Source organism: Choloepus didactylus, chromosome 7 (assembly GCF_015220235.1).
Source record: "Choloepus didactylus isolate mChoDid1 chromosome 7, mChoDid1.pri, whole genome shotgun sequence".
NCBI lineage: Eukaryota > Metazoa > Chordata > Mammalia > Pilosa > Megalonychidae > Choloepus > Choloepus didactylus.
The window spans coordinates 12,488,924-12,561,012 of record NC_051313.1 but is presented as its reverse complement, the minus strand read 5'-3'; the positions used below and the strand labels follow the sequence as shown (position 1 = coordinate 12,561,012).

Genomic DNA, 72,089 nt, shown 5'->3' with positions numbered 1-72,089 from the left:
TTTTCTCTTACAGAGGAAGAAAAGCAGACACAGAGAAGTTAAGTGGTTTATTCAAGGTCACGAACAATTGGGTTTCAGAGCTGGAAATGGAAGCACTCTTTTCATAGCAATATTTCTAAGGTCTCTTTCAGTCTTTAAATCCTATTATAAAAGCAATCTATAAATAGAATGGGGCGCTAGAAGTTTCTAAATGACACCACACACCAAAAAATTGCTGTTTAAAGACAGAACTAATTGGAATTCATCCGTCTCACAATTCAGAGGCCCCACATTAATTCTGTGCGCTGGAGCAAATCCTCTATGACAGATCGTTTGAATGCGGAGGACAGTCAGATAGATTGCTTCTTCAGATCTTCAAGAACATTCAAGAGCACTGTCAAAATCCTTTAATTATGGATGTTTGCATGATGGATTTTCACTGACGTTTCCTACTGCAGTAACTGGGCTGGATGAAAACTTCCTGACTCCCCAACATAACCCCCACCACCCACCCACACACACACCTCAAAACAAAAACCTGGTGGCAGCAGCACTGCCTAAAGTCAATAGGGGGGAATTGTGAAAAATAGCAGCTGGTGCTTTCCCAGGTGATGTGCTCACTGACAGTGAAGCTCCCTGAGGCGGACACAGGCTCCGGGGTCTGAGCTGGGCTTTCAGTGTGGCTGAAAAGGAAGGGAGAAGATGGCGGAGGGCTTCCGGAGGATGCTTTCACCTTCCGGTTCCTGCCTGGCAGACCAAGGCTTGGTCACGGCTGGAAGCCGACAGCCATAGAGCAGGGAGCTCACGCCTCACAGGGCAAGTGGGAGAGAAGCAGCAGCCTTCTCCCCACCCCCCCACCTCCTTTCCTCTCCTACTCTTTTCTCTCTGTCTTGAACCATCTGGTTTTCCCCTGAGCCTCTTAGTTTCCTGGAGCTGCCATAGCAAAGTATCACCAGCTGGGTGGCTTCAAACAACAGCAATTTATTCTCCCACAGTCCTGGAGGCCAGGGGTCTGAAATCAAGGTGGCAGCAGGGCCACGCTCCATCTGAAACCTGCGGGGAGGCCTCCTTCCTTGCCCTCTCCTGGCTTCTGGAGCTTTCTGGCCATCCTTGGCATCCTTTGGTTTGCAGCTGCAGCGCTTCCATCTCTGCCCATCATCACATGGCCGTCTTCTCTCTATGTCTCTTCTCCCCTTCTTATAAGGACCCCAGTCTTGTTGGATTAAGAGCACCCTACCCCAGTATGACCTTGTCTTAACTAATTGCATCTGCAATAACCCTATCTCCAAACAGGTATTAGGGGTTAAGACTTCAACATATCTTTTTTTGGGGAACTACTTAATCCTTAATAGCCTCCTTTCCTTTTGCTGTGTCTTCATCCTTATTCTTCCCTCTCTGCTCTTCTTTCTGTCTCTTTCATATTTTCCTCTTTCCCTTGTACCATGTCTCTTTTCCTTATTTCTTAACCCCAATCCTGGTCTTCCTATTACTGGAAACATGGAATGAAATCACTTTAAGTCAATATAAGTCAATAGAGTCAATGCCTTAAAAAGGCCTGTCCTAGGATAATGAGTGGGGCCCGTCCCGTCCTCCAGCAGTGAGCCCCGTGGCCACGGATGGCCACCATGGAACCAGGGATCACCAGCCCAAGGAGAACACGCCAAGCTCCATGCAGGCAGCACCCTCTTGGATTCCTGGTTCTCCAGAAACCCAAGCAAAGACTCATCAGAATTTAATAATGCAGTTTCCTTAGGTCCATTCCCAATTGAGATGGTCAGTTGACTATGTATGGAAGGACCACTCTACCACAAGTACATAGAATGGTTTGAAATGCTGGATAAAATATGTATTTCTTTAAGAGTTATATAACACAGCCAAATTCAAAAGAAAGAGATAAAATCTTGAGAGCAGGACCTTCAAGGATACAGCGGTGGGGAGGTATGGAGGCTGGGTAGCCCTCAGATCTGTTTGGGAGAAGATATGTGCCTGGGAACTAAAGGTCTAAAGAATTGAGACCCCAAGCCCCTCCTCAACAGGGAGCTGGAAATGGGATCTCTGTATAGAGCCAAGAGAGAAAAAGCAAAGGCCCATCCCAAAAGATGACCAGAAAACTCTGCCCAAATGTTGTAAAGCCAGTCTCATGACTTCCTATACCCTCTGAAGCTGATCAAACCATAATTCTCACAGTGGGCTCTCCTTGAAGGTTTTAATCTGGGCAGATGGCAGAACCTGAGCAATCCTGCAATTTTTAATCCTGTATTTTGCATCTCATGCTAGCAAACAGTCAGCATAGAAATGGACCCTTGGTTTCTAAAGCTGAATCTTTGGAATTTCAACTGCAATCACTCATATTTTATTTGCTCAAATCCTCCACCAGTTGTAGGTCATATATATCCAACAGGCACCCTTCGTTAGTTTTTATGGGTGCTGATTAACTGCCCCATTGTTGGTAGGCCGTATAGAGGCACTCAGCTAGAAACACCTGCAGCTTCACTGAAGCTATGGATAAGTCTGAGCCTTTCCTCAAGGGTTGCAAAGTCTTAATGAAGTGGCAGCACAATAGGGCAAATCGGGCCCATTTAGATTTGTAGCAGGTACATGAATGAGTGTTTCCTGTCCTGCTCTTATGTTTATTCTAACCCTTTCCATGCTCCCTGGGCTATCAGCCTCCAGAGTACTAACCTGAGAGAGTGGTGGGCTCCACTTCTCATCCAGGCCACCAAAAAATGAACTTACATAGGAGTTTTGTGTTCCCTCAGATAAAAATTCCTGCCATTTGTGTAGAACTTTGAAAGTTTACAAAATGCTTTCACAGTATTAACTCAGTTCCTGTGAGGTAGATACATGATGCCAGGGTTACTATCCTTGCATGAAAAAAAGGAAGTTTAGGAAGGTTTGGTGACTTACTCAAAGTTACACTGAGGAACCAGGGCTTGAGTCCAAGATTCCAGCCTGCCACCTCAGGTGACCAGATGGCTCTCCTTGCAATGACCGTGGCCTCTTCTGCTGCCTGTTTGATCCCGGTGGACTTTGGCAGCCCTGTGTTCTTTCTTCCTTCTTTAGACAGTAGCACTTCAATTTTCTCTTGAGAAATTCTCTCTCTCCTCATTGTGTAAAGTAGGATGGAAATATTCATCAAGGTGCTCTGAGCTGGCAACAACCCAAGCAGTGACTCCCCCTGAACAGCACGCAAAAATAGAGTAAAACGGAATGGGCTCAAAAACCTCAGCCATAACCAGGCAAGACTGAGTAGCAGTTTTGGCTACACTGAGATGTTCCAGTTCTTATTCATTTCCAAGACTGGCTTCCCAGCCTTCCTTTTGATTATGTGACTTTCACCCCAGCCAGGACTGAATTCTGTTGCTGGAAACCGAAGAACTCTAACATTCATCAAAACCAAATGAGTGGCATCTCATTTCCACAGCATCCATTAGAGCTTTGGGCCTGACTTATTTTCTACTTAAAGAATATGTTCAATATTGATTTTTATGTTATTTAGCTACATAGATTTGTGGGGACAGGATGTAGATATAAGAGAAATTTGTTCCTTTCTGTTTCCTCTATAGTCATATTTGAATGTCCTTAAAAAAACAACTTTTCTTTTGCTTGTCTTTACATGAAATCTGGACCTAATGTATTAGCGTTAATTGTCAGTATCTGGAGACTTTGACCCTGTAATCCCTCTTATGGGGTCTTCCTTGGGAGCCTTTGAGTTGTGTTTATAAAATGACCTATGTCCCTTTGGTTCTGTGATACCACTGACTGACCATCATGCCCCTATTTTCTCTTACAAAAAAAAAAAATGTCCTTTTCCTCTCAAAGTACTCATTCATTCAACAATTATTGACCACCTGAAATATGCCAGGCACTGGAACGGCTCTAGGGACCCAACAGTGAACAGGACAGATGTCCGTCTGTCTCCAGGAAGTCTATCTGCCCATGGGAGGGGGCGACGGCAAGGAAAGAATCCGACAAAATATGCAAAATGCTAGATGAGCTACACACTCTGAGAAGCTCTGCGGGCAATGGCAACTGGTTAGGGAAGACAGAAAAGGCTTCCCTGGGAAAGGGAGACGGACGTGAGTCTAAAAGGTGAGTGGAGTAAGTGGGAGTTATAGACATGGAATAGTGGGTTGGGGGGCAAGGGGGCAGCAGAAGAATAAACAGGCAATGTCCCTGTGGTTGAAGAGGGCCTGGCCCCTCTGCTCATGAAATTCCAGGACTTCCATTCTTATCTCATTTCATATGTTCCCCATTGATTTTATTTTTAAAGTGCTTTAATACACCATATCAAACGTGTGCCTCACCACAACCCTGTTAGATGGAAGATTCTCAGCGTTTGGCCAGGTGCCAGCTTCTGCAGCCCATTTCTCCCCACTCCCAACTTGACCTTCACCCGCAGGTTCAGCTCAGCTGAGGGAAGGAAGGACAAAAGGAGGGCCGGGCCCGGGTCAACACACTGGCTGTCTCAACCCTGACCCGGTGCTCAGCTCGGATGATAAGGTCGCTGACTTGCTCTTGAAATAAGACTCTGTATTTTCCCGGAGGCCCAGAGACAGGTCCCGCTCTGGGTGACTTCCCTGGCTCTCCCGGAACCGCTGACTAGTTGTTTGTACTTGTAATTGTAATGGCCATTTTAGCATCGTTGCTTGTTAGTGTGATGGTCACAACTCCACCTCCCCTTGTTTGAATCCATAAAAGCCCTAAACTCTTAGACTCAGGGAGACAGATCTGAGATTCTCTTTCTCCTCTCTCCTTTCTTGGCAGCCTTTCTCTCTCTGAAGCACCAGTATCACCATATTGATTTCGGGGCGCATTGGGCAGCGAAACTGTGGTTTTCAGCAATGCTTCATCACTGTCTAACACCAGACCCCACCTGGCTTTCTCCTCTCCCCCTGCTGGGAAACGGAGTCCTGCCCCTGACTTCCAGAATGCTGGGGTCTACACCACGTTTCCGAGGCCACTGTCGGCTTGTGGGAGCTGAAACCTCTCCTGTTCTGCATTCCCACTGTGACGCTTGCCCTGGCGGGACAGGAGAGTCCCTGCTGCTCACAGCTGCGTACAGAGGCTGCCACTTGGCAGTCACTGCCACAGACATCATGTTCTGACTTTATCCCTGCTCTAGGAGTCCCTGGTCGGTTAGCACCTGCCCCATCCTTTGGCAGCATCCCAGGTCCTGGCTCTTTCTAGTCTCTGTCTCCTCCTATAATCAGCAAAGCCCTCCACCATCCTGCCAGGCCCTGGGCTGGACTGTGACAGAGGCCCCTCTCCTGATGCCCAGTCCAGGGATCCGTCACAATCCAAGTCCTATGACTGGTCCATGGGATGAGCAGTGGTGACTGGCAGCTGTGAGCTCAGATTCAGATGTGAAAAAAAACTGGCAATTAGAAAGGGGTTTTATTTTCATCACTCAAGGAGTTGTTGAACTCAGTATAAAATTTCCTTGCCCAGTCAAGAGCACTCTGTAATGAAGCCATCTTCAGCCCGGTGGAGCACACACTGTCTACAGAATTGAGAGGGACTGTGAGCCATCTACCTTGTTGCCAGGATCCATGAGGACTAGATCCAGGTGTACAAATAGATCTGCCCAGATCTCACTACTTTCCCTCCCCGAGGGGCTTTCCACAGAGGGGCTGTAGGTGCACAGGGATACTCCACTGGCACTGCTTTGCTACATGGACACTCCAGGCTGCAGAGAAGTGCGAAGCATCCATTTGTCCCCCGACACTTAGCAGCCGAGGGCAGGGAAACACCAAGCTGAAAGGTAGCCCATAATTCCCCAGCCATTTAGCAATCTTAGTACCAAGGAGAGCGTTTCAGGTTCCTTAGACCGTGAGCTAGATCAATGCAGAGCAAGACCACCCAGCCTGGATCTTTCTTTTTCTCTCTTCCTGATCTTTGGCCCAATTTGAATTGAAGATAAGACAAGTGTCTCCTAGTACGTCCCCATTCTCTGCCACCCAAGCAGAACCAGACCACTCAGCCTTTTACTTGAAAAGCGCAAAGCTGCAGAAAGGCCGAGATAGGAAATGTGCCAGGGGACATTGGCTGTCATGCCAGCTCACATCGTGGCTCACAATCAGTAACCTAATACAACCCTGTAATCTCAACACTCCATCTTACTTGGCAATACTGACCGACACGAACCTGTGTGCACAGATCACAGGTGAGCCCGGGATCTCAGCTCCAGGTACAAGCTGTTCTGATGGTATCCAAGAAATACCTCAGGGTGGGGAGCTGCGAGGAGGTGGAGAATGTTTGATGACACAGATATATTTTTAAAAAGCCTTGCAATCTGCACACTAATAAAATAAGAATGTAAAACATACCACATTTTATGTCAGTGTGGAGTAGAGGAAGAGGTGGAGGGAAAGCAATGCAAAAGGGAAATCAAGTGTTCATGAGAGCTTGCTGCCCACCAGGACAGGCAGTTATGACTGCAGGCCCTCGGTCGGGTTCTGGAGAGAGTTTAATAATGTCTTTTAAAATGATGACTAACCCACGTCCTCAACTTGAGCAAACAGACAAGACCATGGATGTCTGAATGCAAACACTGGGAGGTGAGAGTGGTGGACTCAGTGCCCCTCCCGGCGGCTGCAGACAGCTCATCCATCTCACTCCCACCAGCCAGGATTTGGGGATAAGCGGCCCAACCCAGGATCCTATTTGCATTTTGCTGGAATTTTAAAGTAGACCCTGCTATAGAAACATAACAATTTGCCAACTTAGGCTCTAAAGGACTGGATAAGTTAGAAGACAAGAGGTTTTTCTTACAAAACACAGGCTTTGGGGATGTGATTCTTTAATCCAGAAAAGCTATGTTCTGTTAAAAATCCTGGGGTGGAAACTCCAAGCTATAAACTAAATAGCTAACAGACCAAACAAAGGTTAATGGGAGATCAGAAATTCCTGGAGGGAAGGAACCGAGGCTGTAAAGTTCACTGTGAGCCAAATAGCTCCACAGAAGATAGTGATTGTCCCCAAATTACAGACTCACAGGACCAGAATGCTTTGCTTCAGTTATCCTAACTCAGAGACGGTAGGTCTCTTTAAGAAAACAAACTCTACGCAATTAATTTAGTCATCGTTACCTCATACTGGACAGAGTGATAAAGGATGTCTGTGGTGAATCCTCTTTCACCAGTGCCAGTAAATCCCACAATTTCCAAAGAATTGGATTCTGGAGGAATCACCTTGAAAATCAGTGGGCCCTTGAAATATCATTTTTATTATTATTATTTCCATTGAATAAATAACTATAACACAATAAGATAAAATGATGAAGTCTCTCTGCTAAGTTATTATTGAGAAGATTCCCTTCAGATGTAAAATCTTGAGACACACACAAAAATGTCCCCTTTCATTCCACATGCATAGCCTGGACTTATTTTCCACTTTCTCACACGAGATGGGGCAGTGAGTTCATCTCTTTTCATGGACCTTCTTCAAACAGACAACTCTGCCTGTGGAAATCACCTCCTTCCTTTTAGTTCTAAGATAAACCTGGAACCTGGAAGGGCAGAATTTGTACTAGAATATGCATCTGTGCCGGTTTAGATGTATTATGTCCCCCAAAATGCCATGTTCTTTGATGCAGTCTTGTGGGGGCAGATAAATTAGTGTTGATTAGGTTGGGATCCTTTGAGTGTTTCCATGGAGATGTGTCTCAATCAACTGTAGGTGAAACGTTTGATTCAATTATTTCCATGGAGATATGGGCCCCACCCATTTAGGGTGGGTCTTGATTTAATCACTGGAGTCCTATAAAAGAGCTCACAAACAGAAGGACCTCAGAGCAGCTGAGAGTGACATTTTGGAGAGTAACTGAAAGAGACATTTTGGAGACGGCCGCCGAAAGGAGATATTTGCTGACACTTTGGAGATGCTAGTCCAGTGTTTGCTCTGGAGAAGATAAGAGAGGACAAAATACCCCAGAAGCAACAATTTGAAGACTGCACAGGAGCTAAAAGAGAAGCTGGAACACAACCTGAGATTAGCAGATGCCAGCCACATGCCTTCTTAACTAACAGAGATTTTCTGGACGCCATTGGCCTTCCCTTGTTATACTCATGTTGAAGCCTTAATTTGGACATTTTCATGGCCTTCAGACTATAAATTTGTAACCAAATAAACCCCCTTTATAAAAGCAAACCCATTTCTGATATTTTGTATAAAGGCAGCATTAGCAAACCGGAACAGTATCTATACAAGCATAGACACTGCCTGCTCTCTGGTGACTTAAGGGCCCTTGGGGGATTTGAAACCCCACTTAGCTAGAGCACCTACACTGCATGCCTCCAACTGGGCATGTTCTTCTCCCAAAATGCATTCAGCCAAGCATAACAGTCAAATATATCTTCACTTAAACAGACTTGACTGCAGGTCTTTGCTTTCCTTTGGGAAGGGGACGACACATGAAACAAGATGAGAAACGTGCTCATCTAATTTTTGTTTTTTGAGCATAGATAGAATTCAAAATTACATCATTTGCCATGATAATAGAACTAATAGGAATAAAGAAAGAAAGAAAGAAAATGACCTCGGGTTTTAGGAGCTGAAACTGAGTGTATGTTGCACACTAGACCCAGAGAAATTTCCAGGCCATGATGTCACCACGTTCAATGGCCAGGCCATCCCACTAGAAGGCTTCATCATGTAAGATGTAAATCCATGGCTTTAGTGAGTTTTTTGGCAAAATAATCTGAAACACTTAAGTCAAATAATTCCTGATTTAAAATTTCTCCCAAAATGTTGAGTCCGTGCCCCCAAGTCTACTTTTCCCTATTAGACTGATTTATTGGTCTCTACTCTTCCTCCTAAGCTTTCATTGGCAAAGGGTTCTTTTCTCCTGTAAAGCCCAGGCACACAGATTGGGGGCCATTCCAGAAATACGACGACGCATTCTAGGAGCTCTATGGTGGCAGTGACCCAATAGCTATCGTCCAGTCCTACAACGGCACTGCGGCTTTGCTTCCCAGCCGGCCCCTGGAGACTGGGGCTAAAGGATCACATTGCACTAATTCGATAAACACAACACACCTTACCTGGGACTAGGACCATCCACACCTGTCTGCAGCCTGTCTGAGGACCTGGCTCGGATCGCTACCACTGGTCCCACACTCTCAGCCAAGCACCAGCCCCGGCCACCAGATTCTGCATTGTCAGATTGGCCAGGACAGGTGTCTTCTGTATTATTGCTTGTGGGAGAAACAGGACTCACTCAGAAATCAGCAAAGTGCAACAGATAACTATTGTAACTCAGATTTGGCCTCATCCTATGATGAGTGAAAAAACAAGTGTTTTATTTCTCCAGGATGACAGTTCATATAGTTATATAGTGATTTTGATTTGTATTAAATTCAGTGAATCAAACTTTTATTTTATCTCTAGTCTGTGTAAGGCACTGATCCAGGATTTGTAGGGATAGAGAAATCCTGGCCTGTATCTAAAATGAAAAGCAATCCCTTCCTTCCAGGGGCTTGTTCCCTAGGGAGAATGAGACAGAGCTCTAAGAAAGAGCATTTTAACTCATTCTCAGAGAACTGGTAGTGAAGCTTTGAAATGATATTGCTATATGTTTTAAAATACAGAAATCAAGAAATAAGCAAGACAGAGGCACCTTAAGATTCCTTGGAACTTTGAAATTAAATGCTGCTTTCTATACAGCTGACCTGTAAGCAATCCAAATAGGATACAAGAAGCTATCTACTGCAGCCAAGATGGAAAACATTTTTCTAAAATGTGTTTGCCAAGACACACAGAGGTGTTTTCTGCAGCAAAGGCGAGTAAATGAGAACTTGTCATTGAACGCATGCAGCTTTCTGCAGCCTCGGGCCCTTTGCTTTTGATAGCAAATTATGATAAACGGCCACAAGGCAAAAATAGCAGTGCTCACCTTATCACGCCAAGGGGATGTTACATTCTTTCTATAAACAATACAGTGCAAAGTTCAGGAAGAGCCAGGAGAGTCTGACCTGAAGTAACTTTTCCACTACTCATCGTTTCTGACAGTTACAAGAAATCAGGAGAAGGGATTTTCTTGTCTAATTACTTCTAACCTTAAAGTTCAAGGGAGTTGGTCTTCTCAAGATTAGGATGCACTCGATACATCCTGAGGAAGGGTGCAGTGTGTTATCTGCAAATGCTGTCTGGGAGATGGGAACTCTCCTGAATTTAGGATATCAGGAAGCGGGAGGAGAGGGGAGGCGAGTTCAGTAACCCAGCTGGGCTTAAGTCTTCAGTAAATGCATCCACAGGGATGGGGCAGTGTCTACACCCGGCTAGATGGAACCCAGCCCAAATGCATGCCACTAGCTCAGCCCCCCGCTGTGGGGGGCCTCAGACTATTATAAATTATCCCTCCAGACTGCTCTCTGATGACTTATTATTAAGTGTGAAAGTGCATTCCCCCAAAGATACTTAAAATGAACGACAAAAACACCTCAGAAGTCTGTATTTTGTTGAACTTGAAACATCAGAGGAAAAATCCCCCTGAACAAATAAATATGCTCATCTTAGTTTTTACCTATCTTGATGATTGTCCCATGCTTTGATTTCTCAAGGATGTTGCATAAAAATCAGATTTCTCCTATATAGAAATTTGTGAGCTCCTGCTGCCGATCTCCCCGTGGCAGCCCTTTGATGGGACAGCGGGACGCCGCCACGAGAGGCCGCAGGGAGCATCTTCCGCCCCGCACGGGAATCGGCACCAACCCAGGCAACAGGCGCCCGCAGCGGATTCTGCAGCTCCGCTGTCACAGAAATTACCCGGTGGCAGAGATCGCTTCCCCAGGGGCAGTGCAGGCTCCCCCGACAGGGACCCTGGAGTCCCTAGAGAGGAGTTCCCCTCCCCGTTCTGCCACTGACTATTGCTGAGCTTGAAACACTAAAATAAAGTACTTCTGCAAATAACCTGAAACTCTCAAACTTGAGCCTTGAAGACAATTGTACAACAATGTAGCTTACATGGGGTGGCTGATGGTGTGATTGTGAAAATCTTGTGGCTCACGCTCCCTTTATCCAGTGTACAGATGGATGAGAAGAAAAATGGGGACAAAAACTAAGTGAAATATAGGGTGGGATGGGGGGAGGAATGATTTGGGTGTTCCTTTTTGCTTTTATTTTTTATTCTTATTTTTATTCTTTCTGGTGTAAGGAAAATGTTAAAAAATATATTGGGGTAATGAATGCACAACTATATGATGGTACTATAAACAGTTGATTGTACACCACGGATGACTGTATGATTTGTGAATACATCTCAATAACACCAAATAAAAATTAAAAAAAAATTTTTAAATAAAAAATAAAAGTATCCCTAGTTTCACATAGAAACGCAATTCCAGCAGCTGTAATTGAGATATCCTGTCCACAGTGGAGAGAAAGGCCAGGGGCCAAAGGCCTTCCCAGCATCGGCAGGTATTTTTCACCGTCCCCAGTACACTCTACCTTACTGACGGTCAGATATTTCTGCACTTCCGGTTCCACCTGCCCGGCCTTTGGCAAGTCACTGGGGGTGGGACTGGAGGTACGCAGAGCGGGCTGGGTTCTGACACAACGACTCCACCAGTCCTGAATACTGCAGGGAGCATTTTCCACGCAGGGAGCATTTTCCACAGCTTTGTCCGAAACCATTGCGTCACATTGCAACTGCAGTCAAGAGGCGGCAGGAGGGTGAGGACGTCTCCGTGGGTGAGGAATGCCACGAGGTGCGGGCCAGGAAAGCGTAGTCAGATGTGTGGGGCTGCCATATCCTGGGGCCAGCAGGCCAGGCAAGGCCGATTGCCAACGCCGACGAATGGCCGGCTGCAAGCGGAAGCGCGGTTCCTCCCGTAACAGCAGCCTGTCACTGGTGTGGACGGTTTGCACAGCTCCCGGTGAGTCAGCACTGCCTGGGCAGTGACGAGTTTGGCAGCAGAGGCTGATGAGGTGAGTTTGGGGAATCTTGGACGGATGACCAACAGGTTGCATCACAGAGGCTCACCCTAGATACTCAGGAACAAAATGTCCTCCTAAAACCACACCCCTGGAACTCTGATCGGCAAAGCTGGCACTGAGGGGCTTGCCCTTGGGACATCCCAAGACCTGACCCACCCACCCAGCATTAATGGGGACGCAGTCAGCTGCTGGCCTCCACCCCCGCCCCAGCAAAGGACACCTGAGATTCTCATAGACAAGCAGATCCAAAGCAAAGAAAGACCAAAGCTTTGGAGTTTTAGACGTCTGGGCTCAGGCTTAGGGCAGTAGCCAGTGTGGATGTCCTGAAGGCAGGTGGGTTTTCCCAGAACATTCTCTCCCTCCTGTCCTTCAGGAACAGGCACAGCGGGAAGAAGTTCTCCCAGGACCCGCTTCTCCAGGTCCTCCTGCTGCGCAGGCTGGTCTCCTCGGGGCGCTAGGCTCATCTTTCCCCCTTTGACCTCATCCAAAGCAGATTCCCAGGCCAGATCTGGGTGAAGACTCTCTCTAATCAGGCTGGTTGTCCCCAGACACCAGGTGGCTCAAGGACTAGAGACCTAGGATAACCCCAGACAACACAGAGCACGACCTTCCCAGTTCCCACACAAGGAGAGTTTTAAAAGACTTATATCATTATCTATAAAAGGATGTTTCTCCACGTAGTAAAAATTAATACAAATAACTCAGCAAGTACCTCCCAATACAAATGAAAGTACATCTACACCCTACCTCATCGTGAGATCTACTCCCCAGAAGTAACTATTTCAAAATAATTCTGTGTTTAGGTCTTCTGTATCATAGAACTAACACATGCATGTGCCTGTATTTCTTGACTTATCAACTTCACAAAATATATATCAGTTTCCCACAATGAAAGGTGAGGAATTTAGTACACTTGCCTTACGTCTTCCTGTATGCATTTTACCTTCCAATTTTTGTTTATGTCGATATTTTAAGATCTTTAATGGCTAATAATGGATAAAGGCACAACTTTAAATGATATGTGTAAATCCATATTTCTTGATTTTATTAGTAAGGGCTCTCTAGGCAAATAGAAACAACAGGATATACATATAAATTTATATATATGTGTGTGTATATATATATTTAGAGATATCCTAGAGGGATTGGCTCAGGCATCTGTGGGGATTGGCAAGGTCAAATTCCATAAGGAGGCCACAACTTTGAACCTCCGATGAAGGTGATGATGAATGCCCTGGGGAAAGCTGTATGTCTGGAGTAGAGATAGAAATTTTTCTTTTTGACTGCTGAACTCATCAGGTTTCCCTTTAAGGCCTATCAAATGATTAGATGAGGAAACTTCTCTCATTGCTGAAGGGAAACTCCTCAGTTGATTGTAGATGTAATCAGCTTTAGATGCAATCAACTGATTAATTATTTAAATCCACAAAATACCCTCACAGTGACAATCAGGCCGGTGCTGCCTTACTAAACAAGTGGACGCCATAATCTAGCCAAGTTGACACATGAAATTAACAATTTCAATCACAGCCCACCCCTTGTCGACTTGGCACCCATTCACATCTCCTTAAATCATATTTAATGTCTGAATTTTAAAAATAACAGAATCAGGCTTTTACCTAACACAATCCAACACTCCTGAGATGCATTAACTGTTTCCCCAGAAAAGGATGCAAGTCCTTGGGTAATATTCACTCTTAAACTTGATATCCTATAACTTAAATACAACGACATAAAGTTAATACAAGTTATGTTATATGATAAGGGGATAAGATAGGGAAGAAAATGAAGATACTTACCTTATGTAGATACACAAACATATTCATAACAAAACAAGGAAGAAATACTTGTTCTATCAGTCCAGATGGTTCAGGATGATGGGGAACATGGTAAGACTGGTGAACTCCATGAGTGGGTGCCCATTCCCACACTCATTTGCTGTGATGTGAGTTCCTTGATCAGAAGCAATGCTGTGTGGAATACCGTGACGGTGGATAAGGTATTCTGTGAGTCCATGGGTGGTAGATTTGGCACTGTGTGCATGGAAAGCAAATCCATACCCAGACGGCATGTCTATTCCAGTAAGAACAAAATTCTGACCCTTCCATGATGAAAGTGGTCCAATGTGATCAATCTGCCACCAGGTAGAAGGCTGATCACCTCGGGGAATGGTGCCATATCAGGCACTGAGTATTGGTCTCTGCCACTGGCAGATTGGGCACTCAGCAGTGGCTATAGCTAAGTTGGACTTGGTGAGTGGAAGTCCCATGTTGCTGAGCCTGTGCATAACCTACATCCCTGTCACTATGGCCACTTTGCTCATGAGCCCATTGGACAATGACAGGAGTGGCTGGGGAAAGAGGCTGATTGCTATCCACAGAACGGGTCATCTTATCCACTTGATTAATAAAATCCTCCTCTGCTGAAGTCACCCTCTGGTGAGCATTCACATGGGACACATATGTCTTCATGTTTTTTGCCCACTCAAAAAGGTCTATCCATATACCTCTGCCTTGGACCTCTTTGCCAACAGTTTTCCAATCAGGCTTCTTCCAAATCCCTGACCACCCAGCCAAACCATTAGCCACAGCCCATGAATCAGTATACAAATGCTCCTCCGGCCATTTCACTTTCCAAGCAAAATGAACAACCAGGTCTACTACTCAAATTTCTGCCCACGAGAAGATTTCCCTTCACCACCGTCCTTCAGGGATGTCCCATAAAAGGGCTATAGTGCTGCACCTGTCCATTTTGGGGTGGTACCTGGACATCATGCAGAACCATCTGTAAAACAGGCCCAAGTTTTCCCTTCCCCAGTCAACCAATTGCAGCAAATTCCCCAAAAGGCCATAGCTGTGGGCTAGGAAAGAGAAGGTGATGTGGCAGGACTGGGGGCCATGGGTATTTGGGCCACTTCCTCATGTAATTTATTCATGCCTTCAAGCCCTGCTAAAGCCCTATCTCATAAATACCACTTCCATTTGATGATGACGTGCTTCTGTGCCCTCTCAAATTTATAGCTTGGTGGGTCAGACAACACCCAGTTTATGAAGGAAAACTCATGTGTCATGGTAGTTACGTGACCCATGGCTAAGTGTTTGGTCTGTATACTGAAACCCAGTAACAGGTCAAAGCCGTTGCTCAAAAGGAGAGTTATTATCTCAGAAGATGGCAGGGCTTTGCTCCAAAATCCTAAGGGTCTGTGCTGTGATTCTTATAGGGGCCCACCAAATGCTCCAAACAGCATCTCTATTTCCCACTGACACCTACAGCACCTTTGGATCTGCTGGATCTATGGTTGAAGTGGCAGAGAAGCTTGCACAGCAGCCTGGATCTGTTGCAAAGCCTCCTCTTATTCCTCTCCCCACACATAACTGGCAGCTTTTTGAGTCATTTGGTAAGTGGGCCAGAGTAGCACACCCAAAGGAGGAATATGTCTCCTCCAAAATGCAAAGAGGCCAAATAGATGTCGTGCTTCTTTTTTAGTTGTAGTAAAGGTCAGATGCATCAGTTTATCCTTCACCTTTGATGGAATATCTTGACATGACCCACCCTACTGGAGGCCTAGAAATTTCACTGAGATGGAAGGTCCCTGCATTTTTGTTGGACTTATCTACTACCCTCTGGCACATAATACATCTAGACTAGTTGCTACTTCTTGCTCACTAGGCCCAGTCAGCACAATATCATCAGTATTACAGACCAGTGTGATGTCTTGTGGACTGGAGAGATGATCGAGGTCCCTGTAGACTAGAATAGGGCTGAATTGTTGATACACCCCTGAGGTAGGACAGTGAAGGTATATTGCCAGCCTTGCCAGTTGAGAGCAAACTATTTCTGGTGGTCTTTACTAAAAGGTCTCAAGAAAAAAAGCATTTGCCAGATCAATAAACCATATAAATAGCTGCATACCAGGTATGAGGGGAATGTGTTGATTTGCTCAAACAGTGATACTATATCTAGAACAGCTGCTGCAGTTGGAGTCACCACCTGGTTAAGTTTATGATAATCCAGGGTCATCCTCCAACAAACACCTGTTTTCTGTGCAGGCCAGATAGAGAAGCTGAATGGGACTGTGTTGCAAATCACCAACCTTGTATCTTTCAAGTCCCTGATGGTGGCACTGATCTCTGCAATCCCTCCAATTATGCATTATGGAACAAGAGAAATAACAACAGAATGTTTTGGGGCACACACAGAATCCACCATGAGGCAGATCTGAGCTAAAATTCCATTGAGCACTTCACCTCCATAAGCTCCTACTCTGACTGGTGGGCCACAGTTGATATTTTGGGTCTCCTGGAATTAATGTCACTTCTGAGTCATTGTCTAATAATCCCCAAAGTGTCTGATCATTTTTGTTTCCCCAGTTCACAGTCATCTTGGTAAAAGGCTGGGGAAGACCAGGAAGAAGATTAACAGTATAAATTTTTGGTAGTGTAGCAGGGTCCTTCCCCAAGGGGACCCAGCTTTCCTTTATTCAAGGGGTGCTGGGTCTATAATCTGTCTCAGGTCTGGGAATTGATTAAGGGGCTGTGACTCTGTTTTTGGGATTCAAGTTAGACTTTTGTTCACTTTGATGTAGAACTCTTCTGCTTATGTGGATCAAATCAGAATTTACCAGACTGCCCATCTATCTCACTTCTAGGTACCCCATGATCAGCTAGCCAATGCCGTAGGTCTCTGGGAGTCAGACCATTCTCATTACTGCTTTGAGTCTGCAGTCCATTTTGGTAACCACGCCCACATGGTATTTCATGATTAAGTCCCACCACTTTTTTCCTGCCAACCTGGGATCCAGTCATCCCCATTGTATTTAAGGATCCAAGTTCAGGGGCAGTAATATCTGACCTACAGAGAAGAGCAACCACAAAGCTCTTCAGAGGTGATGCAGCTGCTCTCACAAGTTTACTCCCCACAGTCCTGGTGAAAAACGTGTCCTCTATACATTTCTGGGGTGGGAGAGGAGGTCTAACATTTCAACCTCTCTAAGCCTTTGGATCCCCTCATCTACTTTATACTGGAGCTCTTCTGGCATTTTGACTTCAGGTAATGTCGGCCGCCTTCTGGTTCAGCCTTCAGCCAACTCTTAGAGCCCCTTCTTTTTTTTTTTTTTTTTTTTTTTTTTTAAATCATCATTTTATTGAGATATATTCACATACCATGCAGTCATACAAAACAAATTGTACTTTCGATTGTTTACAGTACCATTACATAGTTGTACATTCATCACCTAAATCAATCCCTGACACCTTCATTAGCACACACACAAAAATAACAAGAATAATAATTAGAGTGAAAAAGAGCAATTGAAGTAAAAAAGAACACTGGGTACCTTTGTCTGTCTGTTTCCCTCCCCTACTTTTCTACACATCCATCCATAAACTAGACAAAGTGGTGTTTGGTCCTTATGGCTTTCCCAATCCCATTGTCACCCCTCATAAGCTACATTTTTATACAACTGTCTTCGAGATTCATGGGTTCTGGGTTGTAGTTTGATAGTTTCAGGTATCCACCACCAGCTACCCCAATTCTTTAGAACCTAAAAAGGGTTGTCTAAAGTGTGCATAAGAGTGCCCACCAGAGTGACCTCTCGGCTCCTTTTGGAATCTCTCTGCCACTGAAGTTTATTTCATTTCCTTTCACATCCCCCTTTTGGTCAAGAAGATGTTCTCCGTCCCACGGTGCCAGGTCTACATTCCTCCCTGGGAGTCATATTCCACGTTGCCAGGGAGATTCACTTCCCTGGGTGTCTGATCCCACGTAGGGGGGAGGGCAGTGATTTCACCTTTCAAGTTGGCTTAGCCAGAGAGAGAGGGCCACATCTGAGCAACAAAGAGGCATTCAGGAGGAGACTCTTAGGCACAAATACAGGGAGGCCTAGCCTCTCCTTTGCAGCAACCGTCTTCCCAAGGGTAAAACTTATGGTAGAGGGCTCAACCCATCAAACCACCAGTCCCCTATGTCTGTGGTCATGTTAGCAACCATGGAGGTGGGGTAGGCGAATACCCCTGCATTCTCCACAGGCTCCTCAAGGGGGCACTACATCTTTTTTTTTTTTTTTTTTTTTCCCCTTGTTTGTCTTTTTTCTTTTTTTTTTTTTTTTTTTTTTTTTTTTTTTTTTTAACTTTCCCTTCTTTTTTCAAATCACCTGTATGAAAAAAAAAGTTAAAAAGAAAACAAACATACAATAAAAGAGCATTTCAAAGAGACCATAGCAAGGGAGTAAGAAAAAGACAACTAACCTAAGATAACTGCTTAACTTCCAACATGTTCCTACTTTACCCCAAGAAAGTTACATAATATAGCAACATTTCAGTGAACTTGTTCCTACTACAACCATCAGAAATTAACAGACCATAGTCATTTCTGGGCATCCCCAGAACGTTAAATAGCTTATCTGTTCTTCCTGGATTATTGTTCCCCCTTCCTTAATTGCTCTCTACTGCTAGTTCCCCTACATTCTACATTATAAACCATTTGTTTTACATTTTTCAAAGTTCACATTAGTGGTAGCATATAATATTTCTCTTTTTGTGCCTGGCTTATTTCGCTCAGCATTATGTCTTCAAGGTTCATCCATGTTGTCATATGTTTCACCAGATCGTTCCTTCTTACTGCCGCGTAGTATTCCATCGTGTGTATATACCACATTTTATTTATCCACTCATCTGTTGAAGGACATTTGGGTTGTTTCCATCTCTTGGCAATTGTGAATAATGCTGCTATGAACATTGGCGTGCAGATATCTGTTCGTGTCACTGCTTTCCGATCTTCCGGGTATATACCGAGGAGTGCAATCGCTGGATCGAATGGTAGCTCTATATCTAGTTTTCTAAGGAACTGCCAGACTGACTTCCAGAGTGGCTGAACCATTATACAGTCCCACCAACAATGAATAAGAGTTCCAATTTCTCCACATCCCCTCCAGCATTTGTAGTTTCCTGTTAGTTTAATGGCAGCCATTCTAACCGGTGTTAGATGGTATCTCATTGTGGTCTTAATTTGCATCTCTCTAATAGCTAGTGAAGCTGAACATTTTTTCATGTGTTTCTTGGCCATTTGTATTTCCTCTTCAGAGAACTGTCTTTTCATATCTTTTGCCCATTTTATAATTGGGCTGTCTGTACTATTGTCATTGAGTTGTAGGATTTCTTTGTATATGCAAGATATCAGTCTTTTGTCAGATACATGGTTTCCAAAAATTTTTTCCCATTGAGTTGGCTGCCTCTTTACCTTTTTGAGAAATTCCTTTGAGGTGCAGAAACTTCTAAGCTTGAGGAGTTCCCATTTATCTATTTTCTCTTTTGTTGCTTGTGCTTTGGGTGTAAAGTCTAGGAAGTGGCCTCCTAATACAAGGTCTTGAAGATGTTTTCCTACATTATCTTCTAGGAGTTTTATGGTACTTTCTTTTATATTGAGATCTTTGGTCCATTTTGAGTTAATTTTTGTGTAGGGGGTGAGGTAGGGGTCCTCTTTCATTCTTTTGGATATGGATATCCAACTCTCCCAGCCCCATTTGTTGAAAAGACCATTATGGCTCAGTTCGGTGACTTTGGGGGCCTTATCAAAGATCAGTCGGCCATAGATCTGAGGGTCTATCTCTGAATTCTCAATTCGATTCCATTGATCTATATGTCTATCTTTGTGCCAGTACCATGCTGTCTTGGCAACTGTGGCTTTATAATAAGCTTCAAAGTCAGGGAGTGTAAGTCCTCCCACTTCGTTTTTCTTTTTTAGAGTGTCTTTAGCAATTCGAGGCATCTTCCCTTTCCAAATAAATTTGATAACTAGCTTTTCCAAGTCTGCAAAGTAGGTTGTTGGAATTTTGATTGGGATTGCATTGAATCTGTAGATGAGTTTGGGTAGAATTGACATCTTAATGACATTTAGCCTTCCTATCCATGAACATGGAATATTTTTCCATCTTTTAAGGTCCCCTTCTATTTCTTTTAGTAGAGTTATGTAGTTTTCTTTGTATAGGTCTTTTACATCTTTGGTTAAGTTGATTCCTAGGTACTTGATTTTTTTAGTTGCTATTGAAAATGGTATCTTTTTCTTGAGTGTCTCTTCAGTTTGTTCATTTCTAGCATATAGAAACATTACTGACTTATGTGCATTAATCTTGTATCCCGCTACTTTGCTAAATTTGTTTATTAGCTCTAGTAGGTGTATCGTTGATTTCTCAGGGTTTTCTAGATATAAGATCATATCATCTGCAAACAATGACAGTTTTACTTCTTCTTTTCCAATTTGGATGCCTTTTATTTCTTTGTCTTGCCGGATTGCCCTGGCTAGCACTTCCAGCACAATGTTGAATAACAGTGGTGACAGCGGGCATCCTTGTCTTGTTCCTGATCTTAGAGGGAAGGCTTTCAGTCTCTCACCATTGAGTACTATGCTGGCTGTGGGTTTTTCATATATGCTCTTTATCATGTTGAGGAATTTTCCTTCAATTCCTACCTTTTGAAGTGTTTTTATCAAAAAGGGATGTTGGATTTTGTCAAATGCTTTTTCAGCATCTATTGAGATGATCAATTGATTTTTCCCTTTCGAGTTTTTAATGTGTTGTAATACATTGATTGTTTTTCTGATGTTGAACCATCCTTGCATGCCTGGAATGAACCCCACTTGGTCATGGTGTATGATTTTTTTAATGTGTCTTTGGATTCGATTTGCAAGTATTTTGTTGAGGATTTTTGCATCTATATTCATTAGGGAGATTGGCCGGTAGTTTTCCTTTTTTGTAGCATCTTTGCCTGGTTTTGGTATTAGATTGATGTTAGCTTCATAAAATGAGTTAGGTAGTGTTCCATTTTTTTCAATGTTTTGAAAGAGTTTGAGTAAGATTGGTGTCAGTTCTTTCTGGAAAGTTTGGTAGAATTCCCCTGTGAAGCCATCTGGCCCTGGGCATTTATTTGTGGGAAGATTTTTGATGACTGATTGGATCTCTTTGCTTGTGATGGGTTGGTTGAGGTCTTCTATTTCTTCTCTGGTCAGTCTAGGTTGTTCATATGTTTCCAGGAAATTGTCCATTTCTTCTACATTATCCAATTTGTTGCCATACAGTTGTTCATAATATCCTCTTATAATTTTTTTAATTTCTTCAGGATCTGCAGTTATGTCACCTTTTTCATTCATTATTTTGTTTATATGGGTCTTCTCTCTTTTTGATTTTGTCAGTCTAGCTAGGGGCTTGTCAATCTTGTTGATCTTCTCAAAGAACCAACTTTTGGTGATATTTATCCTTTCTATTGTTTTTTTGTTCTCTATGTCATTTATTTCTGCTTTAATCCTTGTTATTTCTTTTCTTGTACTTGGTTTAGGATTGGTTTGCTGTTCATTTTCTAGCTTCTTCAGTTGATCCATTAGTTCTTTGATTTTGGCTCTTTCTTCCTTTTTAATATATGCGTTTAGTGCTATAAATTTCCCCCTTAGCACTGCTTTTGCTGCATCCCATAGGTTTTGGTATGTTGTGTTCTCATTTTCATTCGTCTCTATATATTTAGCAATTTCTCTTGCTATTTCTTCTTTAACCCACTGATTGTTTAGGAGTGTGTTGTTTAACCTCCAGGTATTTGTGAATTTTCTAAGTCTCTGATGGTTATTGACTTCTAATTGTATTCCATTGTGGTCAGAGAATGTGCTTTGAATGATTTCAATCTTTTTAAATTTATTGAGGCTTGTTTTATGTCCCAGCATATGATCTATTCTGGAGAAAGTTCCGTGAGCACTAGAAAAGTATGTGTATCCTGGTGATTTGGGATGTAATGTCCTGTAGATGTCTGTTAAATCTAATTCATTTATCAGATTGTTTAGGTTTTCAATTTCCTTATTGGTCTTCTGTCTGGTTGATCTATCTATAGGAGAGAGTGATGTGTTGAAGTCTCCCACAATTATTGTGGAAACATCAATTGCTTCCTTTAGTTTTGCCAATGTTTCTCTCATGTATTTTGTGGCACCTTGATTGGGTGCATAGACATTTACGATTGTTATTTCTTCTTGCTGAATTGCCCCTTTTATTAGTATGTAGTGGCCTTCTTTGTCTCTCAAAACATCCCTGCATTTGAAGTCTATTTTATCTGAGATTAATATTGCTACACCTGCTTTCTTTTGGCTGTAGCTTGCATGAAATATTTTTTTCCATCCTTTCACTTTCAATTTCTTTGTGTCCCTGTGTCTAAGATGAGTCTCTTGTATGCAACATATTGATGGTTCATTTTTTTTGATCCATTCTGCGAATCTATATCTTTTAATTGGGGAGTTTAATCCATTTACATTCAACGTTAAAACCGTGAAGGCATTTCTTGAATCGGCCATCTTATCCTTTGGATTATGTTTGCCATATTTTTCCCTCTCTCTATTAATATCCTTTATTGTACCCATACCGAATCTCTTTAGTACTGAACCTTTCTCCAAGTCTCTCTGTCCTGTCTTTGTTTCTCTGTCTGTAGGGCTCCCTTTAGTATCTCCAGTAGGGCAGGTCTCTTGTTAGCAAATTCTCTCAGCATTTCTTTGTCTGTGAAAAATTTAAGCTCTCCCTCAAATTTGAAGGAGAGCTTTGCTGGATAAAGTATTCTTGGCTGGAAATTCCTCTCTCTCAGAATTTTAAATATATCGTGCCATTGCCTTCTCGCCTCCATGGTGGCTGCTGAGTAGTCACTACTTAGTCTTATGCTGTTTCCTTTGTATGTGGTGAATTGCTTTTCTCTTGCTGCTTTCAGAACTTGCTCCTTCTCTTCTATGTTTGACAGTGTGATCAGTATATGTCTCGGAGTGGGTTTTTTTGGATTTATTCTATTTGGAGTTCGCTGAGCATTTATGATTTGTGTATTTATGTTGTTTAGAAGATTTGGGAAGTTTTCCCCAACAATTTCTTTGAATACTCTTCCTAGACCTTTACCCTTTTCTTCCCCTTCTGGGACACCAATGAGTCTTATATTCGGACGCTTCATATTATCTATCATATCCCTGAGGTCCATTTCGAGTTTTTCAATTTTTTTCCCCATTCTTTCTTTTATGCTTTCATTTTCCATTCTGTCATCTTCCAGGTCACTGATTCGTTGTTCAACTTCCTCTAGTCTTGTACTATGAGTGTCCAGAATCTTTTTAATTTGGTCAACAGTTTCTTTAATTTCCATAAGATCATCCATTTTTTTATTTAGTCTTGCAATGTCTTCTTTATGCTCTTCTAGGGTCTTCTTGATTTCCTTCATATCCCGTACTAGGGTCTCATTGTTCATCTTTAGTTCTTTGAGTAGCTGCTCTAGGTGTGTCTCTTCTGGTCTTTTGATTTGGGTGCTTGGGCTTGGGTTATCCATATCGTCTGGTTTTTTCATATGCTTTATAATTTTCTGTTGTTTTTGGCCTCGTGGCATTTGCTGTCCTTGATAGGGTTCTTTTAGGGTTTGTAGACCAGTTGAAGTCCTTATCTCTAATTTATCAGATCTACAGCTTCGTGGAGTACACTTTCTCTAACTAACCAGCAGGTGGCGTCCACGAGCCACCTGTTCTCCACAAGCCAGATCTCCCCTGCTTAGCCTTTTTGGTGAGTGGGGGAGTGAGTCTTGTGGGGCCCAATTGGTGTCCCAAGCTTGCGTGTGTAGTTGGTGTTGCCTGCCCTGTATGTGGGGCGTGTTTCTGGGCAGTCGGGGAGGGGGGGTGGCCCTAACAATCAAATCTCCCTGATGATCCTAGAGTTTTAAAGCTACTGCAATAGTCTAATCCTTCAGTTCAGTCCTGCCACAGTTTGTCTCTGCCACTGACCCACAAGTCTTTGGTATTGGCGTATGGCTCCTGAGACTTGCAAGTGGGCCCCTCTTCCAGGCTATGCACCCCGGGTCCTCTGTTGAGGGATGACTGTGCTATGTCACAGGTGAGTGCCGTCCCCCCAGGGCAGTTCTGGGCTGCTGGGCTGTGTTGGGAGGCTCCCAGTCTGCTCAAATGATGGCTGGATGGGGCTCTGTTAATTCACACTGCTCCCCCTTCCCAGCTCTGGGACATTCAGCTGAGGTTGCAGGGAAGGCTAATGTCCACGCCCAGTTTTGTGGTGTGTGCCTGTTATTTGAAGCACTTCCGTCACACTGGGTTGTGTGGGGCAGCTCTGGGCTATGGGGCTGGCGATGGGCAGGAGTGTTTCCTGTCCACCAGGATGGTGGCTGTGAGCGGACACCCCCCTTTTCTTGGGAAGTTGTGGTGTTTAGTGAATTTTCTCAGCCACTGGATTATTGCCTTTTGTCTCAGAGCTCTCTTAGTTCTGCTCTTGACTTGACGTGTCCAAATTTCAATTCTTTGAAGCTTTCTGTATTGAGCTTCTTAGAGTAATTGTTTTAGAAAAAGCAAAAAGGATTTAAAAAAAAAAAAAAAAAAAAAAAAAAAAAAAAAAAAAAACGGGCCCTCCTCAGAGATCTAATGGGTTATTGAAATGCTAATAGACAAAGCAACCAGGGCCATTAAGGAAAGGTGCCCTGGGCAGAGAGATCAGCCTTGCTTCGGGATTTGCATATGCGCCTCAAGGCCTGATCTCCGCCCTTCCCCTTTCTGTGTTCACCAGAACTCCAAAAATCCTCTGCTTTTACTTTGGAGCTTCTCGTGTTGTTTTCCTTCTATGCCCGTCTCCTCTCTGCTGGGCTGGCTGCTCTCAGAGTCTCTGGTGTCTGGCCTCAGTCTATCTATGGTTGGAGTTTGAATCAGTAGAATGAGTTTCCGATGAGAGCAGCCACTGCAATTCTCCCTTCTCCTTCCTGGAGCTGACAGCCCCTCCTCCCCCGGGACTGAGCCTGGCAGGGAGGGGCGCGGATCCCCTGGCCGCAAAAACTTACAGATTTCGGTGATCTCAGCAGTTCCACGTTTTCATGAGTGTTGTATGAAGTATGCCCAAAGACAGATTGCTCTGTGGTGTCCAGTCCACGCAGTTCCTGGCTTTTTACCTACTTTCCTGGAGGAGTAACTAAAACATACAGCTCACCAGTCTGCCATCTTGCCCCTAAAAAACTAGAGCCCCTTCTAACCCCTCAAGCTACAACACCGAATCTAGAATCATTGCTTAGTGGGCCCATACCAATAACTTCAGCCTGATCCAACTTGATGCTCCTTCCACCATTATCCCACACCCTTAATACCTATTCCCACACGCAGTCCCCTGACATCTGTCTGTATAAATTGGCAAAATCAGGCAGTTATTTTGGAGTGTGGCACACCTCCTCATGGGTCACACTTTCAGAGCTGTTGGAACTTCAGTCTAGTTACAGATTGGAAGAAAACAGGGGAGGTGAGGATGGGTCGTGGGCGGAATGAGCTGTGTCTCACAAGCCAATCACCCCAGGCCTTCCATTACAATATCATCTGGTGAAACAGGATTAAACTCTTCAGTTGGAGGTGTGAGGGCTGATTCCTCAGAGGAGCAGTTACAGGTTTATCAGGCACAGCAGGGTTAATGTCTGCAGAGAATGGCTGGATAGCTTTATCCTCAGGGCAGACTGGAGATAGGGTGTCTGATTCCTCAGGGCAGACCATTACAGGTTTTTCTGGCAAAGAAGACTCAGCATCCTTATCAGCCCACATGTCCCCATTCCAATTCTCAGGATCTCATTCCTTCCCCATCAATGCCCTCACTAACAGCAGAATCTCTCCTCTGCCTCCTACTATTTGTGTGACCTTGAGCATGATACTTAACCCCTGTCACTCTCAGCTTTTGCCTCTGATCATCTGATGCATCCAGGAAAAAAGCAATAGAAACACCTTTATGATTTATTATAAAGTCCAAGAAGAAACTGGACGCCATACTTGTTACTAGAATTGTTTGACATTTATTTCTTTTCTTAGGATTAGTACACTACAGCCTCAATAGGTACACATACTAAGAACTGGAATTGATTAGACTTGACACTAGAAATGGATCAAACACTACCCTCTTCTTGTTACAAGTTCCCTCCAAAAGTATTCTGATCACAGCAACTGGACACTCAGGCATTCACCGAACAGCTTCGCCATTGGCAAGGATCAGTATTTAACAGTGATGGTTTTTATTTCCGTGAAGAAGTCATAGGAATCCTTGGCTCCTTCTCTACCTATCCCAGAGCTCTTCATCCCTCCAAAAGGAAGATTCAGCTCCCTGATGAGCCAGCAGTTGGTCCACACCAATCCTGCTTGCAACTTCTTAGCCACCCGGTGGACGCGTCCCACGTTGCTGGACCACACTGTAGCTGCCAGGCCATACTTGACGTTGTTGGCTCTTTTAATCACTTCCTCTTCACTATCAAAGGGGACAACACACGTCACTGGACCAAATATCTCTTCCTTCATACAGCAGGATTCGTCCTTAATGTCTGTGATCACCGTGGGAAGCATAAAGTAGCCTGCCTGATTTGGGAAGGGAAGGCTCAAGTCATCCACTCCCTCACCACACAGAATCTGGGCCCCTTCCGCCCGAGCTTTCTTCACGTAGCCTCTGACCTGGGAGGGTGAGAATCATAATTAGCAACATTTGACCATCTGTGCTTCCCAGAACTCAGCAGAAGATTCCATATTTTCTAACCATCTGGGAGAGATGTGTAAGGTCAAGCTGGAGTTGATCATCTCATTGAGCTGCCAAGCCCGAGGGCCAAGCCACTCAATCAATCACTGTGGCACTCGGTGTATCAGGAGGGGATGAAGCTGTGGTTAGTGTCTAAGCCCAGGCATGCTGATAAGTGCTTTCCAAACGTTATCCCACTTAATTCTCTCAAAACCCTAGAGGGTGTGTACAATTATCTCTTGTTTTCTGATGCCTCGGAAAGGATAAATGAGCTCCCAGGTTCACACAGCTAATAAATAGTTAGCTAGAAGTCATATTCAGGTATATTCAATGGTTTACTTCTCAAAGGGATGGCGTCTCACTTTTGGGGGGTATGTCCATTGCCAAAACTGGGAAGTAGATGAGGTATAAGATTTAGTTAAAGGCCAGGAGACTTTCTGTGGCTAACTTTCCAGAAAAAATAATTTCCAATTTGAAGTCTCATTACTGATTACACCCTGAGAATAGATCTTGGTAATACAGTATATCTAACTATAATGGGAAATAAATCATGTAAAAAGTTAACCCAGTGACTGGAGATAAAGATTGAGGTTTATTAACAATGGTTGTCCAAATGACTGATCCCCATAATGACGTGTTTTTTATATGTAAACATGTATATTTTATTTGCGGAAATTATTCTACCCCTGAGGGGTATTATCCGTGTAGGACAAGTGGAAAAAAATAGTCCCGAAAATTGAAAGTATAGAACAGCAGTCAAGTATGAAACAGTCAAGCCGAGTTAATTTTGAAATGATCTTTTGGATCACAACTCATCCTTCATCTATCTGAGCATCTGCCCCAGAATTGATTAGTAAATACTTCATTGTCGAACAATATCCATTGTAGAGCTACATGCTTATTTGCCATGTCAAAAAGAATAATGTTATGCTATTCTATTATTAATCTTCCTTCAGTTTGTAGAACACTTAGTAAGCCACCAAACCAAAGTCTTTTAAAAAATAGAACAGCTTGTAGATTTATATCTCCTTCCACTACGCCCCCTTCCCCAACATCCACAGTGACCTTAAAGCTTTCCCGGAATTTGCCTTTTTCTAGTTCATGCGTAGAGACTAAAAAATAGGTCTCTACTTCTCTTTCCCCGATCCTTTTGCTCCTTTTCAAACATCCCAACCACATTAATTAAAAGAAGCCAAAGGCAGGCAGCCCGTGTGAACCGGGGAAGTCAGGGGAAGGTCTCCGAGCCTTGGCTTCCATGACCATGTCTAAGACAAATTACATGATCATCTCTTGGAGGCTCTTGGGATAATAAAATTCGAAAGGAAGTGTCAGTTCAAATTGTGACCCTATTAAATATTTAATATAAAAGGTGGCCCATGCTAAATTGAACTCATTTATTACAGGCAGCATCACTGGATGAGTAGAATGATATCTACACTAGCAACTCAGGAACTGGGATTTTCAATTTTCAATAAAAAAATACAAAAAAAAATTGACTGCTACTATGCTATAAAACGTAAAGATTATTATCATAAAACTTTTTTTGAAGGGAGAGAGCAGGGAATAGCTAGTGCTTAGTAACTTTTAACATAAAGACAGAATATAGAGGTTAGAAGAGGGGCTTGGGAACCAGACTGTGTTGAAATCTCATTTCCTCTATTTGTGGTTAGGGATTTTTTTAATGCTCTGAGCCATATTTTCCTCATCTGAAAAATGGGACTAACATTACCACCTACTCATAGGGCTCTTGAGAGGATTAAATAAAAGTAATAGAAGTGAAAGATTTACCATGATGCCTAAGTCTCTTTGACTGCCACTCTTGAGGATGGTGGTGGTGGTGGTGATGGTGATCGTGATGGTGATGGTGGTGGAGATGATGATAGTGGTAGTGGTGGTAATTACGGTGATGATGGTGATGATGATGAGGATATGATGTATGACCTGATATGATGTATGACCTGACACTTACTAGCTAAAAGACTATGCTGGTTAATTTTCTGTGTCAACTCAGCTAGGCTATGGTGTCCAGTTGCTTGGTCAAATGCTGGCCTAGATGTTCTTATGGAGGTATTTTGTAGATATATCAGTTGAGTTTAAGTAAAGGAGGTCACCCTCAATGATGCAGTGGGCCTCATCCAACCAGGTGGAGGCCTGAAGAGCAAAGAACTAAGGTTTCCTGAAGAAGGAAAAATTCTGCTTCAAGACTGAAACATCAGCTCCTCTCTGAGTTTCCAGTCTGCTGGCTTCTCCTACAGACTTCAGACTTAATATGTCACATAACTCTTACTGAAATTTCCAGCTACCAGGCTGCCATGCAGATTTCAGACTTGCCAGCCCCCACAATCACATAAGTGAATCCTTGAAATAAATCTCTGATAGATGGATGGATGGATGGATGGATAGATAGATGATGGATGGATGGATAGATAGATGATAGATAGATAGATAGATAGATGACAGATCAATCGATCCTGTTGGTTCTCTTTCTCTGGAGAGTCCTTACTGATGCAGACACCTTAAAGACACCCTTCTCGCTGTCTCTCAGCTTCTTTCCCTGACCAATGGGGACATGGGACTGCACAAGTGGACCTTAGCTAGGCCTGAGGAGGATGTGCCCGTGAACTTCCTCTGTGCTTCCTGCAGCCTCATTGTACACCTCAAAAATCCTACATCTCCTGTGACTTAGATCTTGGGGCAGGCAGGCTTATAGCCAGATCCTCCAGGCAGGTAAGTGGGGAAGAGTCCAGGAGGGTAAAAGGAAAAACAAAACAGTTCTGTGAGGAAGGCAAAGGGAGCCCTTCCTTCATTCCTCGAGGGTGGACCCACCTGCAAGTCATTGTGCATCCTTGTGGCTCACCTGGAGCCTGGGGGTGTTGTACCACCTTTGAGGCAGATGTGGCCTCTCCATGAGTTTTCAAGCCCACTGTGTCATGGCAAACAACTCTGACACCACCATCGACCACTGAGTGTGACAATCACACAGGAGTGGAATGAACACAAAGACCTCAGACCCCACACTGCTAATTTGATTTGGAGAAGACATAGCAACGCTACAGGGAAGAGAGTAATGGCAGGGTGAGGATGATGGCCAGAGGGTCCCGGCACACAGCCCCCATGCTTGTTGGGGTGAGGGGGGAAGAGGAGCTTGGCCTAAGTGTGCCCACTGCCTCCTCCACCCCAGGGGATTTAGCACACTGAGGGGAAAAGGGTCACAATCAGAGAAGGCCGCACTTCCTCTTCCCTGGCTGCCCATATTAGCTCCAAAACAGCAGAGAACCCCAGGGCTTCCTCACAAGCTCAGGCTGATGGCCCCTCAGAGTCCACCGGGTGGGAGGCCCCGAGTCTGGACACCACATCCCGGCAGAATAGCCACGTCGAGGCCCAGGGAGCCTTGGAGCTGCCGGGGCTGAGGCCGGCAGCTTCCAAGCAGGAATTACGTGGTTTCTGAGGCTTTCAGAGTGGAAGGAAAGGTGGGCGGAGCTGAGAGGAGCTTTGCTCTAGGTGGGAGGTTCCACAGCACAGAGTCCAGCGGTTTCAGGCTTGGGGGAAGTGGTTGTGGAAACACCAGCTTCCTGGTTCCTCCCAAAGGAGAAGTGGCCAGTGACAGAGACTGCTTTTGAGTTTTTGACCATGAATAATGGTTTAAATTGTGTGTATAAAATCTTTCCCCTTAGTATTCTTTTTTGCTTTTGTTTTTTATTCTTATTCTGATTCCTTCCGATGTAAGGAAAATGTTCAAAAATAGATTGGGGTGATGAATGCACAACTATATGATGGTACTGTGAACAGTTAATTGTACACCATGGATGACTGTATGGTATGTGAATAGATGTCAATAAAACGGAATTTAATTTAAAAAAAATATTTCCCCTTAGAAGCAGAGGCACCTTGGAGCAATCAGAGATGAGGGCAAACTCATTAGCTTGTCTTTTAAGAATGTTCCAAGGAAAGTGGCTGAAGAATTCTTTGCTATAATGATCAAGCAAAAAGCAAAAGCAGTCGATGGTTAAGTCTCGAGTTTAGTTAATGGAAAGGTAGCTGTGTTGGCTTCTTCATTTCGACAAATGTAGCATAATGTAACGTCAGGTTCCAACAACAGGGAAAGCTGGGGGAGAGAGCAGGAAACACTCCGCATGCTCTTTGAAACTTTTATGTTAATCTTAAATTATTCCAAAATAGAAAGTTTTTTTTTTAGGTAATCAATTGAAATAGAAAATATCCAAAAGTATAAAGGGGATTTTAAAACTTTTGTTCGAAAGACAAATATGTGCCCACACCTGGCCAAATAGTTTTAAATGTTTGAAAGGGGTCAGAAAAAAAAAATTGATAACTGTTTCATCATTTCCAGGGTGCTCCACAGTAGCTAGGTATGCTAAATTGAAACCATATTAAGATAATATAACCAACGTGTTAAATAGAGGCCTCTTGTTTTCAGGCATAAAATGGTCTCGTGGAAGTTGGTGTTTCTGGGCCGAGGTGTTAGGGGGAGGAAGGCTGGCACCCCGCCTAGGGCCTCGTCTGTGTTGCAAGTCTGTAAAAATATGGACTACTGTATGCGGTTTAGATCTATTAGGGATCGTGGCTTTGGGCCACAGCTTCTGTGGCTGAGATATAAGGGGGAATGGATAGCCTCCCCATTTCCCCTTCCTTTAGGAAAAGATGGCATGCTAAAACTACAGCATATAAGATGGGTGATTTGGGAGGTAAAAACTAAGTTAGTGAAATCATTATGCTGAGGAGGTGCAGGGGATTAAAATGAGTTGTCAAGATATTAGGAGCTGCAGCAGAGCAAAGCACCCCAGGGTCCCTGCCCCCTGCAGGCACCACCTGGACCTGCCCAAGGTGGGGGAGACGAGAACCTGCAGGCACGTGCCAGGTGACCCTCCACTACCACCTGCTCCACTGGAGGCGAGTCTGCAGCCCCCACGAACCCAGAAAGCAATTGTGTAGGAACCACGTGGTGCAAACTCCTACAGGTAGGAAAGAATTCCAGACCCTGGCCCCACCCAGATCCCCCTGGAAGCTCTGGGCTGCCTGTCAGTCTCAACGGACTCTAACCACTGACCCACTGAGATGATTGGTTCTCCTTGTGGGGTCATTCAAAGAATGCAAAGTTGGGGGTGCCTGTTTTACTCCAGACAAAAATCTACATATTCCACACTGCAATGGTTTGACACAGAACATGAACATTCTCTGTGTTTGCTTTATGAGTGATTAAAACTACTGGGAGGCTATTAAGGAAGTTCTACAAAAATGTAACATAACCAAAAGGCTTTAAACTTCAAATTAAAAATCTGCTAGACTCAGCGTAAAATATGGAATGTTGCAGATGAAAAATAATAAAAGTATAATTCATTTATTAGGCAGAAGAAATACTACTGGGAGACAGCAAAATAAGACAAACAAACAAAAAGTCTGGGCATTTGGGGACCAACCAAATGCTATGTGAACATGATGTTTTCAACTAAAATATGTTATCACAATATTTTGGTATCTTTTTCGTAAGTTGATTCTTGAGAAACCCAAGCACATTAAAAAATATGAACCTGCAGAAAGTGTTCCATCTGATCATTTGTAATAACATTGTAAAACTCTCAAATTAATTTTGATAAATAATTTGGTTGTATTTTTTGAAATTCTTAATTGAAATTTAAAACATTGGATTTGTATGATATTGAAGTAATAAGCACCCGCAACTAGCCAAAGCCTTTTAAGAAGCTGGATGCAATATTACAGCTGCCTGTGACAGAAGGTGGAAAATCCAACCCTAATGCCAATGAAAGGATGAAGAATTAAAGGGGGGGTTAAGCAAAACCTCAAAGGCTTCTGTTTTCTGAGTCCCTTTCTTGTTAAATTTAATTATCCGTGATATTAGATGCTTCATGCCTGTGTATTCTTGTTTTCCTGAAGGGAGGCTGGGTTTTTGTTTTTATTTTGTTTTCATTTCTGAGTCTTGCTGCTGGGTCAAGCTGACAAGAGAGATGGCCAACCCCTGCGCATTTGGGGCCCAATTCCAGGTAGTTTGAACCGAGGGTCAAAGAGAGTTGAAGGAAAATCGGGGCCTTAAATTTGGGTGCTGAGCTGTAACTAGAGCACGTGATGTGGTATTAATTCAATCCTTCACCCAGTAAGCGCGTACTGAGCACCTACTTTTTCCAGGCACTTTTTGAGGGTCTAAGGATACAGCCATGTGTAATCCTGACCAGGGAGCAGAGAGTGAATAAGCAAAGAAATAAGGAATGAAAGAATGTATAATGTACATCAGATTGTATAAAGAGTCATGGAGAAACTAAAGCAGCAAAAGGGGTAAGAAGTTCCAGGGTGGGGCAGGCTGCAATTTTCCCAAAGGCACCCAGGAAAGGCCCCCTTCAGAATCCAGCATTTGATCTGAATGGGGAATGAGGGAGCCAAGCACCCATCTGGAGGGAGAGCATTTCCGGCGGTGGGAGCAGCAGGAGCCCTGGCCACAAGCAGGAGCATGTCTGGTGTTTTCAAGGAAGGACAGAGAGGCCGGTGGGCAGGAGCCAACGGAAGATGGCAGAGGTGACAGCAGCAGATCAGGGCCACTCTCACGCCTTCTGCTTTGACTGTGAGCAAGAGGGGGTGTGATCACACATAATATGCTACATCATAGCCAGGCGCAAAATAACCCCAGTGGGAGAGCAAGGCTGAAAAACAACTCAGCTAAATTGGAAACATCAGCTTTCACTCAGGACCCTTCTGCAGAGTGCAGCATGTGACGAGGTTTAATGTCATCGCCTCTCGGATGTCATCAGCTGTTAGGAGTTGAATTGTGTCCCCCGCAAAAGCTGTGCTGAAGTCCTAAACCCCAGTGTCTCAGGATGCGGCCTTCTTTGGAAACAGGGTCATTGCAGGTGGAATTGGTTAAGATGAGGTCACAGGAGTGGGGTGGGCCCTTAATCCCACATGACTGGTTCCTTCTAAGAAGGGGAGAAGAGACCCAGACAGGAGGGGAGGATCCAGGTGGAGACACCTGGGCACTGGCGTGAGATGCCATCAGCCCAGGCGCACCTGGGCCCTCACAGGCCAGGAGAGAGGCAAGGAAGGATCTTTCCCTGGAGCCCACAGGACGGAGCATGGCCGCCCCAACACCTTCATTTCCAACTTCTGGCCTCCAGAGCTATGAGAATAAATTTACATTGCCTTAAGCTCCCCAGATGGTGGAACTTTGTTACCACAGGAGTCAACCTGCCCTGTCAATTTCTCACACACACAAAAGGGCACTGGCGGTGGGTGGTGGGGTGGGACTACAAATCATTTAATTGCTATAGAAGAATCAAATGCATTGATTGGTTTAATTGATATCTCCTCCCTCACTGGGTAAGCTATTGTGGCAGTGCATGAAAGTGAAGAAACGGCTTATCTGCTGAGTTGCTATAGAGAACTTTGAATCTCAGGTGAGTGGTGAATTGCAAAAGAGACCTCAGGCAGTAGCTGTTTCTCCCTGAAGATGCTTCTGCGAGTTAATGTTTGCTTTTCCCCTTCTCCCAGGAAGCACTCAGAACTATGCCAATATTGTTTTCCCCATTTATTTGCACATGGTGGGTGGGCACAACACAGCCCTTGTGTCAGGCAGGAACAGCCAGACAAGAACAGATAAGGAGCTTCTCACACCTGGGGGGATTCTCCTTCTAAAGGGGGGGGGGCGGTGTGCAGGATCATCCACAGCTGTGGGACCCCAGGGTCACCAGAGACCACTGTCCAAGCACCTGCAATCCTGCGGGAAAGCACATGGCCGTGCCAGCTGGCCTCACTTTGCATGAGTGTCCACAAGCCTCAAGCGAGCCCTTCTGGCTGCCCACCACATGGTCATTTCCAAGTTCATCCTGTCTCCCGCCCTCCCCCTCCTGCTAGACTCTGTCACACCTGCCCGCTCCTCCAACCTCCAGCACCTTCTCCCCTCCTCCCTCTTGCCAGATGACCCTGATTCCTATTTCACTGAGAAAATAGAAGACATAAAAAGAAACCATTAAACTAATATACCTTCCTACATGCAAGCATGTACCTAGCAATGGAGTGAAGGTCAAAGTTAAAATGTCACAAATCTGCCAAAGTCCAGGGCAGGGTCAGACACTTCCACAGACTTAGGTAAAGGCTGCCCCTCTCACGGCTAACTGATGGGGACCGGGCTCCCTCGGTGGCTCTCGGTCACCTGAGCATGAAACAAGCTCCTTCTAGCTCCAGAGTTCCATGACTTATTTTGGGATTTGCATGGTGGACATTAATTAAAATGACCCTACAGATCCATAGTCTATAAATCATTCAGAGACCCTCGATGGCTTCTCCCCGCCGGGCTACTGGTCACCCACGGATGGAGAACACACCGTTTGGATGGTTCCTGCTGACATTTCCAGAAGTCCATGTGCTCCAAGCCGGAGGCAGGACCTTCTCAGAGGGCACGTCTGCCTGTGGCACCCCTGCCAACCTGGGTGCACGCTGGCCTTAAGAGCGGACCTTCATCTCCTGAAAGTCGCCCTCCCTGCTGTCCTGCTGCCATCTCCTTGCTGCCTCCTCAAGGGCGTTTGTCTCAGGAAGATCCCGCTGTAACCTAGACTACATTTGGGTATTTGTGTCCAAAGCATTTTTTAATTCCATGCCCAGAGGTGATTTCACTCAGGTCATAGATTTTCAAACACAGGGTAACAGTTGATAATACTTCAAAGCACAGGTCAGGGTTAAGCCTCGCTCTGAGCCTCTCTCCGAGTAAAAGCTCTTTCTGTATCTTCCATCACCGAGACCCACTTACCTTCTCCAGATGGGCTTTACTTATCAGAGCTCCCATGCTGGCCGACGGATCGGAGGGAAGGCCAACTCTCCACCTTCTGGAAGCTTCTACAAACCTCCTTAGGAATTCACTGTAGATGCTCCTCTGGACGAAGACCCTGCTGGTGCAGAGGCAGATCTCCCCCTGCCAGGAGGAACCCACAAGACAATGACGAGGCTGGAGGACAAACGCCCCCTGGGCAGATCCCCCTGCACCTTCACCTCTGTTGTGTCGGGCGCTGACCTGGGTGACAGGACACGGTGGCGGAGGTCACTGCACGGGGAACACACGGTCACGTGGGCAAGGGAAGAACACACATGAACGGGCTCAGCAAATCCTGCAGCTCCAGGGAGAGAGCAAAGCAGGCAGAGGATGGGAACAGAAACAGCTGGGGGACTGTCTTCCCCCAGGGAGTCACTTGTGACGAGGGGGCATTTGAAGTGGTGTGTGACTGATGCCAAGGAGCTGGACCCGCAAAAATGTAGAGGAAGAGAAGTCTCAACGGCAAGCATGGAGACCCGGTGCAGGAAGGAAGCTGGTGAGTGAGAGGAGCGGCAAGCAGGCGGGGGGCCGGGGCAGGGGAGAGGCGGCGTGGGGCGGGTACCCCAAGGGGCATGGAGGAGGCAAGGTCAGGAGATGAGGTCAAGGGGTGAGGTCAGAGGGTGAGGTCAAGGGGTGAGGTCAGGAGGCGAGGTCAGAAGGTGAGATCAAGAGGCGAGATCAGGGGTGAGGCCAGGGGGTGAGGTCAGGAAGCGAGGTCAGGGGGGAAAGGTCAGGCGGTGAGGTCAGGGGAAAGGTCAGGAGGCAAAGTCAGGAAGCAAGGTCAGGAGGTGAGCCAGTGATCTGCCGGAGAGCCTCAGAAGCTCGGTAAGGAGTTGTATTCTCCTCTGAACATCCTTCAGGGACCATGGAAGGTTTTAAGCAGCAGAGTCTGATCTCATTTACATTTTGAACTCAACACTCTGGCACAGTGTGGAAAAAAGAATGGAAGGGAATAAGAGTGGGGACAGAGTGGAGGGAGTATCAGAGAAGCCACAATAAATGGAGGTGGCTCGGACCAGGGCAGCTCCAATGGAGATGGAGAGACAAGATGGGGAGCCACCAGTTTCAACAGATTGTTGAATCCCGAAAGAGTATAAAAACTGGGATGTATACAATGGAGACGTGAGGGGATCTACTGTAACATCGGAGGCAGTAGGAGTCCTGGATGGATTCGATCTGAGGCATGAGGGAAAGGGAGAGCAAGGACAAGCATGGGTCCTGGGTTTGCAGCTGAGCCACAGAGCAGATGGGAGCAAACTTTCTGCAGAGGCCAACACAGGCCGAGAGAGAAGCAATTCTTCAGGGCAGGGTGAGCGAGGCCACCCGCAAGTTCTGTTCTGGACAACCAAATAGAGAGGCTGAGCGTGCGGGGGAGAGCTCCTTACAGGATTTTGAGTGAAGAAGAATCCTAAGCATCACTGAAAGCAGCGTGTCATAGTTTACAAACCGCACTCTAGATATTTCACAGAGTGATGCTGTATTACAAACATGCCTACATGCACACATAGCTATTCTAGTTTATCACACTTACACTTGGTCTTCACAACACTCTCAAGAAATAGGATGCTTCCAATTATCTTGGTATTTGTATAAAGGGACATTGTAGAAATTCAGCAAATATGTTTTGAAACATTAAATTCTTTCTGCCCCCAAATAACTAGTAAATGATCAACCTGTCTGACTTGGGAAATATTGGACCGTGACAGTTTCATTCGCACATGTGCCCTGTGCCATGTGGGGAGAGACGGAGGCTTTTCCTAAGTCTGCTAGTTACCCTGCACCTTTCCCACACAGGTAACCCCACAATCCCCAGGAGGATGTCTGCCGAGGAAATGAGAAATGGGAAATGTCATTTATTGAGAACCTCTTGTGGACCAGACACCGTGCGGGATGCTTTTCCCTAGGTCCTGTGGTGAATCATCTTCCCCAGGGTACGATTAGGAAACTGAGCTTTGGGGTCAGTCACAGGCCCGAGGCCACACACAGAGCCAGTGACACCTCCACTCACCATCGACAGGCAACCAGCGCAACTCGGAGACACTACAAACACACCCATAATGTTTAATTAGGGAAGAAACGTGCACCCCATGGAACTCATCACTTGATGAAGTAAAAGAAATTCAAGTGCTTTACTCATTTTGCCTAAAATTCATTTGCTGCCTTTGACTGGCCAACGAGGTCCCTGTCCCTTTCCCACGGACATTTTTAAACACCCCCAAGATGAAGGTTTTCCGGGCCAAATGTTAATCCTCACCCGGTCCTGATGTCTGTGAAGCCCGCGGCTCATCCCCAGCTCAGGATGGACAGTTCCCTTTAGGACAGAGAATCACCTAATCTCTCATCTGGATGTCTCTGTCCATCCACTTTTGTCCCTCTCCATGGCGTCACTAAAACAACTAAACACTTGGCTTGGTTGTTCACTTTGGATTTTTGCTCATCTTCAATGATTAAATTAGTTCTATCATAAAAACACATTAAACCTATTGATGCAGAAGTCCTATATATTCCTAGTCATTTTCTCAGGGAATTACAGTGAGAGAAGTAATTATGATTAAAATTACCATGAAAATAATAACCACAAGGGATATTTTCCATGAACTGCACAAAAACCCAATTGACTTGTTCCTGGGATTTCACTGGTGAAGGAATGAAGTTTCAAAAGGGTTATGCGACTTACCCAATGTCACGCAAGTCAAATAAATAATTTCATCTTCCAATCCCCCTTCCTTCTGTGGAAGGCCTAACTCTTTGGCTTAAGTCTTTGCTCTCTGCTGACATAAAACTGCCCTTTGGAGAAGTCATTCAGTGTGTATGCACATCTGTTTTATCTAGCCACTATTCTATGCCACTGAGGATGCAAATGCTCAGCAAAAACAGTTGTAGTCCCCATCAGTCTAGGGATCCGATCTTGTATTCTTAACCTTTGGAGATCCCATGGTCTTGAAGAATCTGATGAAAATTATGCACCCCAGAAAACATCTGTTACACAATGTCACGAGATGAAAATATGCCTTGAAGCTCCATCATAACTCCAAGCTGAGAGATATGCTGTAGGCAGTTTCCAGTAGTTATACCTCAGTGTGCAAATGCATTTGCGGTGTTTTGGGGGGAGAATAAGGCTTACTGGGCATAGGACATTGGGACAGCAAGGAGAGACTGTGCCCCTGGGTGAATGACAGGCACTGATGGAGAAGCCGGTAACTGAAGGTAACTCTAGGAGAGGAGCTGGCTCAACAGGAGCCATAACTCTCCAAGGCCAGCAGTTGGCATTGAGATTGAAAAGAGAATACTCCAAAAACACAACATAATGATTCTCCTCTCACCGAAATGGCTCTGGATTGACCGCACCTCGCCCAGGGTCTACACTGTGATGAAACTGATCCAGCTGGAGGGGCCAAAGAGGAACAGGGCCCCAGAGGACATACCTGGTTGGCAAAGCTGGACCTGACAGTTGCCGGAACGCAGTCCTCCAGGTTGGCGTCCTCAAAGACGATGGCAGGGTTCTTGCCCCCCAGCTCCAGGGAGAGCTTCTTGCAGTGGGGAGCACTCAGCTGGGTGATGCGCTCAGCTGTAGGCTGGCTCCCGGTGAAAGAGATCAGGGGTACCTCAGGGTGAGACACCAGTGCCTCGCCCGCCCTGGGCCCCGTCCCAAAGACGATGTTCACCACACCTGGTGGGACACCTGGATGGGAAACACTATCGGTTACATGGATTCTCCTCACCTTAGGGACTTCCAGCTCCATGGAGAGTCTTCTTCAAAGTAAAAAAGCTGGGTGACAGGCTGGGAGTTGGACTCTTGCTGAATTGTGCAACACCCAGAACTTTCATGGTTGCCTCTGATTTAATAGCAAAGCAAAGACTGCAGAGGCTCCTCTGCCAACTGTATGCATGTGGCGAGATTTGAGATTCGGGTAGAACATTCTAGGCAATTCTTTACATATTATTTACTAGGCCTGAACTGCTGGGGATGCAAAGATATCTCCAAGCAGTTTGAGTCCATTGGTGGGAGAGTGCCCTCCTCCAAGTTGGCATCCAGGAGTCACAAGTCAATGTGAAAATGGTACAGTGGAGAGATGTGTAAATGTCACCGAGGCACAGAGGAGAGCAGTATGATGGTGGCCCTGGAGAGTGAGAGGGTGACTTCTGAGTTGGTGTTCCTATGCCCACAGTGACAGATGCACCACTGCCCCCAGCCCCAACTTCCAAGTGCTGCGATCTCCCAAAACTAGGGGCCCCAACTTCTATCACGAGACCCTATTGCACTAGACCTGCAGGTACCGATTGGTGTGTGAAGCTTTACCTGGTTTTGGCCTTTCCGCCACCAGAACGTGCCCTACCTGAGCACACAAATGGTATCTGTGTTTGCTCCTGGTTGTGGCCCTGAGCCATGGCCCCGACTGGCACATTAAACTAAGCCCTGGGTGCTCACTGGGCCGTGGCTGAGGGTGATTTCCAGCCTGTGGACCTCACAGCGAGCGTCCGAGGAGAGTACGATTATCATTTGCCTCACTTCACTGGTGAGGAAATGCAGGCAGTGAGGACGCTGGATAACCAGCAAGCTGCAAAAGTGGCCAGAGCAAGTTAACAAATAAATAATAAATTTTTCAGATGAATTGTTGGGTGACTGGTGCACATTGCACAGCTTAGAAATGGCTCCTGAGTTTGGGGAGCTTTGAGTGTCCAGAGAGAAAATCCTACAGGCAGTTGTGTTGTGTCCGGAGAGCTCTTAGGGCTTGCCTGGGAGCAGCTGGATTCATCACCCCTGCTTTTCCAGGCTTGAACTGCCGGCTGTAGTGTAGAAACCTTGCTGCCAGGTTTTGAGCTGCTTCCCTGCTCCTAGTATTTTCCTCTTGCTCCAGGTTAGACATTCTCCCCTCATCAGAAACATATTCCCTCTGATAAAAACTTTGCTTCAAGAATCACTTTTAAAGTATTAATAGCAATTTCACACGGTGGTCCACTGTGACCGAGAACATCTTCCCATAGGGCCACGTCCCTGACAGGCCCACCTTGAGGGCAGAACCCAGGCCCCATCGGGGACAGGCAGGAGGAGACGCAAGACAAAATGATCCGATAAATCACGATGGTGTCTGGGGAGCCCCAACTCAAATGCCCCCACTCCACTCCCAATGTGTACATCTGTAGTAACCCAGCGGACGGCCCAGGCCCGTGGAGAAGAGCCCCCGGCCCTGGCTGGGACAGCAAGGCAGGAGAGGCCTCCCCAGCATCCGGGGATCCCACCACCTCCCGGATCAGCCCTGCCCCCCATCCAACATGGGGCGTGTTGGGGGGTGGGAGTGAGAGAGGGCAGTGGGGTGCAGTGGCTGCCTTCTTCATCTTGAAGGCAAAACATGGAAGGAACCACTTGTAGTGTTTACAGTGGCATTTCAACAAGGGAAAGGGGTGAGAGAAAACAGACACACACCACCTATTTATCACCCCGGGGAAAACAGGCTCGTCACCAGCAGGCCGGCTGCCTCCTTCTTCCTTGGGCTTCTACGGGAATGTGCAAAGAGCTTTCTGCTCACTGTAATTTCATGGTACCATCTGGCCACTCAGAGCAGACATTAATGTAATATTTTTAGAAATATCCGAACTCTGCCCTTAAGAGATTCTGGTTATAAGGGAAGCTATGCACTTTAATTGGCAAATAAACCTGCAAACCTCGGGGTAGGTAGCTAAGAGACAACAAAGCATACGTGGCCCCTCAAATGCCAGGGCTTGGCAGCTTAAATAGGGCAGGACAAGGCCTGACAGGAAGGGCAGGAACCACCGTCAGGGGCAGTCCAAGACGAGGGCAGATGTTTGGTGCCTGCTGAGAAGGAAGACTGGAATATTCTAGGCCTCCCAAAGTGGTATTCGCTGTGGAACTTTTCACATGATTTTATTTCAGAGGAAGGTCATCAGTCAAGAGTATTTGAACACCCAGGACTAGAGGAGCTTGTTCTTTAAATATCCAGAATGCATTGGCAGGTTATGGCAGCTGCTTCCCCTCACAATATGGCTTCTCTTAAATTGCTTGAAAGCAGGATTTTGTGTTTGTGGTTCTCACCTGCTCTCCACCCCAGTGGAGACACGGGGGCTTCAGAGAAGTGCAGATTGAGCACTGCAGGCTCAGCCATCCTCAGACGGGAGAAGTATGGCAAAGCCAGACCAGGGGAGGGTGGGGGGAGATGCTCCTGGTTTGGTGTAAGAAGCTCATTAGCTCACAAGAAATGAGATCAATTCTGTGCAAAGAGATGGGAGCATAAACTCTCGTGCAGACCAGTTCTGGGGCAGGAAGGATGAGTCATCGCTGATGGAGACCCATTCAGTGTTAGGAGAGATGGCCACGGAGACCCCACCTCCACATCCCCTCCCCTGCACAGAACTGAAGTAGACCCTAAGGCCCCCTCCCATCCCAGCTGCAGAACCTGCAGCCACCAGGCACAGATGCAAGGCCTTTGACTTTTTATGGGCACTGGAGACCCCATTTTGCTAAGAGTGGGTTAGAATGTGGCCCCTTCTGTCGGGAAGAGGTGGCACGTTCTGGGATGCAGCATCACAGAGGTTTTCACATCAACACCCTCCAGAGGACTGGGGCACCCATCAAGACCACCCCAAACCCTAGGCTGGTGCGATGCAAGGGGAGTGGGCAGCTCCACTAGGGCCCTGAGACCCACACCCTTCCCTAAACAGCTGGGTGTGCACCTGCCCTCCAAAGAGGAAAGAACCGGCTGAACTTTCTTGGAGGCTGCTGTGTATGTTTGCTTCAGGGAGGAAAATGTGGCTTTTACCCACCGCCCTTTCTAAGGATATGGGTGAGCCCAGAAGAACCTTCGCTATGGGCGGAAAGGAAGCAAGTCCCCTGGGGCTCATGCCCCGGAAAGCCGGGAAGCCCACTCCCCACCACCCACCCCCTTCCCTCCCCGGGGGTGTGCAGACATGAGCGGAGGGACCCTGCCGGGGGTCTTCGCATGGGCGCCCTGCATGTGAGCTCCAGGGCAGAATCGGGCTGGGCCTGGGCCGAGTCGCACCCCAGAACTGAGTGGGGAACGCACCCCGAATGTGCCATTAAACTATCAGCAGAGAGAACAAGAAGGCAAAGAGCCGTGCTTGACGGGCTGCTGAGCGGCCATATTCCACCAGTTTCCGAACCGTGGTTCCCCTGCAGGGAACGCTGAGCAATTGCAGATGCTCTTGAAAATGGACTGTTCCTCTTAGGTGTTAGATATGAATAGATATAGATAGAGACCACAGGAATAGTCTTACTTTCATCAAGATTAACGTGTGGCTCAAACTCAAGATCTAAATCTACTGTCCGAGCACAGCAGCAGAGCAGGCTGGTGTCCACTCCATCCGGCTCTTGACACCTGTCATTGTACTACTACTGGGCCCCCATCCTGCCAGGGACACCCCTGCAGGTGAATAGAGGAAGCAGTATGGAGGCACCCTGCGGACGAAGGGGCTTTCTCAGACCAGGATCGGGGAGAAGAAAACCAAAGACGGAGCTACATTCAATTTTGCTGCTGAGCAGACTTGATCCAAAATAACCCTGTTCTGACTTTCCAAATGTCAGTGACCCCAAGGAGGCTGAAAGCTACAAAACTTACCACCTGCCAACCCCATGCCCCGCTCACACCCCTAAATTACCTGCTTTGTCCAGGAGTTTGCACAGCATCCACGCGGTCACCGAGGTCAGCTCACTGGGCTTGGCGATCACGGTGTTTCCGGCAGCGATGGCCGGAGCCATCTTCCAGGTCAGCAAGTAGAGTGGCAGGTTCCAGGGGGTGATCAGGCCGGCTAAGAACGAGAGCAAAGCACGGCCAGTAACCACAGGCCCCAAAGAAGCAGCCAAAGCAGACTCAGGCTTACCCTTCTAAGATCGGAACTTTGCTTATTTGTGGCCAACTTCAGTGAAATTATTTTAAAATGAATTACAAGCAATGGTGCCCTTTAAAACAGGATAGTCAGTACAGCTTACTCTTTTCCTGAGGGCTTTTGATTATAATTATGAACAGCAGCAAAACAAATTCCTTTACCAATTGCTAACCTGTTCTGGAACCTGATGCTTTTTGAGATTTACAGACTGGTCTTGATGGCTTTCTGGTTTTATTTGTTTGTTTGTTTGTTTTTACTTCTCCCTCCTCATTATCAAACTCTCCAGCTGCTATTTCTTCTAACAGGTTTCTGCATCTCTGTTCTATTCTGTTGTGGAATAAGACATAAAAATCTCAAGCTTTTAAAAGCTGTTTGCAAACTAAGAGCACACAGGCTCTGAGTGTTCTTTTTAAGACCTTCCTCCCAGTAAAGTCAATGAACTGTACGGTGTAGACTGTGAAATCCATTTTTGCTATCTGGAGGGTTTCTTAAAAAGTGTTCTCTGGGCTCCCACTCCCTTTATCTAGCGTGTGAATGGATAAGTAGAAAAATGGAGACAAAAAGTAAACGAATAATAGGGGGAAGGAGGGATATGAGATGTTTTGGGCATTCTTATTTACCTCTATTTTTATTTTTATTTTTTGGAATAATGAAAATATTCAAAAATTGATTGTGGAAATTAGTGCACAATTATATGATGATACTGTGATCAATTTATTGTGCACTTCAGATGATTGTATAGTATGTGAATATATCTCAATAAAATTGCATTAAAAAAAGTGTTCTCTGGGTTCTCACCTGTCTCCTGACTAGGTAGATGTGCTGAATAAGCCACACAACCAGCATCTAGAGTGTATCTCTACATGATATTCTGGAACTGTCCAGGCTTCCCACCACAAAGCTTGCAAAAATAAACTCTATCTTATGAGTAGGAAAGTGGATCCACCTTATTTTATACTCTTACCTCAAGCTGCACTATGAAAATAAACATATATTGTATGTTATTGAATTCCCATTTAAAAAAAATCTGTTCTTTAGTGGTTGATGGCATAGTTTTGCAGCAAAATAGATAAGCATAACTTCAAAACAGGTTTGAGCTTTCCTTAATGCCTTGCAGATATGATTTCCAACTGGTTCAAAGAGTCAAAGCAGTCAAATGTCCCATTTTCTTCCCTTTTAACGTAATTCACTTATCCTCATAAAATGTAACAAGCATGGATGGTTGGTGGGTTTTCTCAGAGGAAACAGTGACATCTCCTGTTCATTTTGAGTCATTGCAGACATTTATGTGACTCCCCCACTCTCCCAAAAGAGCAAGAGTCAAAGAAATGAATGAGAGGGTCGATAATTCACTGTCAAAGCTCATGTACCACACACTTGGCCCTACTCTAACTGTCCTACAATTATTATTTTTTTTAATCACATAAAAATATATGGCAGTAAAATTAAAGGATCATCCTGGGTTTTCCAGCCAAGAAACTGAACACAGAGGTAAGTAACTTGTCTCAGACACATGCAGTCTCTATGTATGCTCTTAACTACCACCCTCTCTGGAAGTAGATTTTAAAACTATTGCAGGGAGTAAAAAAGCCTAGTACATGAATTTACTCTCAGTATCATTCTTTTCCCTGTGATTTTTGAAGAAAAAAGTTACAGGAGTAAGTTGAGAATTTGACACAAAGAAAATAAAGTAGAAATGGATTTCTGAGGCCAATTAATTTTCAGTAACAGTAGGGGGAAACTGCTCTTTCCCTCTCATTCGTCTGTTCCTTTAGGTCAATTTGAGTAGAGTGTAGCGTGCGTGTCTGTGCACTATTGCCACCCTGGCTTTCACCGCCTGGCACTGTAGATGGCTGAAAGCATATGCTCAGCTGGAACCCCAGGACCTCAGAAGGTGACCTCATTTGGACACAGGGTGGTTGCAGATGGAATTAGTTAAGCTGTGGTCCTACTGGAGTAGGGCAGCCCCCACTGTGTGCCTAGTGTCCTTAGATGAAGAGGATGGACAGATGAGAGAGGAGACGGCCACATGAGGATGGGGGCAGAGACGGGTGTGATGTCACCACAAGCCAAGGACGCCTGGGTCCCCAGAAGCCAGGAGAGAGGAGCGGAACGGACTCTTCCCTGCAGCCCTCAGTGGGAGCTCACCTCTGGCCACCAGATCTGAGAGAGAATGAACCTCCACTGTGTGAAGGCCGCTGGCCTGTGGCACCCTGTGACCTACCGATCCCCACGGGGCTCCGCACGGTGTAGTGCAGGCAGCCCAGGTGGTCCATCTGGGTGCACTCCGACGTGTGGTGAAGGATGGAGGAGGCAAAGAACCGCAAGTTCTGCACGGCCCGGGGAATGTCCATGGTTCTGGCCAGTGTGATGGTTTTCCCTGTGAGAAGGCAACACGATAAAGGCCTGCAGAACATTTCAACAGAATTAGCGGGACAACCCGCCAGACAGCTTTTCCCACACACGAATCCTGCCTGGAGTGTTCTGGCTCCTTCCAGCATGCGGCAGGTGTCCCCTGACTGTAGCAAGAGTTGACCGCGGTTTGGGAAAACTATGATGCAGTTAGACAGAAGGATGTGAAATCGAGTATGGGGTTAACATTGAGTCCAATAATCACGGACTTTGTGGCTAGTATTGTGAATTTGCCAGATGCTGCCACCTCACCCACACCCTCTTTTAATTCAAGATCACCAGGCTTTGTACGTGCTACAAAGGGAGTGAAACCATGGATATTAAGGCAGCTGTATGTGCATACCACAAACCCACTTTTACAAACATGAGATGATTATTAAATGTCCTCCCAACACTTTGTCGGGTCATCAGGATGGGCACGGGGCAGAAGGACCAGTGGGAAACCCTGACACAAGGTCCTTTGCCTCATTTGCTTGCCCCCACATGTCCCCCACATGTCCTAGCTCCTGGACTGGACAGAGAGAGCATCGCAGCATCCCTGGGCTGTCACCATGTTAGCCTCAGGGACGCAGGGACACTGCAGGGCCAGGCACACAGCAGAGGAAACATGCTCTTTAAAGGCTTGCAGTCGGGTGGCTTCCAAACTTCAGGTGGGTTTATAGCGTGTGCATATTTTTTAAAAGATCTTGGTTTTTTCTAAGTAGCAGAGAGTATTGCAAAGCTTTATGGACATTTACTCTGTTACCCTGACCTCTGGGAAGGAGTTTTTAAAAATGAACAGTTGTGTTGGAAGCAGACACGGGAAATCTCCCTAAATACCTCGACAGCATGACTGCTCTTCCAGATCTTCCCCCTGCCAGCGTCCACTCAGCGTGCTGGAGGCCATGGGGAAGCACCTCGTCAGCCCGCCTGCACCTCTCCCGGGCCCACAGCCCTTCCCCAGGAATCTTTGCAGCCCCTCCCGCCACAGGGGACAGAGGACATCCCCTGCCCCGTGACTTTGGCCCCAGCCATGTGACTTACTTTGGCCTGAGGACGAGGCAGCAGAGTGGCCGCCCCAAGCCCAGCCTTCAGCATCCTGGCAGTTTCCTGCCTCCACCGCGTGACCAGCACCGAGGGACCAAGGCCAGGTGAGCCCAGAGGCCCAGGAGAGAGGGCAGGATGGACCCGGCATGTCCTGGCTCCCATCCAGCAAGGTCAAGAGGCAAGAGAACACCTGACAAACCAGCCGGGCAAGGGTTTCCATTGCCCACACGTGGGTGACTATTGCGCTTCTCACAAAGCATTTGGTAAGAGGCACCTGTGCCCAGGTGAAGGCTGGCCCGGAAGGCGGAAGGCCCTGGCTCTCACCTTGGTCTTTGGATTCCGCCTGGGCAAACTCTTCCAGGGCCTGCTCCAGCAAGTCCGCCAGCCGGGTCAGGACCTGCGCGCGCTCCGGGGGGCTCCGGGACGACCAGCCGGGAAAGGCCTCTCGGGCGGCCTGCACGGCGGCTGCGATCTCGGAGGAGGAGAACAGGAAAGCTTGGTTGTGTCCTGAGACCCATCCTTAGGGCTAAGAGGCAGGAGGTCATCCGACACACCAACCGGCCAGGGTCTCCATCGCCACCCACCCCGAGGCTGCTCCTGTCGGGGAGGGGCCACAGGGTCCACAGGCCCACACAGGCCTCATTTTCTTCTAATTTCAAACGGCCATTGCTTCCCAGGGCTGAGCTACCCACTAAGCAGACGACGCAGGTGTTTGTGGGGCTGGCCAAGCAGCGGCAACACGAGAGCAAAAGAAAATGTTCCACTGCAGCCAACAGCCCCAGAACAGGGCAAGCAGAATGTCCAAAAGAAGCTATTTTCATTTTAACATAGGTCCATTTTTGATCATTTCAAAAAAATCTCATTTTGTTTTGAATACAGCATGGAGAGGAAACTGAATTGAGATGTGTAGAATCTCTAAAGCTCTTAATCTAGTTCTGATATATCTGACAAAGCCTAAAATTTTGTGTGAAATTACATCCTCAGATGGTCAGTCCACCTAGAATGATTCCTTTTATTAGTTCATCTATGGAGTAGTTTTGACCTACAAGGGAATATGCAAAATACTTTACATAAACTAGTTCACGTAACCTCTTTTGGAATCCTGCCGCATAAGTATAGCTGTGCCCATTTTACAGATGAGGAAACCGAAGCGCAGAAATTTCAAGGAAACTTCTGGAGGCCACCCAGCTAATGAGAGGTGGAATCAAGATCTGAACCGAGATCTGGGCAGCTCCCAAGACCCCAAGCTGTCTGCTGTGGTGTAGCCTCTGTTGGAGAGAAAAATGCTGTGGGTGGGCAGGGAGAAAAGGGACCGGGTATTGGAGCCAAACCCAAAAGGAGATGTCATGTGAGAAGGTGTGGGCAGGGCCAGCCAGTGGCCAAATGCCATGCAGACAAAATGACTCTTGAGGTGTCCTCCTGCCTCCCTCCTCTCTCGGGCCAAGCAATGTCTTCCAGACACAGCAAATCTGCAGCCCCTGCCTTGGCTCTCTCCCTCCTACATGCACAACAAATATTTATGACAACTCTCAGCTCTCCTCCACCCCCCACCCCCCAGGCTCAGGGTCCTCTTCCCCAGGCTCCAGGCGGCCTCGACCCACCGACTTTCTTGGATCCCAGGATTGGGCAGCAATTCAGCCTCCCCTGCCGGGGCTAGCCCTCTCACTCCAAACCTGATCTACACCCCTCGCCTGCTTTCCTCGTGTAGACATGTCACCTTCACCTGAGCTGAAGTTAGGTATAAAATGATGCTCATTGTAATGAGATAGTTCTGGAAAGACAGTGGCTTCATATCAAAAAGTGAATCTACTGTGAACCAATGATTGTACTGTTTGGATGGTTTCTATGCTGTGTGAATATATCTCAATAAAATTGCATTTAAAAAAAACTGGGTCCTGCAGACAGGATGAGGAAAGAGAAGCTGCCATCCAGGGTGGCTGCTCCCAGCTGACATGGGAAGGGTAACGCCACAGCAGTCACGTTTGCTCTGCAGAGCTTGCAGGTCCATTCATATTTCCTAAATTGTCTTGCATCATGTGTATTGCACTCATGCAATGCACAACGCATGTTAATCTACTACAGGCAACATCAGTAAAAGCTCATACTTAGAAGGCGTTTCTATGTGCCAGGCTCCAAGGGCTTTCCGTACATTAATCCATCCCATCCTCCCCACAACACCATGAAGGCGTTATCATTATCCCCATTGTGTAGACGAAAAGACCGAGGCACAAAGAGATTCAGCTCCAAGCCAAGGCCATGGCCACTAAGTGGTAGAGCGGGTCTCTGAGGCCAGAGAGGCTGACTCTAGTCTGTGCTCAGGATTGCGACGTTGTCATGAAAATGCTATGACAGATGTGCATGTGCGTGTGTGTGCGTGCACGTGAGCCCGCGTGGGCCTGTGTGCATGTGTGTGTGTATCACCACTGACCTTAGCGTCAAAGCTGAGGGGATTAGCACACACTGCTTGTAAAGTGAGGATCACTGTCCTTCCCAAGTGCACAGGCTGTCACGACTCACTACCTGGGAGAATCCAGATAAAGCCTCGAGCAGAGCGCAAACCCATCACCAACGCCGGGTCGCAAGGGAGCCGCCAGTGGCAGCACTGGCAGCATATCCTGCAAGGGACTTTTTGGGAAACTGGGCATGTCATTTGGATGGTGACCATATTTTTCAAGACAGAAAAAAAAAAAAAGAAACTTATGAGGACGAGCTAGAATATATATATATCTGCAAGCTGGGTTTCTGAGAAATCCAAAATGTCTCTTACTCCACCAGCAGGTGTGTCTGTGCCTTGTTCTCTCTCTGTAAAGGCACAAGCCAGGAGCTACAGGTGAAATTGCAGCTGAATTCTAAGAGGAGGAGGATTGGAAAACATGAGGCCGGGTTTCTCATGTCTATCTCAGGTCATTTGAAGCAAAACCAACTTGCTGGTTACGGTTTAACCAGTGAGTTACAGTTTACCCAATGACAATATTTGCACATATTAGTCCATGAGACTAAAGGTTGTTTTTTTTTTTTTTTTTTTTTAACACAAGGCAGATTTAAAATATTATGAACAATAGAGAAATACTGGTTTAGTTCCTTTTTAAAATCTGCGTAAAATATAGATTTATATATGAAAGCTACAACAAGATATTTTAAATAATCTATTTCCTTGTGCCTTAAAAAGAATAAAGTATAATCCTTTGAACATTAATTGACTATACATGCATCAGACACCTTTGTTACATCAGATATGTTGTTTATATTCTCAGTGCAGTAATTGATTAAGTATCAAAAAATCTCAATCTCAAATATTTTACAAAATTCCCCAGAACAAAATAATTCTGAATTACTAAAAAAAAAAATTCTGCTACATAGCCCTTTGAATAAAAAAAAGAATGTTGTTAAATCCAACTCCACCCATATATAAGATTTAATTTTGAGTTTCATCATTCAAACGGTGAATTTCTCTTTACTGGGTATTTCAGAGACACGAGGAATTATTCAAAGCACAATCTAAAATAATTCATTGTTTTTGTTTTTGTTTTGTTTTGTAAGCAAAGTAACACACTTTTCAGAAATCCATGGATATAGTGGTAAATTTAGACTACTTCATAGAGAAAATGGAGCATTTAATAATACCGATAATTCTTGCAAACAATAATTTTAGCTAGATACCAATTAGGGAATATCCATGTATTCAAGAAAAATCTAGACACACATCTCTGTCTCAGATTGGTAGATGACTGACTTGTTTCTGAATATAGTAACCTGAGATGTGTTCCGTGAATCATATATGTTCAGTAACAAAATAAACTTTCCTAGAACTAGAATCTTCCTTCAGCCAAAGTTTAGCAACTTTGCACATTTCCCCCACCCTCTTTTAGGAAATCAAATGACCTGTAATTCACCAAGATGTTAAATAACCCCAGTCTTCTCTAAGTGCATCCACTCACCTCTTCTTCCCCACTATCGGGCACTCTGCAGTGAACTGCCCCTGTGGATGGGTCATGAGAATCTATGTATGAGTGACAAGGTAGAAACTTGCCACCTATGAAGTTTTCCAGCATCAAAGGTGCCCGTGTTCCAGCCATCGTTCAGAAAACTTCTGCTTTTTGCCTTTGCAACTGTTCGCTTTGGCTGTCCCACCCCGGCCCCCTGCTCCTGCAGGAGTCTCCTCCCCGTCCTTGTCAGTGGAAGGAGGAGGTGACTTGACTGTCGGAGAGAATTCCAGGCTACAAACTCTGGACTTGGGAAGCTCTCAAATATTGCAGTGACTTCCAGTACTTCATGAGACATGGACACAGATGCGTTCAGCTAACATCAGCTCGTGCGTTCACAGCCCTCTTAAGTTGTCAAAAGGCGTCTATGTGGATCATTTTGCTGAATTTACACTATAAACTGTTCACTGCTCAAGCATTTATTAAGCAACAGGCCCTGAAAGAAGTCCTTCACGTGAATTTACTCATTTATTCCACACAGTCACCCTATATGAAGTAGATGCTATTTCCCTTCTTTTCTAGAAGAAGCTGAGCGTCCGGGAGGTTGGACAACTTGTCCAAGTCACACAGTTCATGAGACAGGAGCCCCATCCCTTGGTTCCCCAAGATGGCTTTTCCTTCCGTGCATCCCCAGCCACTCACTCAGCAGAGGTGACTGAAGACAGACACCCTCTGTCCATTGTTCAGCTCTGGTTTTCACTGCTTTAGCTGCTTTCTTTCTGCAAAACTGTCTCTCCAGCCAGAAAATGCAGGCTGCCGTAGCAGCTCACCTCTTCCCCGACGTGCCACGGAGATGAAGACGCCAGCCAAAACCAGGCATGATATATGCCACAAATGGCATTCACAGCCATGACGTATATAGGAATCTCTACAAATGGGAAAGAGACATGAACAACCCAATATAAATAATGAGCAAGGGGTGTACAAAAGCGAGCAGCAGGAAAGGGAATACAATTGGTTGATGGACAGATTCGAGGCTGCTCAGACTCATTGTTAATCAAGAAATGAGAATTTCAAAGAGGTGCCTTGTTTTTCCAGTCAGACTGGAAAGCGCTTTTAAGGATCGATAACATCCCCGTAGATGAGGGTGTGGGGAAGTCTATGCTCTCGTCCCCCACTGATGGGGATACCGGAAGACTCTTTAAAACACTTTGGCAGGATCAACACTTAAATATACCCAACTTTTGTCCTAGCAACTCCCCTTCCAGGAATCTCTCCTACAGAATTACTTGCCCACGTGCAAGGAGATAAGTCACAGGGCACTGTTTTTTTGTTTTAGTATTAAATCATATGTTTTCTTGAAGAATATAACATATATACATAGAAGTAATAACTTTCTAATTGCAATTTAACAAGTAGTTAGAGAGCAAATTTCAAAGAATGTTATGGGTTACATTCCACAGTTTCATTTATTTCCTTACTGTGAAATACAACATATGCAAAAAAGTAATATCTTTCAAAGTATGATTTAACAAATAGTTATACAGAAAATTCCCAAATATGTTGTGAGTTACAGTACCATAGTTTCAATTATTTCCTTATTCTGAAATATAATGTAGATACAAAAAGGTGTTAACTTTCAAATTATAATTTAACAAGTAGCTATAGAACAAATTTCAAAGGATGCTATGGGTTACATTGTTTTTTAGTGATAATTAAAAATGTAAAACAACCTAAATGTCTGTCAATTGGTGAATATTATAATATGGCACCTATATAATTATTTAGCCATTAAAAGGTTGTATTGTTAAGTGAAAAAGGAAGCTAATGAATAAGTGTGATATGATCATTTTGGATGTCTATATGGTTGAAGGATTGAGGGGGATAAGTGAAAGGTTTCTTCCCCTTTTTACCCTAAATACTTCTAAATTGCTTGGTTATTTTATGATAAGCCCATAATAACATACTGCTTCTGCAGTTAACAGAATGTAATTGAATGTTAGATATCAGTGCTCTAAACTTCATCAGTCATTTGGTGTCATTTCCTGGCACTTCCTAGACCCTCTCTGCTTCCATCTTTGTGTTCTCTCTCCAAAATTCTCATTAATCACCTCTGCAAAGCAACAGGCTCCCCATTCCCTGTGCAAATAAGTGCCTGGCCTGTGTCAGAAGACCTAAAAACCCCGTAAGATGTCCTGCTGGACAAAGACCACCTCCTGCTCTTTCCTCCATAGCAGCTCAAAGCCTGTGCTGAAGCTTTGGCAAAATAACTCCTTTTACCCAACATAACCAAATCTTGGAAAGAGCTCCCTCTCCCCACCCAGGAAGAAGCACAAAGCAGTATAAAGATGAAATTTTTTTCTCAGCTTAACAATCTCAGCATTTCCTCTTCCAGGTTACCTTTGTTTTCCCTTTTATCTTATGTTGATGAATTTTGTGCATATTGATGTGGGGGCTAAACACAAGAGGAATTTATTCTGTCACAGTTCCAGAGACGAGAAGCCTGGACTCGGTGCTGGCAGGACGGTGTGCCTCTGGAATGGGGAGGCGAGACTTCCTCGCCTCTTAGCTTCTGGTTGTTGCCAATGTCCACAGGGCTGCCTCCACCCTCAATTGGTCTTCTCCTCCTGTGTATGTCTGTGTCTCCTCTTCTTATAAGGACACCAACCACGGGATGTAGAGCCCACCTTGAATCAGCGTGACCTCATCTTAGCTCAAATATGTCTGCAAAAATCTTATTTCCAAATAAGTTCACATTCACAGGTACTGGGGTTAGGCTTTGAACTTCTCTCTCTGGGGACACAGCTCAACCCACTACATTTGGAAAGAAACCCCCCAGCTGATGTTGCGAGGCCCTGGCTGAGAACTCTCTGCAGATCTGTAGCCTCCTCTACCTCAAGTTTCATCTACTCTCAACTCTCCGCCATCTGACTTCAGCCACCACCATCTGACGTCTATCCCCCAACCCCTTCTACATGGCACTAGGCAGGGCCTTGTTTCTACTGGGCACTGGAGGAAGCCTGAGCTTTGAGATGGGTTTCTGCTCCCTGCCCCCCCCCCCCCCCCCCAGTGAATCAGAAACACAAAACCCAGCCCTTTCCCTTCTGAGACATCTGCCAATGCAACAGGCTTCCCACCCTTACTGGAGGTTCAGCCAATTTAAACATTCCCAAGAACATCTATCTCAATCTTACTTGAGGATGGAAAGTGAATTTAACTAGATCAGCCTGATCCTAAGTTTAATCAGATTGCCACCATCTGATTCCTCCACCAAATTCCTCCACCAAATCATCAAGGTGGCAGAGTGCTTCTTCTTGATCCTGTTTTCCAAAACACATCTAAGAACGTAGTGAAAAAAATAGCTATATACCCCATGCCGGTTTGTATATATTATGTCCCCCAGAAAAAGCCATATTCTTTAATGCAATCTTGTAGGGGCACAGTTTTTAGTGTTGATTAGGTTGGAAACTTCTGATTGAGTGTTTCCACGGAGATGTGACTCACCCAACTGTGAGTGACACCTTTGGTTAGGGTGTGACCTCTGATTGAATGTTTCCATGGAGGTGTGGCACTGCCCATTGAGCCTGGGCCTTCATTAGTTCACTGGAGTCTTACAAAGGGGCTCACAAACAGAAGAACCTTGGAGCTGCAGCTCAGGGACACATTTTAAACATAGCCGTTGAAGCCTGAAGCTGACATTTTGGAGAACGCCATTTTGAATCGCAACCTAGGAGCAAGCAGATGCCAGCCACGTGCCTTCCCAGCTAACAGAGGTTTTCCGGATTCCATTGGCCATTCTTCAGTGAAGTTACCCTATCGTTGATGCCTTACCTTGGATACTTGATGGCCTTAAGACTGTAACTTTGTAACCAAATAAACTCCCTTTATAAAAGCCAATCCATTTCTAGTGTTTTGCAAAATAAAAGTATTAGCAAGCTGGAACAACCCCATATCAAGATGTTAGGGAACACTGATCTACTCTCTCTGGGACCTGAGGGTGAAAAGAGAAAATGTTACTGGAACATGGGTGCCTGTGACAATGAGGTAGGGAGAAGTGGGCCAATATGGTCCCAGACATGAGAATGCCACAGGCCTGCTCTGACGGTCAAGTTCAAGTGTCCACTTGGCTGGTTCTGGTGTCCAGTTGCCTGGTCCAGCAAGCACTGGCCTTTTGCTTACTATGAGGGTATTTTGAGGACTTAATTCATTAGTCAGTCAATTGCATCTATGGCTGATGACATCTACAACCAACCCAGGAGCTTGCCTTCAGTTGAAAACCTTAAAAGGAGAACTGATGATTTCAATAGTCAGAAGGAAGAATTTCTACATCTACTTCAGCCAGCCAGCTTCTCCTAGGGAATTCATCATCACCGTCATTGAGTTTAATGAGTTTAACTTGTGGTTGCCCTACAGAATTCAGACTTGCTAATCCCCATAGTTGCATGAGCCAATTCCTATAATAAATATCTTAATGTTTATGTATATATACACATATAGGTCTATATATACACATACATATATGTATGTATATATGTGTATTTGTGTGTGCTTGTGTTTGTGTGTGTAATTCCTGTCATTTCTGTTTCTCTGGAGAACTCTAACACATCTGTTTAAAGGGAATCTGGGGAGGGTGGTGCAAGATGGTGGCATAGAGAGGTGTGGAGTTTAGTTAGTCCTGTAGAGCAACTACTAAATAACCAGGAACAACTAGTAAATAGTCTGAAACAACTGTTGGGAGACATCCGTGAATGGACACACATCGTCCAGCAGCCTGTAATAGATGGGATGGCTGAGATTGTAGCACAGAATCATAAGTTAAGCTCTGCAAACCTGGAGCTGGCACCCGTCCCTCCTTGGGCATGGCAGGCTGAGCTGAAACACTTCTGTGTGGAAAAAAGAAACAGGCTACCGGGAAAGTAACTCAACCAAGCTCCAATTGCCATTTTAATTAACAAATTTGGACTACTGAATATAAGCTACAAGCACAGATAATCCTGGACAAAGCAGGAAAGAAACTAGGTTCCTTCCAGCAAAGAAGAGGCAGGGCTGATGGGAAAAAAATACATAAATAAATAAAAACAGAGACTTTTGGAGATGTCTGAGCTCAGAATACTGGAATATGGCTGTGTCCAAAGAAAAGGGGCAGAGAGAGCTGGGTACCAACTCTGGTAGACTGGCAAAACTGAGGGGCTAGCGACTGGCTCTGAAAAAGGCTTTTGCTCCTTTTCCTTTTTTTCTCTCACTCTAGGTGGCTCAATAGAGAAAGCCTCAGGCATTTTCAATTGTCAGTGTTTACCCAGGAAAGGGTGGAATTAACAGAGCCAGAAAGACAAAGGAGGAATTCAAGTGGAGATGATAACTCCCTAAAGAGTGAATCTTCCCTAAGAAAAGGGGGATGGGACCAGCTCAAGTGGCTGCCCCTCCTCAGGGAATTCAGACCACAGGGCCTGGAGGGAAACAAACAAACCAGAAACAACTTAAGCTTGGCTTCTGATACCCTTGGCCCCTAGCCAGGACAGGGTCCACTGAGAATTGAAGGAACCACACCTCTTTACACCAGTGGGGAGCTGTGGGCTGACAAGTGCCACCTGCTGGGCAGGATAAGAAAAGCACCGAGTTTAGAGGCCTCACAGAAAAGTATGTCAACCTTCTAGGACACATCCTCAGGGAAACCTAATACTGAATACAGCCTCCTCCTGAGACCTGAGTCCCTCTGGTCTGGGAAAATCTGATTGGGGTAATCAAGGAAACCAGATGCCTAGACAATAGAAAAAGAAAAATCACATTATGAAAAATGAAGATATGGCCCAGTCAAAGGAACAAACTTACACTTCAACTGAGATACAGGAATTGAAACAACTAATTATTAATCAAACAAATCTTCTAAATCAATTCAAAAATCAAATCAATGAGTTGAGGGAAGATACGGCAAAAGAGATGAAGGATATAAAGAAGACATTGGACAAATATAAGGAAGAAATTGAAAGTTTGAAAAAACAATTACCAGAATTTGTGAGAATGAAAGGCACAACACAAGAGATGAAGGACACAATGGAGACATATAGCAGCAGATTTGAAGAGGCAGAAGAGAAGATTCATGAACTGGAGAACAGCACATCTGAAATCCTACACATAAAAGAACAGATGGGGAAAAAAGAATGGAGAAATATGAGCAATGTCTCAAGGAACTGAGTGACAACATGAAGCACATGAATGTACATGTCATGGGTGTCCTGGAAGAGGAAGAGAAGAGAAAAAAGGCAGAAGCAATAATGGAGAAAATAGTTACTGAAAATGTATCATCTCTTATGAAAGACATAAAATTACAGATCCAAGAAGTCCAGTGTACCCCAAACAGAGTAGATCCAAATAGACTTACACCAAGACACTTAATAATCAGATTATCAAATGTCAAAGACAAAGAGAGAATTCTGGAAGCAGTAAGAGAAAAGCGATCCATCACATATAAGGGAAGATCATTAAGACCATGTGTAGATTTCTCAGAAGAAACTATGGAGGTGAGGAAGCAGTGGTATGATATATTTAAGATACTGAAAGAGAAAATCCACCAACCAAGAATTTTATATTCGAAAGAACTGTCCTTCAAATATGAGGGAGAGTTTAAAATATTCTCTGACAAACAGACAATGAGAGAGTTTGTGAACAAGATACCTGCTCTTCAGGAAATACTAAAGGGAGCATTATAGACAGATAGGAAAAGACAGGAGAGAGAAGTTTGGATCACAATTTTGGGTGATGGTAGCACAATATTGTAAGTACACTGAACAAAGATGACAGTGAGTATGGTTGAAAGAGAAAGGTTATGGGCATGTAGAATGCCAGAAGGAAAGATGTAAGATAAAGACTGGGACTGTATAGCTTAGTGAAACCTGGAGTGGTCAATAATTGTGATAAAATGTACAAATATGTTTTTACATGAGGGACAACAAATGAATGTCAACCCTGCAAGGTGGTATTGGGGGAAAAATGCAATCAATGCAAACCAGAGTCTGTAGTTACAGTAACATTACAATATGCTTTCTTTAATTGTAACAAAGGCAAAACACCAAAGCTAAGTGCCTATAAGAGGGGGGATATAAGAGAGGGGTATGGGATCCTTGGCATTGGTGGTGTTGTCTGACTTTCTTATTGTATTTTATTTTAATTTTACCTTTTCTTTTATTGCTTTTTAGTTGCCATTTTTGTTTCTTTTTCTTCTTCTGTCTTTTTACTTTTTTTGCCTCTTCTTTCTTTGTAAAAGACAGGAAATGTCCTTATATGGATAGTGATGGTGAATGCATAACTATGTGATTGTACAGGGAATCATTGATTGTTTACTTGGGATGAAATGTACGGTGCATGAATAAAAATGTCTGAAGAATGAACAGAGGGATACAAGTGCTGGAGAAAATGTGGAGAGAGGGATGTACCTAATCACCGATGGTGGGGAAGTGGAATGGTGCAGCCCATCTGGAGGGCAGTGTGGTGGTTCCACAGGAAGCTGAGCATGGGATTGCCATATGGTCCTGCAACCTGGTTATTGGGTATTTACTTGGAAGAACTGAGAAGAGGGACATGAATGGACATTTGCACAGTGGGGCTTATTCATGATTTGCAGTGGATGGAGGTGGCCTAAGGGTACATCAACTGGTGAATGGAATGGTGAGCTGTGGTGTATATACACAATAGAGTATTGGGCTGCTATGAGGAGGAGCGAAGTTGTGAGGTGAATGGACATTGAGGGCAAGATATTGGATGAAATAAACCAGAACCAAAAAGAAAAACATTATAATCCCTCACTAATATGGACTAACTATAAGGTGCATCTGAGACCTGAACCTGAGAGCATAGCTTATCAGGGGAAGGCTATTGTAAAGGTTCCTAGATCATAGCTCTTACAACTGTCACATCTATTCCTGAGTTGTAATGGCTATTTCTAAATTCTGAGATGCTGAGCTTCTTGTGTATAATATAACCTGGTAGGTCCCTGGAACTTTGGGTATCTGCGTGGCACCTGAGACTTAGAGCCAGAGTCTGACAGCTGTGAATATCAGATTACCTCATACAGCAAATGTTAAGGAGTCTGAAAAAAGAAATCAGACTTCAATTAGAGCTATGAACAAAATGGACTTGGTTAGGACTAAGGTAAATCAAACTAAAGGGTAAAGGATGATATTGATGGTGTTTTTAAAACCTCAACTTCTCTGAGACCAAAGGAAGAGACGTTTATTAAGTGCAAAATCCATATTGTCTGTAACACACTGTATGAATTAACTTGTATGGTCAGTTTATTCAGATAACATGGAATGTTGAATAGGGACTGAAATCTGGTTGGTTGTACAGGCTAGTGTGAAGCCCCAATACATCCCAGAGTAATCTGGGCAGAGAATAAAAATATATTTGCAAAGCCGCCTTGAGGGACAGGGGAAAATATGGAAATATTAAATTTCCCCACTTGGGGAGTTGATGATATTCTCACAAGCATTGGGGACTGCCAATTTGGAAGACTAGGCTCTTGATCTTGGGGCTTGCCCTTATGAAGTTTGTTGCTGCAAAGAAGAGGCTAAGCCTACTTATAATTGTGCCTGAGAGTCACCCCCACAGGCCTCTTTTGTTGCTCAGGCCTCTCTCTCTCTAAGCCAACTCTGCGGGTAAACTCACTGCCCTCCCCCCTACATGGGACATGACTCCCAGGGGTGTAAATCTCCCTGGCAATATGGGACATGACTCGCAGGAAGGAGCTTGGCCCTGGCATCATGGGCTTGAGAAAGACTTCTTGAATAAGGGGAAGAGAAATGAAACAAAATAAAGTTTTGGTGGCTGAGAGATCTCAAATAGAGTTGAGAGGTCATTCTGGAGGTTATTCTTATGCATTATATAGATACTCCTTTGTAGTTTTTAGTGTATTGGAATAGCTGGAAGGAAATATCTAAAACTGTTGAACTGCAACCCAGTAGACTTGATTCTTAGAGACAATTGTATAACTATGTAGCTTACACCATGTGACTGTGTGAATGTGAAAACCTTGTGGCTCACACTCCCTTTAGCCAGTGTATGGACAGATGAATAGAAAAATGGGGACAAAAAATAAATGAATAATAGGGAGGGATGGGGGGTATGGGATGTTTTGGGTGTTCTTTTTTACTTTAATTCTTATTCTTTTTTGTGTGTGGTAATGAAGGTGTTCAAAACTTGTGGTGATGAATGCACAAGTATATAATGGTGCTGTGAATAACTGATTGTACATCATGGATGATTGTATGGTATATGAGCATAGATCAATAAAATTGAATTTTTAAAAAAAGGACCACTTGTAAAAAATTAAAAAAATAAAATAAAAAAAATAAAAGGGAAACTGGGTGGAAAAAATCCAAGTTGAGAGACAAAAGAAGTTTCCATAAAATAGATTATTCAAATAGTGGAAGAAAGGCACTGCTAATCTGCCGTTTGTTGCTCTAGCCATCAGGATTGTTTTCATTTATTAGCTGCAGGTATGCACAGAGAGAGTGAGTTCAGCAAGAATCCTGAAAGGTGGGGGGCTTCATTCATGCATTCCGGGTCTGAGCTAGAAAGCATGCTGGGTCCCTGTTCAGGTTGGAACTCAGAACCTTTCCCCTAAGCTCTGTCGCTGCCCTTCACAGGACTTTGGTGGCTTGTCCCGCTCATAGACCCACTTGGAAAGACTCTCTGGGATACGGGCAGGTGGGCTGTGGATTCTTCCCCGGCCTGGCCCCCTGTGTGCAGGGTCTGTCTGCTGCCCACGTGTTGCTCTACATTTCTCTGCTTAGGGTTCCATTAGCATCAGTAGCTTGTCTTTTATGTTCTAGGAAAGTGCTAACTCAGAGACAGCTCAGTGGTTCGTTTCAGCTTCAGTGCCAGAAGCACAATCATCTTCAAGTCTTGGAAATTGAGGAAGGTGGACCCCAGGGTTCTGGTGGGTCTGCCCCTGAGGATGCAGCCGGTAAGCCTGGGTTGTCTGAACCCCCCAACCCCACCCCACCCTTCCCCACTGCAGCCCCAAACTCTGCATCCTGCCCCCAGCCAGACCTTTCTTTCCTTGCATTATCTCTGACTCTGTCTCTTAGTGGACAGTGATCGTTTTATTGGTAGATCCAGTGGGGACTTTCCAGATCTTTCCTCACTTCTCTTCTCCTGAGCATTTGGCATTGCTGACTACCCTGTCTGGCAACTCTCCAACAAAGGCTGTTGAGATACTTCTTTCTTCTGGATTTTGTTAGCCTTCTCTGGCTCTTCACCACCATGTTACATGTTGGGGTTCCCCAAATTGGTCTATAGCGTCTTCTCCTGCTGTATCTTCTCTTTGGGTGGGCGGAGGGTGGGGCAGGAACTCACCACCTTTGGATAAGACAGGAGTGGACGTCCTTCTGGGTTGTCATTTGCTGCCTGGGTGATGTGGAGGGAGCTGCATTTCGCAGATTCTGGCTCCGCTGGTTTTAAGCCATAGCCCCACATTAGAGATGTTAAAATAGGGGGGAAATTCATACCTATAATTTATGAATAAAAACATATTTTAAGCTTTCTCTGTCATAGCTTCCCTTTTGAAAAGTTGGTAGGACAACACCTACCCATGGCGCTGCAGTGAGAACTGTAAAAGGGACTCTCCGTGCCAGGCAGTCTGTCCTGTTTGGTTGGGTCTCTGGCTCCAGCTCACCTGCGGGACTGAAGCAGTGCCACGTTTCCACCAGCGTCTCCCACCCACCCCACACCTCCTCTTGCCCTCAGGTTCTCTTTCAGCTCTGCTTTCTGTCCCTTGGGGGCTTTTACACGCAGTCTTTCCTCTCTGTACTCTGATGGCTCAGCTCTGATGTCCAGTTGTTTGGTCCAACATGGGCCTGTATGTAACTTGGAGATATTTTGGAGCTGGGATTAGCATCTGCAATCAGTTGACATTAAGTAAAGGGGATTCCATCCCTAACGCAGGTGGACTGGAGGACTTCCAGAGCAAAGCACTGAGGTTCCAGAAGAAGAAGAAATTCTGCCTGAAGACTGCAATGTCAACTCCTGAGGTTCCAGCTTGTTGGCTTCCTCTACAGATTTCGGACTTAAGATTGCACCATGAACTCGAACGTGCCAGCCCCACCATCATGTAAGCCAGTTCCTGAAAATGAGCCAATCTCTTCATATGCATGCACATACACATACGTGCATATATGTATACATATCTATGTATATGTTTGTACGTACACACACAAGTGTGTGCACACACACTAGCTAACTCCTGCTCATCCTTCAAGACTCAGAGGCCACTTTATGCACTTGATTTTCCAAGATCAGGGACCCACGTATCTTAGATCCCTACACTAAACAGTTCCTTCCACATAAACCACAGACAAAACAACACAAAATTGAAAACCAGATATAAGTTGCCCTTAAAATTGAGAAAGGAAGTCACATTTATATTAACGATGCTCCTTGAACTTTTGGTTCCAAGGTAGGGGTGGGGGTGGGACTAACTTTTCCTTTTGAGTTATTTAGCATTAGCTACAAGTATCAGGGAAATATTGAGGTAAACAGCATTGTTTCGCTTCAGAAAAAAGCTGAATATTATAACTAAATTATGGAGAAGTGTCTTTGTTGACAAATTAGAGTATTTTAAAGTTTTCATGCTATGGGGAATTGAATCTCCTTTCAACTACGTATTTCCTGTTTTGTGGTGGTAATGCATACAGTATTATCTTTGTTCCTTGCCATTAAGAAATGACACAGGCACAATAAAAAATGTGGGAAATGAAGGCAACTAGAAAGCAGAAAACTACACTTCTGTTTCTGTCTCTACAGCAAACACTGGTTGCTGGGAAGGGCTTTCTCAGTCCTGTCCATTCATTTCCTTCCTGGATAAGACATATATTTAGTGCATTACTGGCAGAACAGGAAATAAGGGAAATCTCCAAGGCACAACAAACAAAAACAAAACCAAAGCATGCAACGAGGTGTACCGGCGTGCACAGCCGTGAGAGGTACATGAACATAGAAAAGTAGGATGCCCAGGAAGCAGACAGGGGTCCCAGAAATGCGACCCTGAGACTCAGCCTTGGGCCCCTGTGAGGCTGAACCCTGAACCTGTGCCACCCACGAAAAGCCCAGGAATCCCAGAAGGGAGCCGCACAGTCCCAGTGGGTCCATCTCCCCGGCTCCCAGCAAAGACAAGGACAAATCAACTCTGGGAGAAAAGTGTCTCCAAACCATGTCCTCAGGATTCTCCCAAGTTCAGATGCACTCAACATGCGCTCACAATCAAAGATCCCCAAACCCACGAGGAAAGAAGCCACCAGAGTGGGAGTAAGCAGGGGTAAATAACAATGGATTGAGACCCCAAGGATGCCAGTGTTAGAATTATCAGAAGACAAAGTCACTATGTTTGAAATGGTTAAAGAGATTTAAAAAAAAAATCAAAGATAAAAATGGTTAAGTCACATAAAAGGAAAGCCTGGAAGCTCTGTGCCCCATCCCAGGAGGAGTCCAGGGAGCCCCAGAACTCCACGCTGCTTCCCACACAACCACCTCCCCTTGAATGGCCCAATCTCCTGATGCCATTTGCTGCTTACATCAGTGTCCACAAGAAACAAAGGTCTCAGTTAATCCCTCACCCCCTGGAAACCCTTTCAGACATCCTCAACTCCCCCTCTGCCTTCAGCAGGCTCACTTGGGAAAACAACCTTGTCTAATATCAACATTCTACTACTTTGCACCTGGCACCCACGCATCAGTCTGCTTTTCCTCTCCACTGGGTTCTTATATCGGCTTACAGCAAACTGCTAGTTCTCCCACTGAAAAGAAACCCTCCAGACTGGGGTCAGCCAACTTTTTCTCAGAGGGTCAGGGAGTAAATATTTTAGACTTTGCCAGCCACATATGCACATAGTCAGTCAATCTCTCTCTCTCTCTCTCATTTTTACAACCCTTTCAAAATGCAAAAACTTCCTTAACTCATGGACCTTGCAAAAATAAGGCTGTGGGCCGGGGTTGGGCCATGGGTCAGTTTGCCAACCCTGCCCCCAGTTCTGTGCTGTTCAACATGGCAGCCACTGGCCCATGTGGCTACTGAGCACTGGAAATGTGGTGGGTCCAAACTGAGATGTGCTGGAAGCACCAGGTTTTGAAGACTTAGTTCGAAGAAATATGAGCAATCCCATTAATCATTTTTGTATTGACTACATGTTTAAATGACAACTTGGAGGTATCTTGAGTTAAAGAAAAGTATTAATACAATTAATTTCACCTGTTTCTTTTTATTTTTGATTACTTTTAAATTACATGTAGCTCACATTATATTTTTAATGCACAGCACTGCTCTAGCTCCTTCTTCTTGTACAACTAATGCAAATTAAAACAACGATGAGATATCACTACACACCTATTAATTACAATAGTTGGCATTAAAAACCATGACAATACAAAATGCTAGTGAAGATGTGGAGAAATTGAATCCCTCATACATTGCTGATGGGCGTGTCAATTCATATAGCCACAATGGAAAGCATTTCAGGAGTTTCTTTAAAAATTAAACATATATACTTACCATAAAGTTCAGCAAGTGCACTCCTGGGCACTTATCCCAGAGAAATGAAAACTTAGGTCCACACAAAAATGTGTTCACAAATGTTTATTTACAATTGTCCAAAACCGAAATCAACCCAAATGTTCTTCATGAACTTTATGATTTGAGTCTACCTTTCTAGGAGAAAAATTTAAATGATTTTCATTTATTGTAATAATTGCTTCCTTTGTTTTCATTTGATTAGCTTTGCTGTTTCCTTTCTATCCTATCTTTTGCTCCACAGACTCAGGGTCTTGGCTTTTGCCTTCTGCAATATACGAGTAGCTTTGTTAATTCCATTGGCAGCTACCAGGATAACAAACAAAATAATGAAATCCCTTTATGGGATATAAGCAACTTGGTGCCTTTTCTCCCCCTACTCCATGTCCCAATATTTGGAGGTATATTTTCATTGACTTATTTCATTATTTTGCTTTACATTATATTTTTATAATGCAAAGTTGTGCATTTGTACTATTAAACCATGTCTACCTATTTAAATGGTTTCGAAGTGAGAAAGAGGAAAAGCAGCTCCTGACAAGCTGGCCAGTGGTCTGGCAGCTGGACCACGGTGTTCCCCTGTTGCACATAAACAATCTCATAAATCTCCGACATCGGACAAGGCCACTCTGCAGCGCTGATGAATGGAAGTGAGACACCGTCCTCCTGCCTGTGCAGACTGTAAAAATGACCAAACACCCCCCTCTCGTGGCTGGCACAACTAACTGCAGTTTTTTTGTTTGTTTTTTTTACCAATTACAACTCATTCCATTAGTCTCACCACCTAGAAAAACACTGATAACTAATTTAGCAGAATTACTCCCACTTTTTGACAGCTCCCAGTCCAGAGGGGACCGCTCTTACTTGACGCTTCCTCAAAATTGCCTACACATGCGCAAATCCTATAATGCGCTCCTTCTAACAGCTCACTGAGGAGCCCCTGCAGCTCCCCATGCTGTGTGGTCTCCTTTGTGCTGCTGCGGCACCTACACACCTAATTTTGTTGGACCTCAGGTGTGTCCCTGGTGGTCTTTGACTGATAGCGTCAACCAATGATGGGCTTCAACACGTGATGGCTGCAAAGTTGACCTCCCCAATTGGAATTATCTCTTTATGATTTGAGCATTTTTAAATCCTGCCTCCCCACCCCCACCCTCTCCCAGGACACCTGCTGGGGCACTTTCTGAGACTTCCTGTTGCCCTCACCTAGAAATGACGTCGCTGTGCACTAAATCGCACTTTACAATCCCTCTACCTTAGAGTTTCATATATTTTGCTCCTTTGTCTTTTGGTATTTAGTGCTGCAGAAAAGACGGAAGCTGACTTGTTTTTGGTTTCTTTGAAGATGACTTTTTGTTGTCTGTTTTGTTTCCAGGATTTTTTCTAATATTTAAAATTTGAAAATTTAATACGAAATGTCAGTTGTGTCTTGTGACTTTTTACCGTAAAGGGGGGCTCCCTTCAGCTGCGACCTGGGTGCTTCCCGTCCACCATTCCATCTGTCTGTACTCTAGGAGTGGTTTTTTAGAGACTTCAATGAACACTGAATTTCACCATTGTGATTCAGGTTTCGATGTAGTCTTTTAACCCATCACTATTCTTTTCTCAGCACAACTATTCCCTTACATCTTACAGACACTAGGCCACATCTTTTTTTTTTTTTTTTAATTTAGTCTCCTGCAGTAAACCTGAAAGGTTTTGCCACCACGTTTTGAATGCTACTGTTTTTCGTGTACTACAGATTTTTCCACAGGCCTCTTTCTTTATTTCTTTTTCATCTTTGAATAAAAAGAAATACATCCAAGCCAAGAGTTGGAAAGCAAGAATGTATAAATCACTTTCAAGCCCCTCACAGCCACCTGAGTGCTGGCGGAATCACAGCCAGCTCCCTTCTGGAATGCAAGCTCATTTCACCCCTCAGGCCCAAGAGGTTCACCCCAGTTTAGGACAGATTGTGGGGCTGCCGGTCACCAGCGAGGACAGACAGAAGAATTCTAAAGTTTGCTGAGAGCATTGCCAAAATTTTTCTTTTTCCTTCAATACAGAAATTTCCCCTTTTCCTACAAAACACTGTAACAGAAATAAAAGCTTATCAGACAATTTGAAGAAAATATAGTCTTACATAAGGGAATTTAAATTACCCATAACCCTATCATTAGTGTTCATTCTTTCTTTAACAATGTACAATTGCTAAGAAATAATGGTGAGCAAAACGGGAAAAGGTCTCTTTCCTCTTGGGTCTTACATTTCAGTGTAAGGAGTAAACAATAGTTCACCCCACAAATAAAACATAAAGCAGCAGCCACGAACGTGCTGCAAAGAAATGGATGCTGCTCTGAAAGCCCAGGGGCCTGTGCGCCTGCGAGCTGCTCCCCGGGTAGGGGCTCCCCGAGAGGCGAGAAGCTGGTAACCTGATGTCACACAGTACTCTAATTCATTGTTATAAGCTATGGTTACACACCACAACTCATTCCTAGCATTTTATCATTTTTTATTTTTTTCCTTTTAGAGGCTTATCTCTGGTATTTTCAGAGATTCAGAAGGTGGATTCATCCTTCAGCTGTCTGCTTGCCCGCTGGCAGGACTGAGACCCTGAGGTGGGGGGCCCTTACCTCAGCGAGGGGGGCCGCTGGGCTGCCCCCGGGTCAGGTGCGGCTCTGCCCACTGGCAGCTTGGGCCTCAGGACCTGGTTCCCACAACTGTGGCTCTTAGGGAAAGTGGCAGGTTCTAAGGAATGTTGTTTATGGCTGGGGGATTCTAAGTGTTGCCAGTTTGGATGGTTTTGCCCACTGAGGCCAGCCTCGCCCCCTCACCCATCCCATTCCCGAACTGGCAGGGGGATTCCAAGGTGAACCGCTCTCACCTCCCCATCAGCATCGGTGGCTGGCCCATCCCCATCTCCATTTGCTGTGGCTTGTCCTTAGGGTCTATCCCTTCCTCCTGTGAGTCCTGCCACCCCCACAAAGGCCTGAGATGAGCCCTTTCCCGTGCCTGTAAGATCACAGGCCATTAGGAGGAGGGAATGAATGGCTTCCTTTTCATACATTTCCACTGGTATTTTGGAGAGAAATTGGAAGATGATCCAGGAGGTTTTATTGGGACAACCTATCTGGAAGTTTTTTTTTCTCACTTTATAATCTAGTTAACTAATTCCTTTTTGTCGATGTGCCAGTTTGAAGCTGTTAGGATCCCAGATGAGCTTTTAATCCAGTCTTGTTGGGTGGAAACTTTTGACTGTCTCCATGAGTCACCCAACTGTGGGTAAGACCTTTGATTAAATTATTTCCATGGAGGTGTGGACCCCGCCCATTCAGGGTGGGTCTTGATTAGTTCACTGGAGTACTTAAGAGAGCTCAAGAGCCAACACAGACCCTGACGCTTGGAGACATTTGGAGATGCTCGGAGATGTAGACAAGCACATTTGGACATGCAAAACACCCAGGAGAACCAAGCAGAAAGCTGAGAGAGCTAAGAGAGACAGAAGCCCAGGGATATTTTGGAGAAAGCCATTTTGAAATTAGAACCCAGACACTGGCCACGTGCCTTCCCAGCTGACAGAGGTCTTCCAGATGCCATCAGCCACTCTTCAGTGAAGGTATCCTCCTATTGATACCTTAGTATGTATACTTATGACCCTAGAACTGTACATTTGTAACTTAATAAATCCTTTACAAAAGGTATTTTGTAAAGGCAGCACTAGCAAAGTGGAACAGATAGTTTCTGTTATTTGGTATTTTTACATCAATTAAAAAACATTTCTAATATTTTCACTGAAAATTTTTCATTATCTTCCCTACTAATCACAACTATGTAAAAGATAAATATGCACTGGAGAGACAAAGTAAATATATTGAAATGTTCACAGCAGTTACCTTTAGGTGATAGAACTATGGGGAAATTTTATTGTTCCCTCTACTCTTCTGTATTTCCAAATGTATGATTACATTTTAACAATGGTTACAATTATTACTGATTTGCATATTCATGAGAGAAGAAAAAATCTGTCTAGAAATTGGTTTCTAAAATGCCTCTCACAGTACAGAGGGGCTCAAATACTGTCATAAATAATGAACATGTGTATAAACAAGTCAAGACATGGCTCTGTTTCCAAGTCAGGTTATCCTAGGAGCCCCACAAAAACTCAAAATCAGAGGACAAAGCCCTGGGAAGAAAGTGTGAAATCAGCAAAGAGGAGAAGACGAGACAAGAAGTACCTGAAGCAAAATGACACAGCATGGATGTGGGCTCCAGCGGACCCAAGCAGAGCCCAGGTGAGCCTGCGCTGCCCCTCTGTCACTCCCGCCATCCTCCACTGCCAACACTCCTCTCCCACGCTGGGCCCTCTCGAAGTCACTGCAGCCCCTCAACAACAGTCACTGTGAATACGAAGGTAGTACCAAGGATTGCACTTTCTTCCGATTTAAGGAGGAAGAAACCAACTCCTCCTTCTATTTGCTTTATGCTAAATTCTCAATTTATGAAAATTAACACAAAAGATAGTGAAGAAACTGTAAGTTTATTCACAGGGTCACTTATTTTCTATCAGCATTTTAGGAGGTTGGTACATATTTTTTCAGACTAGCTTCAAAACATTTAGTTCTTAAGCACTAATTGGGTAGGAATCAATACCATGTCACATGATAAAGGGGTATAATTTCTTGTGAAGTATGTAATGTTATGGTGTATAAAGCAATCATAGCATGTTCGTCTATGATAAACCGAGTGGATACTCTTGTTTTTGCCCCCTACCTAAGAGCACCTGCATCTCCAACCCTCACAATTGTCAACGATGTGTTTTGGGTAGAGTTTGCCTCACACCCAATCCCAAGGGGGCCCCAGGAAAAGTCACAGCACTCAATCACAGTTAAGGATGTTTCCAGAGCCTCTGGCACAGAGATGCTCTCTCAGCCTGCCCTGGGCTGGAAGGTCTGAGGACGTAAGTGTGGAATCGCTAGGTCCTTGTAAGAACCTGGCCTTGCAGGTCGCTCCATAAGGAGCCTGAGGGTGACCCTCACGCCAGGGAAAGCAGAGAGGGGATGCGTCCCCTTCGACACTGTGTCAGCTGCTCGATAGAGAGTGTGATGGTTACGTTCATGTGCCAACTTAGCTGTGCTGTTCCATTGTTTGGTCAAGTGAGCACTGGTCCGACTGTTACTGTGGGGATATTTCATGGATTTAAGTCATCAGTCAGTTGATTGCATCTATCGCTGATGACATCTACAACCAAGGAGCTTGCCTTCAGCAACGAGGGGTGTCTCATCCAGTCAGTCGAAGGCCTTCAAAGGAGAACTGATAATGGCAGCATCAGAAGAGAGAATTTTCATCTCTACTTCAACCAGCCACCTTCTTCTAGGGAATCTGTCAAATCTTCAACAGAATTCCCAGCTTGAGGCCTGCCCTATGGAATTTGGACTTGCCCATCTCTACAGTCATGTGAGTCAATTCCTATAATAAATCTCATATTTACTATATACACATATCTCTCCCCTGTTGGTTCTGTTTCCCTGAAGAACCTTGACTACTACAGGGATTGAAAGCCAGGGTTACTTTGGGTCTCCACGGTTCTTAAAGGGTTTCCTGCTCTGCTTAAGTCACTGTGGTTGGTTTCTGTTGTGTGCATCTGGAAGATTCCTGATTAACACAGGTATGTAAATAGAACACTTTCTTACCTCAGCAAGCTTCCTCCGAAGTGACAGCTACACAAATACTTTTTAGTAAAGAAATGTATTATCTGAGTGTATGCATGCTGAGAACATTTGCCAAGTGGCACATTTGTGACTTGTGCACTTTGCTGTTTGTATGTTATTCTTCAATTAAGAAGAAGAAAAGCCGTGGTGTGTGGCAAATCAAGAACAGACAGATCACTGCAAATTCCAAAGTTCCTCATAAACTGGGTCAGAGTCCGACACTCGCCTGAGGACTGCTCCTTTTACTCAGGAGGCAGCTCAACAAATACCTGTTAAATACATTAACTTTGGAGTTTGTTGTTGAGACTTCAAAGAAAAACATGACTTTCACTAGACGGAACTTATAATCTATAAGATACATGAGAAAAAGATACAGTCATCAGGTAATTCTAAGAGTGAGAATGAGAAAAACAAAGTTAAGTTATGGTTAGGAATAGATGAGACTAAATTTGACCAGCTGTGATTAAGATAAAAAGAATTCATGTGAACGAGCCAGGAAATCTTTAGGTGAAAAAGATCCCACAAAACTGAAGTCATAGTGATAGTGGCAGAGAAATCCCTTAATGTTTAAGAAACAAAACACTGCTGTTATGCTCAAACTAAGGCATTTTATTAACTACCTTTACATTTTAAATAATATCCTGGTTTCCAAAGGAATAGCTTCCACTGATTCCAAATCAAACTTTCAAAAGTTTACTTGTTAGAGGGGAGACATTCTTATGCTCCACACAAAATACCTTTATTGTAACCTGTAGCATATCTTAGCATTAACTAAAAAAAAAGTGTTCAGGTTAAGTATCAACTATTTCAACAACCCAATTTAGTTACTTTTCCTTAAGTGTACATTAAAATTGAAAATCAAAAGAGAAAACTGTAAACATTTTGTGGCTTGGCTGGAAGGAGATTTCACTTCACGATGATTTAATATCTTCTAATATATTTCTGATAGTTCCCATAAATATCAGCGAGGCAAATCCATTTATTAAAGTTTCAAAGGGAAAATTGATTTTTTAAACGAAAGTGCAATATTAGCCGTTCTTTGCCAGTTGGTTGGCAGCTTGAAATTTTTGCAGGAGTTGATTATTAATACTTCTTTGCATCTGTTTATAGCTTTACGTTTCTCTTAAACATCAATTGCACACTGTTCCTTTAACTGAATGCCTGGATTCTTTAAAAACAGAGGTTCGCTAATTCATTGCTTTGGTAACACGGTAGGAAGTCTGACTCATCATTCTTTAATCTGTAAAGGAAAAATATGTGCTATAATTTAAGCAGTCACATTATAAAAACAAGAAAAATGACACAAATAATTATTACACCCAGAGGAAACTATTTTCTTTCCTCCTGTAACTTTCTCCCTTCCCTAGCCATGCTATTTCTGAGATTTAACAAAACCTCTCCGTATTTGCTGTAAGAACGTGATGGATCGAGTGAGAAGCTGCCGACGACGAGGACTGCAGTGCACATCCACTGAGTGCTTCACATGTGCAGTTACTGCACCAAGTGCTTCCTATGGATCGTTTCATTTCACAACTCTAGGATTGACTCCATTATTCCATTTTTATGGATAAGTTAATTTAGGGATAGATTTTGTAGCTGTGCTGCTGCTAGCTGGTGGAGCAAGAACACAAACTCGGGCAATTTAACTCCGGGGCCTGCTCCCTCATCGCTCCCCCGCATGGCCTTCCACATGTGTTTCACATAAATGATGCACATCAAGCTTCTTGGAGCTCTAGAAACCTAAACATATGACTTCCACACAACACATGCATCACTGAATTTTGATGCAATTTCAAGTTCTCTGCTCAAAGCAGACATCTGATTAAATGAATTAAGTAAGTTTTATGAAGGAAAAACATCACATGAAATGTAGCCTCTTTAAAAATATAATAGTCATGAGAATTATATTAAATGTGATAGTACAGAAGAAAATTTACATGACTGAATTCTTCTGCGTTTGTTAAGATTTTCTCCGAAACTCAGTGGCACTTTATGTAATAGATATGTTTCTGAAAAGTTATTAGTGCATTAATTGAATTTCTGAAAAAACTTGTTTTAAATGCGCTGACGTTCAACCATCTGAAAAAAATTTCTTCTGTTAGAAGAAATCAAAACTGGGAATGCATTCTTACTGAACTACTTTTCAACAGCTTTCCTTTAATTCTGAACAATATTCCTGGTGGAGAATATACTTGGAAGTCTCACTATGAGAAACTTTACAACCAAACATTTTTTTCCCACCATTCCTTTGATTTTTAATATAAACTTCATGGTTCTGAGGCCATCACCATGTTTCCCTGAAGCCAGGAAACCACAGAAATCATCCTTAAGGGCAGAAGAACCGCAAGCCGCCACCCAGAACCTT

The 72,089-nt window shown here is 44.6% G+C and overlaps 2 protein-coding genes across 3 annotated transcripts in view; both read right to left on the bottom strand.

Moving 5' to 3' along the window:
* Positions 1-25,701: 25,701 nt before the first annotated feature.
* ALDH8A1 (aldehyde dehydrogenase 8 family member A1) lies at positions 25,702-50,699 on the bottom strand. Its single transcript, XM_037843674.1, has 7 exons — positions 50,495-50,699; positions 46,881-47,028; positions 45,343-45,498; positions 42,891-43,040; positions 38,684-38,940; positions 35,199-35,360; positions 25,702-26,370 (listed from the first exon to the last, which is right to left on the bottom strand). The coding sequence occupies exons 1-7, from the start codon at positions 50,630-50,632 to the stop codon at positions 25,918-25,920; spliced, it is 1,464 nt and encodes a 487-aa protein (XP_037699602.1). The 5' UTR covers positions 50,633-50,699; the 3' UTR covers positions 25,702-25,917.
* A 19,613-nt stretch (positions 50,700-70,312) lies between these two features.
* HBS1L (HBS1 like translational GTPase) overlaps positions 70,313-72,089 on the bottom strand; it is a 92,390-nt gene continuing 90,613 nt past the window's right edge. For both annotated transcript variants that reach the window (XM_037842133.1, XM_037842134.1), the window contains one exon: positions 70,313-70,964. In XM_037842133.1, the coding sequence (XP_037698061.1) occupies positions 70,953-70,964 (12 nt within the window). In that variant the 3' untranslated portion in view covers positions 70,313-70,952. The remainder of the gene's footprint in view (positions 70,965-72,089) is intronic.

Coding starts and splice junctions, on each gene's coding strand:
- ALDH8A1 (XM_037843674.1), bottom strand. CDS start 50,632: ATGGCTGGAACACGGGCACCTTTGATGCTGGAAAACTTCATAGGTGGC. Junction 47,029..50,494: donor CCGATAGTGGGGAAGAAGAG/GTGAGTGGATGC, acceptor TCCTCCTCCGAG/ATCGCAGCCGCCGTGCAGGC. Junction 38,941..42,890: donor CAAACTCCTGGACAAAGCAG/GTAATTTAGGGG, acceptor TTTCCCATCCAG/GTGTCCCACCAGGTGTGGTG.